The following is a 72089-nucleotide window of genomic DNA, read 5'->3' on the forward strand; positions in this document are numbered from 1 at the left end:
GAAGTCATATCTCAATGTGTTTTGATTTGAATTTCCTTAATGACTAATAATGTTAGCATCCTTCATGTGCTTCATGCCCGTTTGTACATCTCTTTTAAAGAAATGTCCATTCACATCTTTTGCCCATTTTTTCTTAGGTTATTTGGATAGGGTTGTTGAATTGTAAGAGTTTCTTTTATGCCCTTGTATACCTGTTATCTTCTGGCTCCACACCGCACCCCCCCAACCTGGAAGAGGACCCTTTGTCCAGCTACAACGGATGACATTTTCCAGTTTGCTATGTCCAGTTGTTCACAAAACCTCCTATCCTTGGAAAACCTGTTGCATGCCCCAACCACCAAGAGAAAATTTACAGTTGAAGATCTCAGTCCAAGAATCATCCCCTCTGTAGAAGTCTTTTCCAATTCTCATTTCCAAGGGTATAATGAAAACTTTCTCCTTTCTGTCCCCGAGGTCTCATCAACAAGTATAGTCTTCCATTAACATACCTGTGAAACTTATTGACCCTGTTCCTAAACCTGACAATGTACAGAGAAAACCATGCCCTGGTTGATATCATTAATAAACACATAAATAAATAAAAGAAGAGATAAGATTCACCTGGGGGTTTACTAAAACACAAATGGCAGGACACCACCCACCCACGCAATTTCAGACTCAGTACATCTGTGGTGTGGGCCAAAGATCTGCATTTCTAACAAGCTCACAGGTGGTGCTGAAGCTGCTGATCCAGGGACTACACTTTCAGAGATTACTGGATATTGGCTATGAATTGACACTAATCCCAGGAAACCCAAAATGCCATTGTAGCCCAACAGTCAGAGTGGGGGCATATGGATGTCAGGTTATTAATGGAGTCTTAGCTCACATCCATCTCACTGTAGGTCCAGTGGGTCCCTGAGCCCATCCTATAGTGATATCCCCAGCTCTGGAATATATAACTGGAATAGATATACTCAGCAATTAGCGGAACTGCCACATTGAATCCCTGACAAGAGGAGTAAGAGCTGTTATGGTAGGAAAAGCTAACTGGAAGCCATTAGAAGTGCCCCTACCTAGGAAAATAGTAAAGCAAAAGCAATGCCACATTCCTGGATGGATTGCAGAGATTAATGCCACCATCAAAGACTTGAAGGATGCAGGGACACTGATTCCCACCACATGCCCATTCAACTCACCTACTTGGTCTGTGGAAAAAACAGACAGATCTTGGAGAATGACAGTGGATTATCAAAAACTTAACCAGGTGGTGACTCCAATTTCAGCTGCTGTTCCAGATGTGGTCTCAATGCTTGAGCAAATTAATACATCCCCTGATAACTGGTATGCAGCTATTGTATCTGGCTAATGCCTTTTTCTCCAGACCTGTTTTGAAGGACTATCAGAAGCAGTTTGTCTTTACCTGGCAAGGCCAGCAATACACCTTCAGTTGCCTACCTCACAGCTACATCAACTCTCCAGACCTGCATCATAATTTAGTCCGCAGGGACCTTGATCACCTTCCCCTTCCACAAGATGTCACACTGGTCCATGACATTAATGACATTATGCTGACTGGACTTAGTAAAGAAGAAGTGTCAGTGGCCCTGGACTTATTAATCAAACAATTGTGTGCTAGAGTGTGGAAATTAATCCCACAAAAATTCAGGCACCTTCCACCTCAGTGAAAATTTAGGGGTCCAGTGGTGTGGGGAATGTTGAGATATTCCTTCTAAAGTGAAGGAAATGTTACTGCATGTGCCTCCTCCCAGAACTAAAAAGGAGGCACAATGCCTAGTAGGCCTCTTCAAATTTTGGGTTATTTCTCATTTGAGTATGCTACTCCAGAATATTTTTTTTTTACTCCACACAATTTATCAAGTGACTAGAAGAGGTGCTACTTTTGAGTGGTACCCAGAAGAAGAGAAGACTCTGCTACAGTTTCAGGCTGCTGTGCAAGTTGCTGACACTTGGGCCGTATGATCCAGCTGATCTGATGGTGCTCAAAGTGACTGTGGCAGATACAGATACTGTTTGGAGTTTTTGGCAGGCCACTTTTGGCAAATCACAGTGTAAATCCTTAGCATTTTGGAGCAAAGCCCTGCCATCCTCTGCAGATAACCACTATCCTTTTGAGAAACACCTTTTGGCTTGTTACTGGGCCTTAGCAGAGATGGAATGCTTAACCATGGGACATAAGTCACCATGCAGCCTGAGCTGCCCCTCATGAACTAGGTGTTGTTTGACCCCCAAAAGTCATAAAGTTAGACATGCACAGCAGCACTCCATCATTAAATGGAAGTGGTATTTATGAGATACAGCCTGAGCAGGACCTGAAGGCACAAGTAAGTTGCATGAGGAAGTGACCCAAAAGCCCATGGCCTCCACTCCTGTCACATTACATTCCACCTCCCAGTCTGCACCTATGGCCTCATGGAGAGTTCCTTATGATCAGTTGACTGAGCAAGAGAAAACTTGTGCCTGGTTTACAAATGGCTCTGTGTCATATAAAGGCACCACTCGAAAGTGTACAGTGGCAGCCCTACAGCCCCTTTCTGGGACTTCTTTGAAGGACAGTGGTGAAGGGGAATCCTCCCAAAGGGCAGAGCTTTGAGCAGTGTGCCTGGTTGTTCACTTTGCTTGGAAGGAGAAATGGCCAGATGTGCGATTTTATACTGATATTCACGGGCTATGGCCAATAGATTGGCTGGGTGGTCAGGAAAGTGGAAGGAACGTGATTGGAAAATAAAAAAAGTATTTATAAGGAAGAGGTGTGTGGATAGACCTCTCTGAATGGGCCAAAGAAGTGAAGATATTTGTGTCTCATGTGAACGCTCACCAAAGGTGACCTTAGCAGAGGAAGATTTTAACAATCAAGGGATTAGGATGACTACTTCTGTGGAAACTAGTTATCCTCTTTCCCCAGGTACTCCTGTCATTGCCCAATGGGCTCATGAACAATGTGGTCATGGTGGCAGGGATAGAATTCCTTTCACCAATTCTGACTTAGCTACAGCCACTGCTGAGTGCCCAATCTGCCAGACCGACAGAGAAAGAAAGCCTTCCCCTAGAGGTGACACCCTGAATTTGGACTTTTCGCCTACTGTACTGTGAAGAAATACATTTCTCTTTGTTAAAGCCATCCACTTGTGGTATTTCTATTATAGCAGCGCTAGATGACTAAGAGAGTTGGAATGGCAGGCTCGCTCTACCTCCTCCGCTTGGGTTAGCACAAGAGGGTACACTATACACCATGGGATGAAGATCCACTGCAGGCTGGTATGGCCCTCTGTCTCAGGTGTTTTATGACCCAGGAGTAAATAGATGACTATCACAACACTGTACTTTGGCATCATCCATCAACATTGAATCTCTCGCCATGTTTAACATCACCTCAATCCACTGAGGGTCACTGTAATCTGGGTGTGGCTCCACATACAGCTTTTGTTCTTCATGACCCACCATCATCCACAGATGTGTCAGAATTGCCTCTGAAGTACCTCTCTCACTAGGGTCATGAATGAAAATTTTGCTCAGCAGGTATTCATACTGCATAGTCATATGGAAGGGAAAGTCCCTTCACTACCTCCTGCCATAGTATCATGAAGGTATTTCCAACAAAAGGCAGGGATCCACCTACCAACAAATACAAAATGACTCCCAGGCTCAACACATCCACTGCGGGGGGTCTGTCATACTTTTCTCCCTGAAGAGTTCTAGGGCAGAATAAAGGAAGGGAGACTGCCGCAGGAGGTATACAGCTTGTTGCCTAGGCTGAATTCATTTCCAAGAAGAAGAAGAAGAATTCATTTTCAAGACCTGAAAGTTTGCTGTTCATTTTCTTATCCAATAGCAGGTTTTCTCTTTTCAGGCCCCTCTGAACCATACACTTGTTATGACAATCCTGCACCGCAGACACTATCTGGCAGAATTTGGTGGCTTGAGCCCCTTTTTCTCTCATCCTGCCATGAGCCCTTGCATGATGAAACACCTCCCCTCCACTTACTTATTCCATCACTATGTGGAGTGTGTTCTCATTCTTGATGACTTCAAACAATTTCACAGTAAACACTCCCACAACTCCATGAAGCCATTTCCACCAAAAGGCAGGGATCCACTCACCAACAAATACAAGATGACTCCCAGGCTCCACACATCCACTGGGAAGTCCGTCGTACTCTTCTCCCTGGAAGAGTTCTAGGGCAGAATAAAGAAAAGGTATGATTGAAAGCCTTCATAATTTTTACCTCTCAGGATAGTCTGTGGATGCTGCAGGAGGTTGCTGGGTCTCCCTAATGATCTTACTTTATTCCCAGTGAGGATAGGTTTGGCCAGCTTCACCTTGGTGAAGGTACCGTTGCAGAGGTTTTCGAGCATTTGGTAGTCTTACACATGGGTCTCCTCCTCAGAAGAAATGGCCGAGAGGCCTCTGCATCATCTTGGACTTGGGTCAAGTCTTACTTAGTTTAGGGCCAATGGGTCCCAACACAGGATTCAAAGTGGTAAAAACTGATGACTAAATAAAAACTAGGCCCCTGGGTGGCACAAATTGTTAAGCCCTGGATGACTAGCCAAAAGGTTAGTAGTTCAAATCCACCCAGTGGCATCTCCAAAGTAGGGCCTCGTAACTGATTCTGAAAGGTCACAACCTTCAAAACCCTGTGAAACAGTTCCACTTTGCACGTTTGGTGTTGCTTCGAATTGTTATCTACTCAACAGCAACTAGTAACATGCAAATAAAAACTTAATTAAAGGAGAAAAAGATGAGAAAAAGCATATAAAAAGTAGAAAAAAATACAAAATAAGAAAATGAAAAAGTGACAAAAATCAGTTTTATTTTGGGGGTTAGTCTGTGGAGGTTGGAAGAGCTCTGCTGGGTCTTGTCAGTGATCCTGGCTGTGAAGGTGGCCATGTTTGGATTCTGGTCTACTGAGTTCCAGTCTCTCATTCAGAGCCCTAACAAAGGGCAATGTTAAAATGAATCAAGTGGGAAAGTTCAGCAAGATGATGAGATAGTTTATATGAAGCTCTCACCCCACCAAAGGGGGAAAAGAAACCTAGAAGGTGTTGCTACCCTGTGAGTAACCTGAAAAGAGTCCACAGTTGACATCAACACAGCAAATGCTGAATCAAGGAAAAGACGACTTCAAAAAGGTAAGGCAAATTTGTGATCTCTTTTCTTGCCCTTGCCCCATCTCCTCCCCAACTCAGTGGTCATCTTATAGGAGCAGCACTTGCTTCTGATCCCAGGGTGGGACCCTGTTCCTGGCTCCAGGTAGAGTACAGAAAATCATTGTGTGTGTGTCTTCTAATCTTTCTGGGGGATACCTGAAGGACTAATGCAAGGACCTGGTCTCTTTGACCTAACTCACGACCCAGGGTGTTAAGGTGGCAGGCATTTATAAGGAAGGATTGCAAGAGGAACAGCCCATAGAGGGCTGAGGCTAAACTAAACAGTATGCTCAAAACATACGATAGATAGCCTAAGGCCTAAAAGCCAAAACTGGGAAGTACTTCTTTGGAAAATCAGGATATTCAAAAGCAACTGTGTGTTTGGGGAAATTTAGCAGGCTACACATACCTAGAGCAACAAAATTTCTGTTCAGAAACTACCTGAGAAAGACCTATACTTTTTCTCACTCTATAAGTGTTTCAGGAGTGCCCCAGCACAGAGCCAATCTGCACAGACTGGGAGAAGTATTTGTGGGTTTTGTTTTGATTTTTTGTTTCTTTCTTTTTTCTATGTATTTTTAGCTCAAAATCACTCTAAAAACACTAGATGGGAATTTCCATTTTCCATTCCACTATAAAAGGAACTTGGATGTCCCTTGCATGCTCACAATAAGAAAAACCTGCAAAGCAACAACTCTTCTTAGCTCTGTCACAGATCTGAACTCATCACAGAGCAAACTGCTATCCCAGAAGCTGGAGATACACATGCACTACTAGAAAGAATCACTGCTTACTGGGAACAGAGAATGCCACCACCGTTACTTCCACCTCCTGACCTAGAATCATATGTTATTAGGTGCCGATGAGTTGATTCCAACTCATAGCAGCACAATGTGACAGAGTAGAACACCCCCATAGGATTCTCTAGGCTGGAAACGTTATGGAAGCAAACAGCCAAGTATTTTCTTCTATGGAGTTGCTGGCTGGTTTTAATCAACACCCTGTTGGTTAGCAGCCATGTGCTTAACTATTATGCAACTAGGGCTCCTTAGTTCAATGCTAATTGACTAATCCCTGGAAACTGAGAGATAGAAATTTCAGAGGGCCTAGCCTTACGGTGCCTTCACACTTCGGTGAATTTCTCATAAAGGAGACTCACTAGGTTTTCACTGTCAAACTGTAAGAAAAAGTCTCTCATAATTCCAGTTGGAAAAAAAAAGTAACCAACTGCAAACACTACTGTGTTCTTGACAACGGTCTACCCTTAAGGGAAACGGTTCTACCACCCTTTTAACCAACCTAACAAACTTCCAAGTTTTAGAGCCTAATAGACTTGAGGAAGGGGAAATACCAAACACCATCTAACATGCCACAGAGGGGGAAAACTGCCTACCTTCAGTCCTCATCAAACATACCAAAAAAAAAAAAAACAAAACCCAGTGCCGTCGAGTCGATTCCGACACATAGTACCCTATAGGACAGAGCAGAACTGCCCAATAGAGATTTCAAGGAGCGCTTGGCGGATTCGAATAGCCAACCCATTAGTTAGCACCCGTAGCACTTAACCACTATGCCACCAGGAAGTCCTCATCAAGCATAGCCTTGACAAAAACGTGGAAACACACACAGACTGAAGAGACTGGGTAAACAACAGAACAAGGCTCAGATATGGCACCTTTGTTAGAAATATTAGACCAGGAAATTAAAATAGCTATGATAATATGATAAGGGCTCTGGGTAAAAAGTGGACAACATGCAACAATAAAATGGTAATGAAAGTGAACAGACTGAAACTCTAAGAAATATTCAAAAAAATATCAGAAATGAAAAACACAGTACAGAAATGAAAAATAGCACCAATTGGCTTATCAGTAGGTTGCACATGTTTAAAGAACAAATCAGTAAGGTTGAAGATTTGTCAATGGAAACTTGTCAAATTGAAAAGAAAAAAGAGTGAAAGAGAATAAGAAACGTGGGACAATCGCAAAAGGTCTAACAAATGCATAGAGGGAATACCAGAAGGAGAAGAGAGAAAGGAACAGAGGAAATATGTGAAGTTTTCGTGGCAGAGTTTTCTCTAAAATTGTTGCCAGAAAAACACCAAGACATATTATCATCAAACTTGCCAAAACCAAAGATAAAGAGAAAATTTTAAAAGCAGCCAGGGAGAAAAGAAAGGTCTCCTTCAAGGGAGAATCAATAAGAATAAGTTCAGACTACTCAGCAGAAACCATGCAGGCAAGAAGGCAATGGGATAACATATAAAGAGCACTGAAGGAGAAAAACTGCCAGCCAAGGATCATATATCCAGCAAAACTTTCTCTGAAATATGAAGGCAAAATTAAGATATTTACAGAGAAACACAAGCTTAGAGAATTCACAAAAACCAAACCAAAGCTACAAGAAATACTAAAGGATAGTGTTGGGTCAGAAAACCAATAATATCAGATACCAGCACAACACAAGGTCACAAAACAGAACATTCGGATATCAACTCAAATAGGGAAATCACAAAAACAAATTAAGATTAATTAAAAAAAAAATGCTCATAACAGGGAATCATTGAAGTCAATATGTAAAAGATCACAATAATCAAAAAGAGGGTCTAAATACAGGTGGCATAGAAATGCCATATGGAGAGTGATACAAGGTGATATAGAACAATACAAGTTAGGTTTTTACTTAGAAAAATAGGGGTAAATATTAAGGTAACCACAAAGAGGTATAACAACTCCGTAACTCAAGATAAAAGCCAAGAAAAACGTAACGACTCAACAAACATAAAGTCAAACACTACGAAAATGAGGATCTCACAATTTACTAAGAAAAACGTCTCAGCACAAAAAAGTATATGGAAAAATGAAATTGTCAACAACACACATAAAAAGGCATCAAAATGACAACACTAAACACTTATTTATCTATAATTACGCTGAATGTAAATGGACTAAATGCACCAATAAAGAGACAGAGAGTCTCGGACTGGATAAAGAAACATGATCCATCTATATGCTGCCTACAAGAGAGACGCCTTAGACTTAGAGACACAAACAAACTAAAACTCAAAGGATGGAAAAAAATATATCAAGCAAACAATAAGCAAAAAAGAAGAGGAGTAGCAATATTAATTTCTGACAAAATAGACTTTAGACATAAATCCACCACAAAGGATAAAGAAGGACACTATATAATGATAAAAGGGACAATTGATCAGGAAGACATAACCATATCAAATATTTATGCACCCAATGACAGGGCTGCAAGATACATAAATCAAATTTCAACAGAACTGAAAAGTGAGATACACACCTCCACAATTATAGTAGGAGACTTCAACACACCACTTTCAGAGAAGGACAGGACATCCAGTAAGAAGCTCAATAGAGACACGGAAGACCTAATTACTACAAATCAACCAACTTGACCTCATTGACTTATACAGAACTCTCCACCCAACTGCTGCAAAGTATACTTTTCTTTCTAGCGCACATGGAACATTCTCTAGAATAGACCACATATTAGGTCATAAAACAAACCTTTGCAGAATCCAAAACATTGAAATATTACAAAGCATCTTCTCAGACCACAAGGCAATAAAACTAGAAATCAATAACAGAAAAATTAGGGAAAAGAAATCAAATACTTGGAAACTGAACAATACCCTCCTGAAAAAAGACTGGGTTATAGAAGACATCAAGGAGGGAATAAGGAAATTCATAGAATGCAACGAGAATGAAAATATTTCCTATCAAAACCTCTGGGACACAGCAAAAGCAGTGCTCAGAGGCAAATTTATATCGATAAATGCACACATACAAAAAGAAGAAAGAGCCAAAATCAGAGAACTGTCCCTACAACTTGAACAAATAGAAAGTGAGCAACAAAAGAATCCATCAGGCACCAGAACAAAACAAATAATAAAAATTAGAGCTGAACTAAAAGAATTAGAGAACAGAAAAATAACCGAAAGAATTAACAAAGCCAAAAGCTGGTTCTTTGAAAAAATTAACAAAATTGATAAACCATTGACTAGACTGACTAAAGAAATACAGGAAAGGAAACAAATAACCCGAATAAGAAACGAGAAGGGCCACATCACAACAGACCCACCTGAAATTAAAAGAATCCTATCAGATTATTACGAAAAATTGTATTCTAACAAATTTGCAAATCTAGAAGAAATAGATGAATATCTGGAAAAACACTACCTACCTAAACTAACACAATCAGAAGTAGAACAACTAAACAGACCTATAACAAAAAAAGAGATTGAAACGGTAATCAAAAAACTCCCAACAAAAAAAAAGCCCTGGCCCGGATGGCTATACTGCAGAGTTCTACCAAACTTTCAGAGAAGAGTTAACGCCACTACTACTAAAGGTATTTCAAAGCATAGAAAATGACGGAATACTACCTAACTCATTCTATGAAGCCACCATCTCCCTGATACCAAAACCAGGTAAAGACAACACAGAAAAAGAAAACTACAGACCTATATCCCTCATGAACATACATGGAAAAATCCTCAACAAAATTCTAGCCAATAGAATTCAACAACATATCAAAAAAATAATTCACCACGACCAAGTGGGATTTATACCAGGTATGCAAGGCTGGTTTAATATTAGAAAAACCATTAATGTAATCCACCATATAAATAAAACAAAAGATAAAAACCACATGATCTTATCAATTGATGCAGAAAAGGCATTTGACAAAGTCCAACACCCATTTATGATAAAAACTCTCACCAAAATAGGAATTGAAGGAAAATTCCTCAACATAATGAAGGGCATTTTTTTTTGTACAAAGCCAACAGCCAACATCACTCCAAATGGAGAGAGCCTGAAAGCATTTCCCTTGAGAACGGGAACCAGACAAGGATGCCCTTTATCACTGCTCTTATTCAACATTGTGCTAGAAGTCCTAGCCAGAGCAATTAGGCTAGACAAAGAAATAAAGGGCATCCGGATTGGCAAGGAGGAAGTAAAATTATCTCTATTTGCAGATGACATGATCTTATACACAGAAAACCCTAAGGAATCCTCCAGAAAACTACTGAAACTAATAGAAGAGTTTGGCAGAGTCTCAGGTTATAAGATAAACATACAAAAATCACTTGGATTCCTCTACATCAACAAAAAGAACATCGAAGAGGAAATAACCAAATCAATACCATTCACAGTATTCCCCAAGAAGATAAAATACTTAGGAATAAATCGTACCAAAGATGTAAAAGACCTGTACAAAGAAAACTACAAAGCTCTACTACAAGAAATTCAAAAGGACCTACTTAAGTGGAAAAACATACCTTGCTCATGCATAGGAAGACTTAACATAGTAAAAATGTCTATTCTACCAAAACCCATCTATACATACAATGCACTTCCGATCCAAATTCCAATGTCATTTTTTAATGTGATGGAGAAACAAATCACCAACTTCATATGGAAGGGAAAGAAGCCTCGGATAAGCAAAGCATTACTGAAAAAGAAGAAGAAAGTGGGAGGCCTCACTCTACCTGATTTCAGAACCTATTATACAGCCACACTAGTCAAAACAGCCTGGTACTGGTACAACAACAGACACATAGACCAGTGGAACAGAATTGAGAACCCAGATATAAATCCATCCACATATGAGCAGCTGATATTTGACAAAGGACCAGTGTCAGTTAATAGGGGAAAAGATAGTCTTTTTAACAAATGGTGCTGGCTTAACTGGATATCCATTTGCAAAAAAATGAAACAGGACCCATACCTCACATAATGCACAAAAACTAACTCCAAGTGAATCAAAGATCTAAACATAAAGACTAAAACGATAAAGATCATGGAAGAAAAAATAGGGACAACCTGAGGAGCCCTAATACAAGGCATAAACAGAATACAAAACATTACCAAAAATGACGGAGAGAAACCAGATACCTGGGAGCTCCTAAAAATCAAACACCTATGCTCATCTAAAGACTTCACCAAAAGAGTAAAAAGACCACCTACAGATTGGGAAAGAATTTTCAGCTATGACATCTCCGACCAGCGCCTGATCTCTAAAATCTATATGATTCTGTCAAAACTCAACCACAAAAAGACAAACAACCCAATCAAGAAGTGGGCAAAGGATATGAACACACACTTCACTAAAGACGATATGGAGGCAGCTAACAGATACATGAGAAAAAGCTCTCGATCATTAGCCATTAAAAAAAAAAAGCCATTAGAGAAATGCAAATTAAAACTACGATGAGATTCCATCTCACTCCAACAAGGCTGGCATTAATCCAAAAAACACAAAATAATAGATGTTGGAGAGGCTGTGGAGAGACTGGAACTCTTATACACTGCTGGTGGGAATGTAAAACGGTACAACCACTTTGGAAATCTATCTGGCGTTATCTTAAACAGTTAGAAATAGAACTACCATACAACCCAGAAATCCCACTGCTCGGAATATACCCTAGAGATACAAGAGCCTTCACGCTAACAGATACATGCACACCCATGTTTATTGCAGCTCTGTTTATAATAGCAAAAAGCTTGAAGCAACCAAGGTGTCCATCAACGGACGAATGGGTAAATAAATTGTGGTATACTCACACAATGGAATACTATGCGTCGATAAAGAACAGTGACGAATCTGTGAAACATTTCATAACATGGAGGAACCTGGAAGGCATTATGCTGAGCGAAATTAGTCAGAGGCAAAAGGACAAATATTCTATAAGACCACTATTATAAGATCTTGAGAAATAGTATAAACTAAGAAGAACACATACTTTTGTGGTTACAAGGCGGGGAGGGAGGGAGGGTGGGAGAAGGTTTTTTACTGATTAATTAGTAGATAAGAACTGCTTTAGGTGAAGGGAAGGACAATGCTCAATACATGGAAGGTCAGCTCAACTGGACTGGACCAAAAGCACAGAAGTTTCCAGGATAAACTGAATGCTTCAAAGGTCAGCGGAGCAAGGGCGGGGGTTTGGGGACCATGGTTTAAGGGGACTTCTAAGTCAATTGGCAAAATAATTCTATTATGAAAACATTCTGCATCCCGCTTTGAAATGTGGCATCTGGGGTCTTAAATGCTAACAAGCTACCATCTAAGATGCATCAGTTGGTCTCAACCCACCTGGATCAAAGGAGAATGAAGAACACCAAGGTCACACCATAACTAAGAGCCCAAGAGACAGAAAGGGCCACATGAATCAGAGACCTACATCATCCTGAGACCAGAAGAACTAGATGGTGCCCGGCCACATCCGATGACTGCCCTGACAGGGAGCACAACAGAGAACCCCTGAGGAAGCAGGAGATCAGTGGGATGCAGACCCCAAATTCTCAGAAAAAGACCATACTTAATGGTCTGACTGAGACTAGAGGAATCCCGGCGGTCATGGTCCCCAAACCTTCTGTTGGCCCAGGACAGGAATCATTCTCGAAGACAACTCATCAGACATGAAAGGGACTGGACAGTGGGTAGGAGAGAGATGCTGATGAAGACTGAGCTAATTATATCAGGTGGACACTTGAGACTGTGTTGGCATCTCCTGTCTGGAGGGGGGATGGGAGGATAGAGAGAGTTGGAAGCTGGCAAAATTATCACAAAAGGAGAGACTGGAAGGGCTGACTCATTAGGGGGAGAGCAAGTGGGAGTACGGAGTAAGGTGTATATAAACTTATATGTGACAGTCTGACTTGATTTTTAAATGTTCACTTGAAGCTCAATAAAAGTTAAAAAAAAAAAAAAAAAACGGGGGCCAGCAGCTGCCTGAGAGAAAACAGGAGTTCCAAGGTTTAAGCTCCTCTGTAATTTTGAAGGCAGTGTTTGGAAAAGCCACCTAGGTGCCTGAAATTCACTTCACTTGAACCCTGTTGAGCAATCATCAAGGCAGTGTGCATACCTCATCCTCCACTGCACAAAGTCCTCTTGGCCTGCACGTCACGTGTGCACAGCAACACATATGCCCAGGAGACATCCCACTCGCAGCTGTTGGCATCGCGCACTTGGCAGATCTTCCACATCATCTCGCTGGGCTCCATGGAGCTGGTTCCTCCATGTAAACTTCAGCGACAACAGCTTGGCCTCTCGAGGTTTAAGCACTTCCACCTCGTCTTTGCTCTCAGATTCCTACAGATGTGTTTCAGCAAAAAGGAAGCAAAGATTTCATGAAAACAAAACAAACACTCCCAAATTCATCTGTTCACAGACAGAGAAAGCAAAGCTTGTAATAGGGAAAGCCACTTGATTCACTAACAGGGCCATCGAGATCTCTCTGGAGTCCCTTGGGATGCACTGAACAGCAAACCAGAAAGTTGTCGGTTTAACTCCACACAGAGATGACCTGAAATAAAAGCCTCCAGTCTGTTTCTGAAACATCTTGAAGCTGAAGAAAATTAGACCAAGTCCACAAGAGCCAAAGTATGACCTTGAGGTTGTCCCACCTGAATTCAGAGACCATCTCAAGAATACATTCACTGACTGAACACTAATGACCGAAGACAGGCGAGTTGTGGAATGACATCATATGTTCTTCCTTGTGAAAAAATCTGGAGTTTAGCCATCAAATTAGATCCTGGACCATGCGAAACTCAACATGGAATACTTTCAAGTGGGCCTAAGTATTTCAAAAATAGGCATCAATTCTATTATACATTGGATCCTTTTCTGAACCTGTTTATTGTTTTCAGAGGGAGACCACCTGCCCTATCGTCTCCACCCTAGGAGAAATTTTTCTAGCACACCCATTTATAGAACTTTAGTAGCCTTGGAGGTGGCATGCCAATAAATTTTGTCCAAGTTGACCTTGCTTCTCAGCATTTCATGGCTGGCTCTGTCTCCTGTACAGTGGGATATCTATATTTTTTAACAATTCCCCAGAAGAGTAACATTGGGTATCAGTTTCCAACAAAAATTTCTGTATTAATGGTTTTGGTAGGCCTACCACACACTGGAAGCAGGTAGTTGTCAATTTGGTTAGAATCTCCCACATGAAGAGTACTTAGATAGCTCCATGGGATTAAATCCATTTTCCATAAGAAATTTCTTTGCTATAACCCCCAGCAGCCATGACCGATTACTGAGGGCACAGCCACAATTACAATTGCTATAGGACATACAAAATATAGAGTGTTATTTAAAAAAAAAAGAAAATTGTGTTTTGACAGTATGAAAAGGTTAGATTAGGGAAGAACTTCCAAGCTAGTTGTAGTTCCTGATTTTCTGAGACATGCTTTGGTCCACCTACTTTATACCATATACATTGCCTTCCTTGCATATACTGATTAGTGACCACTGCCCTTGATCACTTAGTTAGTGGGCTTCATTTCTGCCTCAGTAAAAGGACTTGTACTGGTGGGGGAGAGAGAGCATTATAATTAGTAGGAAAATAGGCCAATACTTCTAAGGTCCTATTGTTGGCAGGATTTACATTATGAAAAATATATAGTGCAGCTTAAGAGAGAGCAAGAGCTTGCCAAAGTGATGCGGGGGCGTTCCAAATATTGAGTTCCAATCACTTACGGCTGTCCAGACTAATTTACCCAATTTATTGTCCTGCTAAATGGATGGACCCCTCATCAATTTCTAGATCATTCCCAATATCTCCTCCTTTTCCTTCATACTACTTGAAGTGAGTTAGAAACATGTGGGGCTGAGCTGGCAAAACAAGACAAGTAATCCTGCAAATAAAACTGAATAAATCTCAGTAGCCCCCTGCCATCCCTGGCTGCTGACAGAGGGAGAGGCTGGGGTCCCAATCTGAGGTAAACTCGGCTGGTCGGCAATCTATTGCAGATTCTCAGCATGCAAGAAGCTTAGGTTTCACACTCCCTGGAGGAAACCGTTTCCCTCTGGGCTCCACCACTGCTGCTCATGCTGTGGGATGAGGAGGAAGCCTAACAGACACACTGGGAAGATGTTCTAAACTGCAGCACGTCACTGTTGCTCACCTTGGAGCACACTCCAGAGTCCTGGTTGGGCTGCATCGAGTCTGTCCTGGATTCGTGGTAGATGTAGGACTGGGCTAGGGAGACTGAGGTACAGGCAGATGCCATAGAGGCCCCTGATCCTGAATCAGAGAGACCGTCCAAAGCATTGTGGATGTTGCCCTGGCCAAGGCTAGTCTTCACTAAAATAAAGGTGCGGAATTGCCACTTTCCTGTTTGCTGGTGAAGATGTTGCTGTTCACAGAGGGCACAGGAGTGGTCTTCTTTCTCTCCAGGATGGGTAGAGAGCTGACAGGTGTGTAGTTATGCTTCTGCTCTTCTGCCCTGAATCATGGTCCTCCTCGGGCCACTTATTTTTTGGCATAATTGCAGGAGGAATCTTAGGTAGGACTCATGGACTAAATTAGGTCCCTCGCAAAATGCATGTATCACTTTAGCTGGGTCATGATTCCCTCTATCCTGTGATTATCCTCCATTCTGGGATTGTAATTTTATGTTAAACAGAATTAGGATGGGATGGTAACGCCACCCTTACCCAGGTCACATCCCTGATCCAATGTAAAAGCAGTTACCCTGGGGTGTGGTCTCTATCACCTCTTATGTCTCAAGAGATAAAAGGAAAGGGAAGTAAGCAGAGAGTTGGGGACCTCATACCACCAATAAAGCAGCACCCGGAGCGAAGCGCATCATTTGGACCCGGTGTCCCTGCACCTGAGATGCTCCTCTATCAGGGGAAAATTGATGAGAAGACAGACAGAGAAAGAAAGCCTTCCCCTGGAGCTGACACCCTGAATTTGGACTTTTTGCCTACTGTACTGTGAAGAAATAAATTTCTCTTTGTTAAAGCCATCCACTTGTGGTATTTCTATTACAGCAGCGCTAGATGAGTAAGACAGTCGGAATGGCAGCCTCGCTGTACCTCCTCTGCTTGGGTTAGCACAAGAAGGTACACTGTACACCATGGGATGAAGATCCACTGCAGGCTGCTATGGCCCTCCGTCTCAGGTGTTTTATGACCCAGGAGGAGATGGGTCATTATCACAACACTGTACTTTTAGTACTTTGGCATTATCAGTAAGCACTGACTCTCTTGCCAAGTGTAAACACATCACCTCAATCCACTGGGGCTCACTGCAATCTGGGAGTGGCTCCACATACAGCTTTTGTTCTTCATGACCCACCATCATCTACGGATGTGTCAGAATTGCCTCTGAAGTACCTCTCTCAATACGGTCACGAATGAAAATTTTGCTCAGCAGGTATTCATACTGCATAGTCATATGGAAGGGAAAGTCCCTTCACTTACCTCCCGCCATAACATCATCAAGGTATTTCCAACAAAAGGCAGGGATCCACCTACCAACAAATACAAAATGACTCCCAGGCTCAACACATCCACTGGGGGGTCTGTCATACTTTTCTCCCTGAAGAGTTCTAGGGCAGAATAAAGGAAGGGAGACTGCCACAGGAGGTATACAGCTTGTTGCCCAGGCTGAATTCATTTCCAAGGTCAAGACCTGAAAGTTTGCTGTTCATTTTCTTATCCAGTAGCAGGTTTTCTCTTTTCAGGCCCTTCTGAGCCATAGCCTTGTTATGACAGTCCTGCACCACTGACACTATCTGGCAGAATTTGGTGGCTTGAGCCCCTTTTTCCCTCATCCTGCCATGAGCCCTTGCATGATGAAATACTTGCCCTACACTCACTTATTCCATCACTGTGTGGAGTGTGTTCTCATTCTTGATGACTTCAAACAATTTCACAGTAAACACTCCCACAACTCCATGAAGCCATTTCCACCAAAAGGCAGGGATCCACTCACCAACAAATACAAGATGACTCCCAGGCTCCACATATCCACTGGGAAGTCCGCTGTACTCTTCTTCCTGGAAGAGTTCTAGGGCAGAATAAAGAAAAGGTATAATTGAAAGACTTGATAATTTTTACCTCTCAGGATAGTCTGTGCATGCTGCAGGAGGTTGCGGGGTCTCCCTAATAATCTTACCTTATTCCCAGTGAGGAGAGCTTTGCCCAACTTCACCTTGGTAAAGGTACCTTTGCAGAGGTTTTCGAGCATTTGGTAGTCTTACACATGGGTCTCCTCCTCAGAAGAAATGGCCGAGAGGCCTCTGCATCATCTTGGACTTGGGTCAAGTCTTACTCAGCTTAGGGCCAATGGGTCCCAACACAGGATTCAAAGTGGTAAAAACTGATGACTAAATAAAAACTAGGCCCCTGGATGGCACTAACTGATAAGCCAAGGACGACTAGCGAAAAGGTTAGTAGTTCAAACCCACCCAGTGGCATCTCCAAAGTAAGACCTCATAACTGATTCTGAAAGGTCACAACCTTGAAAACCCTGTGAAACAGGTCTACTTTGCACGTTTGGTGTTGCTGCGAATTGTTTCCTACTCAAAAGCAACTAGTAACATACAAATAAAAACTTAATTAAAGGAGAAAAACATGAGAAAAAGTATATACAAACCACAAAAAAATAAATAGAAAAAAAAGAAAATGAAAGAGTGACAAAAATCAGTTTTATTTTGGGGGTTAGTCTGGGGAGGTTGGATGAGCTCTGCTGGGTCTTGTCAGTGATCCTGGCTGTGAAAGTGGCCATGTTTGGATTCTGGTCTACTGAGTTCCAGTCTCTCATTCAGAGCCCTAACAAAGGGCAATGTTAAAATGAATCAAGTGGGAAAGTTCAGCAAGACGGTGAGATAGACTATATGAAGCTCTTATCCCAGCAAAGGAGGGAAAAAACACCTAGAAGGTGTTGCTACTCTGTGAGTATCCTGAAAACAGTCCACAGTTGACATCAACACAGCAAATGCTGAATCAAGGAAAAGATGACTTCAAAAAGGTAAGGCAACTTTGTGGTCTCTTTTCTTGCCCTTGCCCCATCTCCTCCCCAACTCAGTGGTCATCTTATAGCAGCAGCACTTGCTTCTGATCCCAGGGTGGGACCCTGTTCCTGGCTCCAGGTAGAGTACAGAAAATCATTGTGTGTGTCTCTTCTAATCTTTCTGGGGGATGCCTGAAGGACTAATGAAAGGACCTGGTCTCTTTGACCTAACTTATGACCCACGCTGGTAGGGTGGCAGGCATTTATAAGGAAAGATTGCAAGAGAAACTAACAGCCCATAGAGGGCTGAGGCTAAACATTATGCTCAAAACATACAATAGATTGCCTAAGGCCTGGAAGCCAAAACTGGGAAGTAGTTCTTTGGAAAATCAGGACATTCAAAAGCAAATTTGTGTTTGGGGAAATTTAGCAGGCTACACATACCTAGAGCAAAATTTATGTTTAGAAACTACCTGGGAAAGACCTACAGTTTTTCTCACTCTTTCAGTGTTTCAGGAGTGCCCCAGCACAGAGCCACTCTGCACAGACTGGGAGAGGTATCTCTGGGTTTTGTTTTGATTTTTTGTTTTTTCTATGTACTTTTAGCTCCTCTCATTTCAAAATCAGTGCAAAAACACTAGATGGCAATTTGCATTTTCCATTCCACTATAAAAGAAGCTCGGATGTCCCATGCACGCTCACAATAAGAACAACCTGAAAAGCAACAACTCTTCTTAGCTCTGTCACAGATCTGAACTCACAGAGCAATCTGCTATCCCAGAAGCTGGAGATACACATGCACTACTAGAAAGAATCACTGCTTACTGGGAACAGAGAATGCCACCACCGTTACTTCCACCTCCTGACCTAGAATCATATGTTATTAGGTGCTGATGAGTTGACTCCAACTCACAGCAGCGCAATGTGACAGAGTAGAACACCCCCATAGGATTCTCCAGGCTGTGAACGTTATGGAAGCAAACAGACAAGTATTTTCTTCTACGGAGTTGCTGCCTGGATTTTAATCACCAACCTGATGGTTAGCAGCCAAGTGCTTAACTATTATGCCACTAGGGCTCCTTACTTCAATGTTAATTGACTAATCCCTGGAGACTGAGAGTTAGAAATTTCAGAGGGCCTAGCCTTATGGTACCTTCACACTTCGGTGAATTTCTCATTAAGGAGACTCACTAGGTTTTCACTGTCAAACTGTAAGAAAAAGTCTCTCATACTTCCAGTTGGAAAAAAAAGTAACCAACTGGAAACAATACTGTGTTCTTGACAACGGTCTACCCTCAAGGGAAACGGTTCTACTACTCTTTTAACCAACCTAACAAACTTCCAGTTTTTAGAGCCTAATAGACTTGAGGAAGGAGAAATACCAAACACCATCTAACATGCCACATAGGGGAAAAACTGCCTAACTTCAGTCCTCATCAAACATACCAGAAAAAAAAAAAAAAAAAAAAACCCAGTGCCATCTAGTCAATTCCAACACATAGCACCGTATACGACAGAGTAGAGCTGCCCAATAGAGATTTCAAGGAGCGCTTGGTGGATGTGAACTGCCAACCCATTAGTTAGCACCCGTAGCACTTAACCACTATGCCACCAGGAAGTCCTCATCAAGCATAGCCTTGACAAAAACGTGGAAACACACACAGACTGAAGAGACTGGGTAAACAACAGAACAAGGCTCAGATATGGCACCCGTGTTAGAAATATTAGACCAGGAAATTAAAATAGCTATGATAATATGATAAGGGCTCTGGGTAAAAAGTGGACAACATGCAACAATAAAAGGGTAATGGAAGTGAACAGACGGAAAATCTAAGAATTATTCAAAAAAGTATGAGAAATGAAAAACACAGTAACAGAAATGAAAAATGGCACCGATTGGCTTATCAGTAGGTTGCACACGTTTAAGGAACTAATCAGTAAGGTTGAAGATTTGTCAGTGGAAACTTGTCAAATTGAAAAGAAAAAAGAGTGAAAGAGAATAAGAAATGTGGGACAATCCCAAAAAGTCTAACATATGCATACAGGGAATACCAGAAGCAGAAGAGAAAAAGGAACACAGGAAATATTTGAAGTTTTAATGGCACAGTATTATCTAAAATTGTTGCCAGACACCAAATCACAGATCTAGGAGCCCATAGAACACCGAGCAGGATAAATACCAAAACATCTAAATCTGGGAATAGGATATTGAAAGTGCAGATAATTACACAAAGAGGAAAAACTTACATAAACAAGAGGAAACAAAAACACTATAGCTATAAAGGAACGAGGATTAGAATTCACCAGACCTCCCCAGAAACCACGCAAGCAAGAAGAGTGTGCAGTGATTAACGTAAAGTGTGAAAAGAAAACTCTAGCTGAACACAAGCTAAACAACAGATGTTTCAGTGACCACCTATAAACAAGAATACATTCATTCCAAAAAGTCACTAAACAAATACAATAAAATAACCTTCAAGAATTTAATTTAAAAACACTAAAAGGGAAAGGTGCATAATCTCATTTCCAGGTTACCACTTTATAATATTAAAATGTCCACTTTAAAAAAAAAATCACAACGCATACAAGAAAATTTGTTCCATTCAAAGGAACAAAATAAACTCACAGAAAACGTTCCAGTCCACACATCAGACTTACTAGACAAAGACTTCAAAATGACTGTCTTAAATATGCCTAAAGAGCCAAAACCAAACATGGAGAAATATCTAAAGGAAATCAGGAAAACTATGAAAGAAAACGAGGCTATTAATACAGAGATAGAAAGTATACAAAGAAACCAACAAAAATTCAGCAGCTCAATAGTGCAACCACTGAAATAAAAATTTACTAGAGAATGCAAACATTTCAGAAAGAAGAAACTATCAACAAATTTGAAAAAAGGGAAATCGAAATTACTGAATCTCAAGAGCAAAAAAAAACTAAAAACAAGTAAACAAAGCCTATGAGATCTGCTAGACACAATCCACATGACCAGCACTGCTACCCCCAAAGGAGAAGAGGGGGAGAAAGTGACAAAAATCATACCTGAATAAATGATAACTGAAAAGTTTCAGCATTTGATGACAGATGTGAATCTACAAAACTAAGAAACAAATTTCAAGGAAAATACACTCAAAAAAAAAAAAAAAACTATCGTATTAAAACGGAAATCTAGAACATCACTCTTTTTCCAATAGCATCTAAAAAAGAAAATACTTAGGAATAAATTGAACTTAGCAGGCAAAAGCTTATACACTGAAAACTACAAAATACTGCTGAAAGAAATTCAAGAAGACCTAAATAAATGGAAAGGAATACCGTTTTCATGCAATGCAGGACTTAATATTGTCAAAATGGCAATTCTACCAAATCCATCTACAGATTCAGTGTAAGCCCAACGAAAATTCTAAAAGCATTAATGGAAAAGCCAAACCTCAAGTTCACCTTGAATTGCTAGAGGCCCTGAATAGCCAAAATTATCTTCAAACACATGGATCAAAGTCACATGACTCACACTTCTCAACTTCAAAACAATTGCAAAGCTGCAGTAATCCAAACTGTGTGCCATTGGCATGTGAATAGACATAGAGACCAACAGAACGGAATTCAAACTCTACAAATAAACCCAATCATATCTGGTCAATTCATTTTCAACAAGGACGCCAAATACATTCAACGGGAAAAGAAGACCCTCTTCAACAAATGGCACAAAGAAAACTGGATTTCCACATGCAAGAGAAGGAAGCTCAACTTCTACCTCACATCATACAAATAACTCAAAATGATCACTGAACTAACTAAAGATAACAACTAAAGTCATAACATTCTTAAATAGAAGAGATTAGAGGCATTTGGCAATTTTTTTTTTTTTTATTGACCTATGACAGAAAAAGCAGAAACAACAAGATAAAAATTGGATTACGTGCAAGTTACAAATTTTGTCCATCACTGTTTAGGAAGCATTGAGTTTGTGTTTATAGGATAGAAAATTTGACAATGGATATTGGTGACAGTTGCACAACATGATTGATGTAATTGGTGTCACTGAACTGTGTACGTGAAGATGCTGAATTGCAAATGGTTTGTTTGTATAATTTCACAACAATAAAAAAGGTAAAAATAATCTTTAAGAAGTAAACACGTTCTAAGGGAAAAACAGACATTATCAAGAAATTAAAAAGAAACCCTAGGGGGTGGAGCCAAGATGGCAGAATAGGAAGATGCTTCTATCCAACCCTCTTTACAACAAAGACCTGAAAAACAAGTGAAACCAGTATATTTGTGACAAGCTCCGAGCCCTGAGCATAAAAGGCAACCTTAGACAGGAACTGAGGGGCAGGGGAAGGAAGAGACCCTTCATAAGTGGACAGGAGTTACCGGACCTGAATCGCGGGGAGCCCTCAAGCACCATTCCTGGAGCAGAGCGGCTAGGCAGTGGCAGCTCTGCTTCCGGAGCAAGTCCCGGGGCACACTCACCTCCTCCTGAGAAGCTGCCTAAGTGTGTCCCGGGGGGAAGGGCCACGGAGGCCGAAGGGGATGGGGTGGGGTGGGGCACAGTGGGCGGGGCCGAACGGTGGGTGAGGAGAAGAGCAGTGACTCCTGGGGCCAGGGTCACAGCACCTTAGGTTCCTCTGGGAGGAGGCAAGGGAATTGAAATGGGAGAATCTGGGAACAAGAGCTCTCTGCCCATTTTTTAATTGGGTTGTTTGTCCTGTTTGGTTGGTGACTGTCATGAGCTCTATAGATGTTATACATATTTTGGATATTGTACCCTTATTTCCCAGATAGTTTCCAAAATTTTCTTCCATTCTGTAGGTTTTCACTTTCTTGATAATGCTCTTTGATGCACAAACGGTTTTCATTTTGTTGAATTGCAACGGACCTATATTTTCTTTTGTTGCTCACATTTTGGTGTCACATCTAAGAATCTCCCTAAGAATCAGCCATTGAAAACCCTCCGGAATACAGTTGTACTCTGACACACGTAGGGTTGCCATGGTCTGAATACCCTGGATGGCAACTGGTTTTTCTCTAGGCTCTTTCTACTGCCTGTGTTTTCTGTCTCCCTCTACAGGTGACTTTCTGTAGCTTACCACAATTCCAGCACATTAGTCTTACAGCCAAAAAAGCTGTGAATTCTCTGCCTTGTTTTCAGTACCTGGGTCAACAGATAGGTCATGGGTTCAGCCCATCATTGTGCACATATTAATGTGAGACTAGCCTCCGGATATTCCTAATAGACATCAGTGGTTAAGGAACTAGGGTCACATGTGAGGTTTCAGGAAAAGGCCAGCCAGGAGAGGGCAATTATGGACCCTGTACTAAAATTAGGTTACCCCAGCAAGCTAAACAGAGTTAGACTGATCATCTTGTGCAGTGCTCTGGCTAACGTCATAGGCAAATTTGGGCTGATTAGCAACCATATATTCTTCCTTGTGAAAAAATCTGGAGTTTAGCCATCAAATTAGATCCTGGACCATGTGAAACTCAACGTGGAATACTTTCAAGCAGGCCTAAGTATTTCAAGAATAGGCATCAACTCTATTATACATTTGATCCTTTTCTGTACCTGTTTATTGTTTTCAGTGGGAGACCACCTGCCCTGTCATCTCCACCCTAGGAGAGATTTTTCTAGCACACCCATTTACATAACTTTAGTACCCTTGGAGGTAGCATGCCAATAAATTTTGCCCAAGTTGACTCTGCTTCTCAGATTCTCATGGTTAGCTCTGTCTCCTATACAGTGGGATATCTATATTTTTTAAGAATTCCCCAGGAGAGTAACATCAGGCATCACATTTCCAACAAATATTTCTGTATTAATGGATTTTGTAGGCCTAGCACACACTGGATGCAGGCAGTTGTCAATTTGGTTACAATCTCCCATTTGAAGAGTGCTTAAATAGCTCCATGGGATTAAATCCATTTTCCATAAGAAATTTCTTTGCTATAACCCCCCAGCAGCCATGACTGACTACTGTGGGCACGGCCAGAATTACATACAAATATTGACTGTTATCAAAAAAAAAAAAAAACCTTGTGTTTTGACAGTATGAGAAGATTAGATTAGGGAAGAACCTCCAAGCTAGTTGTAGTTCCTGATTTTTTGAGAGATGCTTTGGTCCACCTAATTTATACGACATACATTGTCTTCCTTGCATACACTGATTAGTGAACACTGCCCTTGATCACTTAGTTAGTGGGATTCATTTTTGCCTCAGTAAAAGGGCTTGTACTGGTGGGGGAGAGAGAGCATTATAATTAGTAGGAAAATAGGCCAATACTTCTAAAGGCAGACATTGTTGACAGGATTTACATTGTGAAAAATATATAGTGCAGCTTAAGAAAGAGCAAGAGCTTGCCAAAGTGATGCGGGGGCATTTCAAATATTGAGTTCCAATCACTTAAGGCTGCCCAGAGTCATTTTCCCAATTTATTCTCCAGCTGAATCAATGGACCCCCATTATCAATTTCTACATCATTCCCAATACCTCCTCCTTTTCCTTCTAGCCACTTATACTCATGTAGAAAATGTGAGGCTGAGCTGGCAAACCAAGACATATATTTCTGCAAATAAAACTGAATAAATCTCAGTGGCCCCCTGCCATCCCTGGCTGCTGACAGAGGGAGAGGCTGGGCTCACAATCTGAGGCAAATTCGGCTGGTCAGCAATCTCTTGCAGCTTCTCCGCATGCAAGGAGCTTAGTTTTGACACTCCCTGGAGGAAACCGGTTCCCTCTGGGCTCCACCGCTGATGCTGATGGTGTGGGATGAGGAGGAAGCCTCGCAGACACACTGGGAAGATGTTCTAAACTGCAGCACGTCACTGTTGCTCACCCTGGAGCACACTTCACAGCCCTGGTTGGGCTGCACCGAGTCTGTCCTGGATTCCTGTTGCAGGTGGGACTGGGCTAGGGAGACTGAGGTACAAGCAGATGCCATGGAGGCCCCTGATCCTGAATCAGAGAGACTATCCAAAGCATTGTGGATGTTGCTGGCCAAGGGTGGTCTTCACTGAAGGTGTGGAATTGCCACTTTCCTGCTTGCTGGTGAAGACGTTGCTGTTCACACAGGGCACAGGAGTGGTCTTCTTTGTCTGCAGGATGGATACAGAGCTGACAGGTGTGTTGTTGTGCTGCTCCTCTTCTGCCCTGACTCCTGGTCCTCCTCAGGCCACTTATTTTTTGGCATAATAGCATGAGGAATCTTAGGTAGGCCTCATGGACTAAATTATATCCCCCCCCAAAATGTGTGTATCACTTTAGCTGGGTCATGATTCCCTGTATCCTGTGATCATCCTCCATTCTGGGATTGTAATATTCTGGTAAAGAGGATTAGGATGGGATGGTAACGCCACCCATACCCAGGTCAAATCCCTGATCCAGTGTAAAAGCAGTTACCCTGGGGTGTGGTCTGTACCACCTCTTATGTCTCAAGAGATAAAAAGGAAAGGGAAGCAAGCAGAGAGTTGGGGACCTCACACCCCTAATAAAGCAGCAACAGGAGCAAAGTGCATCCTTTGGACCCGGTGATCCTGCACCTGAGATGCTCCTCTATCAGGGGAAAATTGATGAGAAGACCGACAGAGAAAGAAAGCCTTCCCCTGGAGCTGACACCCTGAATTTGGACTTTCAGCCTACTATATTGTGAAGAAATTAATTTCTCTTTGTTAAAGCCATCCACTTGTGGTATTTCTATTACAGCAGCGCTAGATGACTAAGAGAGTCGGAATGGCAGGCTCGCTCTACCTCCTCTGCTTGGGTTAGCACAAGAGGGTACACTGTACACCATGGGATGAAGATCCACTGCAGGCTGCTATGGCCCTCTGTCTCAGGTGTTTTATGACCCAGGAGCAGATAGGTGACTATCACAACACTGTACTTTGGCATCATCAATAAGCACTGAATCTCTCACCATGTGTCACACATCACCTCAACCCACTGGGGGTCACTGAAATCTGGGAGTGGCTCCACATAAAGCTTTTGTTCTTCATGACCCACCATCATCCACAGATGTGTCAGAATTGCCTCTGAAGTATCTTTCTCACTAGGGTCATGAATGAAAATTTTGCTCAACAGTTGTTCATACTGCATAGACATATGGAAGGGAAAGTCCCTTCACTACCTCCTGCCATTGCATCATGAAGGTATTTCCAACAAAAGGCAAAGATTCACCTACCAACAAATACAAGATGACTCTGAGGCTCAACACATCCAGTGGGAGGTCTGTCATGCTTTTCTCCCTGAAAAGTTCAAGGGCAGAATAAAGGAAGGGAGACTGCCACAGAAGGTATACAGCTTTTTGCCCAGGCTGAATTCATTTCCAAGATCAAGACCTGAAAGTTTGCTGTTCATTTTCTTATCCAATAGTAGGTTTCCTGTTTTCAGGTCCCTCTGAACCATATGCTTGTTATGACAGTCCTACACTGCTGACGCTATCTGGCAGAATTTGGTGGCTTCAGCCCCTTTTTCCCTCATCCTGCCATGAGCCCTTGCATGATGAAACACCTCCCCTCCACTCACTTATTCCATCACTATGTTGAGTGTGTTCTCATTCTTGATGACTTCAAGCAATTTCACAGAAAACACTCCCACAGCTCCATGAAAGTATTTCCACCAAAAGGCAGGGATCCACTCACCAACAAATACAAGATGACTCCTAGGCTCCACACATCCACTAGGAAGTCCATCGTACTCTTCTCCCTGGAAGAGTTCTAGGGCAGAATAAAGAAAAGGTATAATTGAAAGCCTTCATAATTTTTACCTCTCAGGATAGTCCATGAATGCTGGAGGAGGTTGCAGGGTCTCCCTAATGATCTTACCTTATTCCCAGTGAGGATAGGTTTGGCCAACTTCACCTTGGTGAAGGTACCTTTGCAGAGGTATTCAGGCATTTCGTAGTCTCACACATGGGTCCGGTCCTCAGAAGAAATGGCCAAGAGGTCCCTGCACCATCTTGGACTTGGGTCAAGTCTTACGTAGCTTAGGGCCAATGGGTCCAAACACAGGATTCAAAGCGGTAAAAACTGATGATTAAAAAAAAAACTAGGTGACACAAATTGTTAAGCCATGAAAGATTAGCCAAAATGTTAGTAGTTCAAACGAACCTAGTGGCATCTCCAAAGTAAGTCCTCGTAACTGCTTCTGAAAGGTCACAACGTTGAAAACCCGTTTGGGGTTGCTGCAAGTTGTTATCTACTCAACAGCAACTAGTAACATGCAAATAAAAACGGAATTAAAGGAGAAAAAGATGAGAAAAAACATATACTAACTAGAAAAAAATAAATACAAAAAAAGAAAATGAAAAAGTGACAAAAATCACTTTTATCTTGGGGGTTAGTCTGTGGAGGTTGGATGAGCTCTGCTGGGTCTTCTCAGTGATCCTGGCTGTGAAGGTGGGAATGTTTGGATTCTGATCTGCTGAGTTCCAGTCTCTCATTCAGAGCCCTATCAAAGGGCAAAGTTAAAATGAATCAAGTGGGAAAGTTCAGAAAGACGGTGAGATAGGCTATATGACGCTCTTATCCCACCAAAGGAGGGAAGAAAAACCTAGAAAGTATTGCTACCCTGTGAATATCTTGAAAACAGTCAGCAGTTGACATCAACACAGCAAATGCTGAATCAGGGAAAAGATGACTTCAAAAAGGTAAAGAATCTTTGTGGTCTCTTTGCTTGCCCTTGCCCCATCTCCTCCCCGACTCAGTGGTCATCTTATAGCAGCAGCACTTGCTTCTAATCCCAGGGTGGGACCCTGTTCCTGGCTCCAGTTAGAGTACAGAAAATCATTGTGTGTGTCTGTTCTAATCTCTTTGGGGGATGCCTGAAGGACTAATGCAAGGAGCTTGTCTCTTTCACCTAACTTATAACCCAGGCCGGTAGGGTGCCAGGCACTTATAAGGAAAGATTGCAAGAGCAACTAAGAGCTCATAGAGGGTTGAGGCTAAACATTATTCTCAAAAACATACAATAGATTGCCTACGGCCTGGAAGCCAAAACTGGGAAGTATTTCCTTGGAAAACAAGGACATTAAAAACCAACAGCCTGTTTGGGGAAAGTTACCAGACTACACATACCTAGAGCAAAATTTATCTTCAGAACCTACCTGAGAAAGACCTGCACTGTTTTCCCACTCTTTCAGTGTTTCAGGAGTGACCCAGCACACAGCCAATCTGCACAGGCTGGGAGAGGTATTTGTGGGTTTTGTTTTGATTTATTTTGTTTGTTTCTTTTTTCTATGTATTTTTAGCTCCTCTCATTTCAAAATCACTGTAAAAACACCAGATGGGAATTTCCAGTTTCCATTCTAGTATAAATGGAGCTTGGATGTCCCTTCTATGCTCAGAACAAGAAAAACCTGAAAAGCAGCAACTCTTCTTAGCTCTATCAGAGATCTGAAGTCACAAAGCAAACTGCTGACCCAGAAGCTGGAGATACAGATGGACTACTACAAAGAATCACTGCTTACTGGGAACAGAGAATGCCACCACCATTCCTTCCACCTCCTGACCTAGAATCATGTTATTGGGCGCTGATGAGTTGATTCTCTCATATAGCAGCGCAATATGACAGAGTAGAACAGCCCCATAGGATTTTTCAGGCTCTAAACTTTATGGAAGCAAATAGCCACGCATTTCTTCTACGGAGTAACTGGGTGGTTTTTAATCCCGAACCTGTGGGTTCGCAGCCAAGCGCTTAACTATTATGCCACTAGGGCTCCTTACTTCAATGCTAATTGACTAATCCCTGGAGACTGAGAGATATATATTTCACAGGGCCTGGCCTTATGGTACCTTCACACTTCGGGGAATTTCTCATAAAGGACACCCACTAGGTTTTCACTGTCAAACTATAAGTAAAAGTCTCTCATAATTCCAGCTGGAAAAAAAAAAGTAACCAACTGGAAACACTACTGTGTTCTTGACAACGGTCTACCCTCAAGGGAAATGGTTCTACTACCCTTTTAACCAACCTAATCAACTTCCAGTTTTTAGAGCCTAATAGACTTGAGGAAGGGGAAATACCAAACACCATCTAACATGCCACATAGGGGGAAAACTGCCCACCTTCAGTCTTCATCAAACATACCACAAAAAAAAACAAAACCCAGTGCTGTCGAGTCGATTCCGACACATAGTGCCCTATAGGACAGAGTAGAACTGCCCCATAGAGTTTCCAAGGAGCACCTGGCGGATTTGAACTGCCGACCCATTAGTTAGCACCCGTAGCACTTAACCACTACACCACCAGGGTTTCCTCATCAAGCATAGGCTTGACAAAAACGTGGAAACACACACAGACTGAAGAGACTGGGTAAACAACAGGACAAGGCTCAGAAAATAGCTATTGTATGATAATATGATAAGGGCTCTGGGTAAAAAGTGGACAACACGCAACAATAAAATGGTAATGAAAGTGAACAGACTGAAACTCTAAGAAATATTCAAAAAAATATGAGAAATGAAAAACACAGTAACAGAAATGAAAAATGGCACTGACTGGCTTATTAGTAGGTTACACATGTTCAAGGAAAGAATCAGTAAGGTTGAACATTTGTCAGTGGAAACTTGTCAAATTGAAACGAAAAAAGAGTGAAAGAGAATAAGAAAGGTGGGACAATTGCAATAGGTCTAACATATGCGTAGAGGGAATACCCTTCTCCTCTCCTGAGGATACGTATGACCTACATGCTGGGGCATCATCAAGCAATCAAGGGAATGAGTCAAGAACAGAAAGCTCAAAATCAATATTCTGGGCCTTATCTAGATCGTTTCTCCTACACCATTTTGTAAATCTCCCTTCTTGCTTGAGTATGATTTTTTTTTTCCTTTTTGTCCTTGTCTCTCACCTGTACATGTCCTGATATTTCTACTTGTGATGCAAGGTCCCCTGTCTTTATCTAAGTCCTAAATCATGCCATTCTTCTGTGCTATTTTACTAGTCATTTGGTGAACCCATTCACCACTTTGTTTTCATAGCTCCTTTAGAGCCTAAATATTAAATGGTGAAATTATCAGTTGCCCTATCCTTAGTGATTCACACCCATACCCCAGATGTTTTCATTCAACCCAAGTGCTCATGCTCAAGAATAATTCAGAAAACTTAACTCAAGACAAATTTCTGAGTTACAGCTTTCTTAACCCACACCATAGATACCTGTTCCTCAAGATCAAAGTTAAAGCAGCCCGTGATATCCTTGGCTTAATTTCTTCCTTCTTCTCCCAATTTCTATCCATACTGGATACCATGGTCCATGAACTCAATCAATTCCTTGGAATAGCCCCAAATTCCTTGTCTTTCGTCATATCTGCCTTAAGATTCCAGTTATCTGCCATGCCATGGTTACTGCTGGTCTTACGATAACCACTGAAGAAAAAGCACACAACATAATATTTTGGTACCACCATAAACAAAAGTAGAGGGTCATCAAAAAAGAGGAAGACCCTCAACGAGACAGATTGACACAGTGCCTGCAACAACGGGTTCAAGAATAATGATTGTGAGGATGGAGCAGGACTGGGCAGTGTTCCCTTCTGCTCTACATAGTGTCACTAGGAGTTGGAACCGATTCAATGGCACTTAACAACAACAACATAAGCACAAAATCATCCGCATCAACTGGGAACCATTTATGATGCTCAGAAATTTTACTTTCACTTTATTTGTGGGCGTATTTATTTGAGAGACTAAATGAACAAATGGACAATGGCCACACCATATAAAAACAGAACTCTGACCTACAATCTGCTCAACCAGCCTAGGATGTCAAGCCACTATCTGCAGCTATCAGTCCAGGAAGCCAAACAACAATCCCTGTAACAATGGGGCCAAAATGGCCAGAGCTTGATGAGTAATTTACAGCTACCTTAATTTTGGTCCCTGCTTCCAACTTGGAACCCATCAGAGAAAGCCAAATGTACCCTCCTAAACAATCAATATAAAATGCACTGCTTGTAGTTAGCCTACTTCCAGTTTCCCCATGCCAACAACTCTCAGACAGGGCATACCTGAAGCCTTCCCTTGTTTCCACTTTATAGCTTTCCTACTTTCCTGTCTGCCTTTGAGACTCTGCCAGACTAAAGCGATGCTGTCTGACTCTCTTGCTATATATAGCAAGCTCTGAATACATAGACTTTGTTTGTTATTATGTGGGTATTTTTTATTTGTTTGTTTTATTTTGTTGCTTGTTTTGTTTTTTGGTCTATTTCCACAACTTCTTGATTTTCTCCCAAAGCATGTTTCAAAATTTCTCCATTCTTCTCATACACACATAATTTCCCTTAACTTGCCTGATATTTCACTGAGAAATTGTAAACTACTAGGTTTAAATTTTACTGTCTAGTTGCCAAATCTGCAAATATCTCTGATAGGCTTCCATTGTTTCCAAATTTCCTCTAATTATATTCAAACAGATTTCTTTTATCCTCCAAAGATAGTCTGGGCCTCAGCCCTTTTTCCTTAAAACCTTATGCCCCCAATATTCCCAGGTAGCACCTGTATCTTTGATCTCTCTTTTTCTACTGAATCCTTCCTTCAACATTTATATACATTCAAATCTCTCCCAACTACACAAAATTCTCTCACCTAGCCTTCTTGGGACCCTCCTAAATCACTGCTGTTCCTACTCCTTCCTTTTAGCTGTGAGCCACTGACAAAGGGTCATCTATATCATATGTCTCTGTCCACTCACCTCCAACCAACTCCTCAGACCACTCCAAACTTTCTTCTGCCTTCACCATTCTATGGCCCCATTGTTACTAGATCCAACGGGAGCTTTTCATTATTTATCTGGCATGAGCTTTAGGTGGAAAACTTTGAAGTATGTATATTTGGAACAACTTCGATGTCGGAATCTTCTTTCACTGCTGTAAATCTTATAAAATCTACTTACAGAGCAGGTATATCTGATAAGTCAGCTAACAAATTGAGATATGCTGTAAGTGGAAAGGACAAACTGAATTTCTGGAAGTCAGCACACACACAAACACGCACAAATATAAAGTATCTCATTACTAATTTTTATGTTGATTGCATGTACAAATGGTAATAGTTTTGGACACAATGTGTTAAATAAAATATACTATTAAAATTAGTTTCACCTTTTTTTAAACTTTCTTTTAGTGTGATTACTAGAAAATTTAAACTTACAGAATGTACAGTGCAAAATACCACTATTAGGCAGCCCTGGTCCAAGACACTTGTTGAAGAGAAAAATTAATAGCAGACATTTTACTTTGATTTTAAGGTTTTCTTACCCACAAAGCCAAATATTCACTATAAAGAAATTCCTGACCAAAATTAATCCTGCCAGCGGCTTTTCTTTCACCCAGAGTTGCAAATCTTTTCTTTCTTTTGGGAAGCTAGGCTTACTAAATTTGAATTTCAAAAGATATGGCTGAATGGAGGGGCAGAGACCATCTTGTGACCTGGTATCAACTGATCTCAGTAAAAAAGGACAGGATTCTATCAATCATGATAAGATTAACCAATAATTGTTCTATATTTCTCCCTCCTCTTCTCTTTATAATCTTCATTGTACCTAGCTTCTTCAAGCCATTTTCTTTTTCTGGAATCAAAACAGTCTCTCATATCCCTGTATGCATGCAGTGGAGCCCAGGTGGTGCAACAGTTAAGTGCTTGACTGCTCACCCAAAGGTTGGTGCTTCAAACCCCCCAGTGACTCTGCAGGAGAAAGGTGTGGCAGTCTGCTTCCACAAAGATTGCATCATTGGAAACCCCTGTCCTTTAGAGTCACTAAAGGACAACTCAAGGGTCTACTCAACAGCTATGGGTGGTGGGTGGATATGCATATAGAATAACTGCTCAGAATAAGTCTTATGTTCAAATTTTAAGTTTTGATTATTTTTAACACATGAATGAAAACTAAGCCCATAGAAAGTGGTCAGGGGAAAAAATTCCCAAGGAAAGATGTCTTCCTCCCTACTCCCACATCAAGACACAGCAACCATTCACACAACATACACAAACACACAAATACACACAAACATTCATAAACACACCAACACACACACAAATACACATGCTACAAAACCAATCAAACATCATCTCAGATTTCCGTTACTATTTCTCAAATGCCATGAAGTTGCAGTCCTATATAGTTCTAACTGGATGATCTTAAGAGAGAAGCCAGGTATTGAGATAATTTGCTGGTCTGGGAATGGAAACCCTGGTGGTATAGTGGTTAAGAGCTATGGCTGCTAACCAAAAGGTCGGCAGTTCTAATCCACCAGATGCTCCTTGGAAACTCTATGGGGCAGTTCTACTCTGTCCTATAGGGTTGCTATGAGTTGAAATTGACTTGATGGCAATGGTTTCTTTTGTTTGTTAGGGAAGAGCCAAAACCAGAGACAAAGAATCAAAACCAGGTGGCTCTGAGCATGCCCTGAGGACATCAGAAGGTCTTCAGTTTCCTGTCCAGGTGAAGTGGCTCCTTTCCACCACTGACGATACCACCAGGGAGATCAAATTAAAGATGAATCTGATTCAGACAAGGGAGCTCGGAAAGAGGGTCTCCCGTATGCACAAGAGGAAGAGAGGACTCCCGAATGCTGCCAGGCCCCAGTGGGATCCCCCAGAATGGATCAGTCCCTCTGTCCTATGAAACTTCTTCTTCATCCCACACTACTATTTCCCCTCAACCTTATCCCCTGCCGCCACACCTAGTCCAGAGAGGCGTTCGTGGCTGGTCAACTTCAGCTTGGACCTCCGTGCTCTGGGGTCTTTATCCAGCTCTGCACTTCGACCTCTGCCTTCCTCACCATTCAGGGCCCCAATCCTCCTACAGAGGCCATCACAGACCTCCTAGCAGGGCCCCAAAATGCCTCTTCCAGAGGTCAATGACCCCAAGTGGCACCCTCTCCACATCCCTGATTGTCCAAGTGCTTAGTCTGTGAACACTCTACAACCAAGAAACAGAAACACACCATTCAAAAATTACGGGCAATGGCTCCTTCGTGGATGTGTCCCATGATCTTCATTACTCTGGACATTGGGCAATCTGTGATGTTACAGATGCTCCAGGAATAGGAGAACTACCAGCAATTCAGACAAAATGTTCCTGTACTCACAATGGCACATGCTCTTTCTTGCAAATTCTCATCCTTATCCAACTACATGTGTCTAACCACACTCAGCCAACTCCCTACAGCGTTCAAATGAGGGTTCTGCTCCTAGCACTAGTTCACCTGAAATTATGTTATTGTTGTCGTGGTTAGGTGCCATTGAGTTGGTCCTAACTTATAGAAACCCTATAGGACAGAGTAGTACTGCCCCATAGGGTTTCCAAGTAGCAGCCTGTGATTTTCAACTGCCAACCTTTTGGTTAGCAGCTGAACTCTTAACCATTACACCACCAGGGCTCTATAATTAGAGAGTTTTTTTTTTTTTAAGTTGTGAATAACTGTCTAGTGATTGATGAATTATTTAGAAAAAATAATGTTAAATCCTCACTCCATAATCGCCAATATATTTTCAATATTATATGTGGAACAAGTGACCATGCTAGCTATCAGAAGAAAACATGGAAAAATGTATAGATAATATAAATTTAAATATAGATATAATGTAAGAAAGGAGAAGCTCTTTCTGAATATGCAGTTTGTGTTAAAAATAAGAGAGAAAAAGATGGATAATTAGACCAAAAATGGAAAAACTCTGAATAAGAAAAGGTGCCCTGCAGAAAACTAAAAGGCAAAAAAAAATCTATTTGACTGATAAAAATTTTTACATTTAATATATACATTCCGAATTATAAATCATAAAAAGATTAATCTACCACCTATCTGTCAGCTTGTCATACCGTGATGGCTTGCAAGTTGCTGTGATGCTGGAAGCTATGCCACTGGTATTTCGAATGCCAGCAGGATCACCCATGGTGGCCAGGTTCAGCAGAGCTTTCAGACTAAGACAGACTAGGAAGAAGGACCTGTCGGCCTACTTCTGAAAAAATTGGCCAGTAAACCTTACGAATAGCAGCAGAACACTGTCTGATTTAGTGCTGGAAAATGAGCCCCTCAGGTTGGAATGCGCTCAAATTGCAATTGGGGAAGAGCTACTCCCTCAAAGTAAATTTGACCTTAATGACACGGAAGGAGTAAAGTTTTCAGGACTTCCATTTGCTGATGTGGCATGACTCAAAATGTGAAGAAACGGCTGCAAAAATCCGTTAATAATCAGAACGTCAAATGTAAATGTATAAATCTAGGAAAATTAGAAATCATCAAAAATGAAATGGAGTGCATGAAGATCAATATCCTAGGCATCTGAAAGCCCAAATGGACTGCTACTGGCCATACTGAATCAGACAAAATCATACATTCTACTATGCCAGGAATGACAAATTGAAGAGAAATGGTGTTGCATTCATCATCAAAAAGAACATTCAAGATCTATGCTGAAGTACAAAGCTGTCAGTGATGTAACAATACGCATAAGCTACAAGCAAGGTTAGTAAGTACAACCATTATTCAAATTTACAAACCAACCACTAAAGCCAAAGATGAAGAAATTGAAGGTTTTTACCAACATTTGCAGTATGAAATTTATTAAACATGCAATCAAGATGCACTGATAATTACTGGTGATTGGAATCCACAAGTTGGAAAAAAGAAGGACCTGTAGTTGGAAAACATGGTCTTGATGATAGAAATGATAATGGAGATTGCATGATAGAATTTTAGAAAACCAACAAAATATTCACTGCAAATACCTTTTTTCAACAACAGAAACAGTGACTATATATGTGGACCTCACCAGATGGAAAACACAGGAATGGAATCGACTGCATCTATAGAAAGACAGATGGAAAAGCTCAATATTATCAGTAAGAACAAGGCCAGTGGCTGAATGCAGAACAGACCACCAACTGCTCATAAGCAAATTTAAGTTGAAGCTGAAGAAAATTAAAATAAGTCCACAAGAACCAAAATATGGCCTTGAGTATACTCTACCTGAATTTGGAGGCCATCTCAAGAACAGATTTGACACATTGAACACTAACGACTGAAGACCAGACAAATTATGAAATGGCATCAAGGACACCATATATGAAGACAACAACAGGTCATTAAAAAGACAGAAAAGAAAGAAAATACCAAAATGGATGTCAGAAGAGACTCTGAAACTTGCTATTGAACATGGAGCTACTAAAACAAAAGGAAGAAATGACGCAGTAACAGAGCTAAACAGAAGATTTCAAAGGGTGGTTCTAGAAGGCAAAGTAAAGTATTATGATGAACTGAGCAGACCTGGAGTTAGAAAAGCAAAAGGGAAGAACACACTTGCCATTACTCAAGCTGAAAGAACTGAAGAAAAATTTCAAGCCTTGAGTCGCGATTCTGAAGGATTCTACAGGCAAAATATTGAATGACACAGAAAGCACCAAAAAAAAAGAGGGAAGGATTACACAGAGTCACTGTACCAAAAAAAATTGGTCAATGTTCAATCACTTCAGGAGGTAGCATATGACCAAGTATTGATGTTACTGAAGGAAGAAGTCCAAGCAACACCGGAGGCATTGGTGAAAAACTAGAACATTCACAGAATTCCATTCGAGATGTTTCAACAAATGGATGCAGTGCTGAAAGTGCTCACTCATCTATGACAAGAAATTTCGAAGACAGCTTACCTGGCTAACAAAATGGAAGAGAACCATATTTCTGCCCATTCCAAAAAAAGGTGATACAACAGAATGTGGAAATTATTGAACAGTATCATTAATATCACACAGAGGTAAAATTTTGTTGAAGTTCGTTCAAAAACAGTTGCAGCAGTATATCGATAGGAACTGCCAGAAATTCAAGCCAGATTCAGAAGAGGGTGTGGAAGGGTGGATGTCAGATGGATCTCTGAAAGCAGAGAATACCAGAATGATATTTACCTGTGTTTTATTGACTATGCAAAGGTATTCAACTATGTGAATCCTAACAAGCTATGGATGACATTGCGAAGAATGGGAACTCCAGAACAGTTAATTATGCTCAGTTGGAGCCCGTGCATATATCAAGAGGCAGTCATCAGAAAAGAATGAAGGGATACTGCGTGGCTTAAAATCAGGAAAGGTTGGCATCAGAGTTGTATTCTTTCACCATACTTATTCATATCTGTATGCTGAGGAAATAATCTGAGAAACTGGACAATATAAAGAAGAACATGACATCAGGATTGGTTGAAGACTCATTAAAAACCTACAATATGACCCAACCTTGCTTGCTGAAAGTGAAGAGAACTTGAAACACTTACTGATGAAGACCAAAGACTACAGTCTTCAGTATGGATTATACCTCAACATACAGAAAACAAAAATCCTCACTACTGGACCAATAAGCAACATCATGATAAACAGAGAAAGGACTGAAGTTGTCAAGGACTTCATTTTACTTGGATTCACAATCAATGCCCATGGAAGCAGCAATCAAAAAATCAAATGATGCATTGCATTGGGGAAATCTGCTGCAAAAGACCTCTTTAAAACATTAAAAAGCAAAGAAGTCACTTTAAGGACTAGTGTGCACCTGATCCAAGCCATAGCATTTTCAATAGCTCCATATGCATGGGAAAGCCGGGCATGAGTAAGGTCGAATGAAGAAGAATTGATGCCTTTAAATTATGTTGTTGGTGAAGAACATTGAATATACTCTGGACTGCCGGAAGAACAAACAAATCTGTCTTGGAAGAAATACAGCCAGAGTGCTCCTTGGAAGCGAGGATGGTGAGGCTACACACTTCGGACATGTTATCGGGAGAGACGAGTCCCTGGAGAAGGACATCATGCTCGGTTAGGTAGTTGTTGTTGTTGTTAGGTGCCTTCGAGTCGGTTCCAACTCATAGACCCTACATACAACAGAAGGAAACACCGTCTGGTTCTGTACCACCCTCACAATTGTTGTTATGCTTGAGCCCAAAATAAGAAAAATAGAAGCCAAATAAAATCATCCAAAACAACTCCACCCTTCTTCAGACATTGAGGAAAGAAAGAAAAGGTGCAGCCCAAGGAAGCCACCCAGAATATGGGCTTCTCCCACAGGGTAGCTGTCCAACAGCGCCAGCCCCAAGTGGGATTGGCAATCCCAGTAGTGTTCTGTGGGGGATTGGTGGAGGCAGGAAGAGTATCTGCTTATAAATACGGCTTGAATATAAATAGGGCTTGAATACATTTCTATCTGAAGCGAAGGGATGTGAGGAGGCCAGGAGCAGAAGCCAGAGTGGACATTCCCTTCCGTCGTCTCCCTTCCTCACCATCCCATTGTTGCTCATTGTGTCAACCTATATCACTGAGGGTCTTTTCTGACCCTCTACTTTACCAAGTATGATGTCCTTCTCCAGGGACTGATCCCTCCTGATAACACATCCAAAGTATGTGAGACGTAATTTCACCATGCTTGCTTCTAAGGTACATTCTGGTTGTACTTCTTCTAAGACAGATTTTTTCATTCTTTTGGCAGTCCATGGTATATTCAATATCTTTTCCAACACCACAATTCAAAGGCACCAGTTCTTCTTTGATCCTCCTTATTCATCATCCAGCTTTCATATGCATGGGACATGACTGAAAATATCATTACTTAGGTCAGGCACACCTTAGTCTTCACGGTGACATCTTTGCTTTTCAACACTTTAAAGAGGTCTTTTGAAGCAGATTTGCCCAATGCAATGCATCTTTTGATTTCCTGACTGCCGTTTCCATGGGTGTTGATTGTGGATCCAAGTAAAACGAAATCCTTGACAACTTCAATCTTTTCTCTGTTTATCATGATATTGCTTATTGGTCCATTTGTGAAGAGAACTTGAAGCACTTACTGACGAAGATCAAAGACTACAGTCTTCAGTATGGATTATACCTCAACATAAAGAAAACAAAAATCCTCACTACTGGACCAATAAGCAACATCATGATAAACAGAGAAAGGACTGAAGTTGTCAAGGACTTCATTTTACTTGGATTCACAATCAATGCCCATGGAAGCAGCAGTCAAGAAATCAAAAGATTCATTGCATTGGGAAAATCAGTTGCAAAGGAACCCTTTAAAGTGTTGAAAAGCAAGGATGTCACCTTGAAGTATGAGGTGCGCCTAACCCAAGCCACAGTATTTTCGATCACATTATATGCATGTGAAAGCTGGACAATGAATACGAAAGATCGAAGAAGAACTGACATCTTTGAATTGTGATGTTTGAAAAGAATATTGAATATACCTAGGACTGTCAAAAGAACAAACAAATCTGTCTTGGAAGAAGTACAACCAGAATGCCCCTTAGAAGGAAGGATGGCGAGACTGCATCTTAAATACTTTGGACATGTTGTCAGGAGGGATCAGTCCCTTGAGAAGGACTTCATGCTTGGTAAAGTAGAGGGTCAGCAAAAAAGAGGATGACCCTCAATGAGATGATTGACACAACGGCTGCAACAATGGGCTCAAGCATAACAACGATTGTGAGCATGGTGCAGGAATGGACAGTGTTTCCTTCTCTGGTACATAGGGTCACTGTGACTTGGAACGGACTCGACAGTACTTAACAACAATTGTCAACAACGACCCCTGCACTACTGAGTCCTACGGACACTTTTCTTTTTAACATATTACATAAATTAATTGGTCAAGCAAGGAAACAAACACTGTGATCTCTCAGCTCTGGGCTGAGCTGGATTGGCTCTTGGGTAACCTCAGTAAATGCCGTCAGGGTCCATTCTCTCTGACCCTTTTCTGCATCAGCCTCTGGGCTCTTGGACTCAATGTTTCCAAAGGTCAAACTTCCAGTGGGAGGCATATGGGCTCTTAAGCATCCTGTATTCAGACTTCCACTTAATCCTACTTTTCACCCATCTGTTCCACTACAGGATACCTGAATCCTCCAGTTCAGAGCTTCTGAGCAATTTGCAGCATGAGTCACCTTGCTTATACTGCTGCTACTGTAGCTTAAGTTTTAGCTTTGTCATGCTTGCTAAAATGCTCCTACTCACGCATCTACATTCATGCCTCCTTGACACTTCTATTTATTCTTGTGATTACATACTTTGGACATGTTGTCAGGAGGGATCAGTCCCTGGAGAAGGACATTATGCTTGGTAAAGTAGAGAGAGAGTCAGCGAAAAAGAGGATGACCCTCAATGAGATGGATTGACACAGTGGCTGCAACAATGGGCTCAAGCGTAACGAGTGTGAGCATGGTGCAGGACCAGACATTCCTTTTGTTCACTATCACTGAAGTGGACTTATGGAAAAGTGGAGGCAAATGTTTATGTTCATTTTTTGATGATTATAAGGAATCATCTAATAAAATTCTTAGATGCATTTTTACACACTATTTAAGTTTAATCCCATGTCCTACTGTCTTAGAGCAAAATAACTGTTTTATGTGTATGTGCGTGTGTATGCAGATAAGAGGGCATCAGTATTAGACTCAGGTTAACTGAGCTGTAATTTTATGCTATTAATATATTTAATCACAATTGGTTCTTTTTTACTACTTTTCATCACATAGTTTATAAGTAGCTTAAGTTTTAAAATCTACTTTTTTCTTTTACAGATTGATATTAAATCTATGCCAAAAGAAGTTCCTTTCCAGGAATGACTAGAAACTGCCTTGCCTGGAACATAAAAATAATTTTTCAAAATATAGCAGGACCTCTTTCTTATTATACATGCTGATGGCCCACCTACCCACATTAGGAAAATCTAAAGAAAAAAATTAATAATATAAAATTAATCAAAACTCCCTGTATGAGGACCCCAGAACCCAGGTGCTTGGTATGACTAAAATGGCTGGCCCAGATCTAAATTTAACTCCATTTTGAATTAAACTGCGTCTTGGCCTAAAATTCTCTGCTTCTGCTGCCCTAAAAAGACAGTTCAGCTTCTTGTAAAAGTTTAACCGTTTGCAACACAGAAAGGAGCAAGGGTTAAGGCTTTAGCTTCTATTAGGAATTGTTTCTTAAAAGATGTTTGCTAAGGATGTTTACGCAGCTTGGTCTAAGAAGAATGTCTCAGTCAACATGTTCCAGGAGGTTAGTGAATAGAACTGATAATGTAATAACGTCTGTAGATTAATGATCTCTCTTGTAATTTCTTGCCATTTATCTCCTCTCTGCCTGAAAGCACGTAGCCCTTTGTTCTTCTCCACCCAGTGAAAACCTCACTGTCCTTCTGCAACATGGAACACTACAACATCCTGCCTGGTGCTAGTGCGTTTCCCAGATTCACAAATCTCTCTCTCTACCTCACAATAAAATGCTTTGCTTTCACTTCCAACAGAATGTAAAAACCAATGCTTCGCTACAACAACTCTCACAGATAGAACATTATAAAAATTATCTACAATAATTTCATTTTTATGACCCTATTTCTTTTTGCTATTAGTTTAAAAATATTCTCATGGAGTCCAGAAATAAACTCTTACGTCTATGGCTAATTCATTTTCAATAAAAGTGTCAGTTCTATGGGATGGGAAAAGGATAGTCTCTTCTACAAATGGTCCTTGGACAACTCTATCTCGGTATGCAGAAAAAAAATTAAGCTGGAACTATAAAAAAAAAATTTTTTTTTCCTTGTACTATATATACAAATAAGAACTCAAAATTCATCAGTGACGTAAATATAAGAGCTAAAACATAAAACATGTAAAAGAAAATACAAGGTGAACCTTCGGGACCCTGTTTTTGGTCATAGTTTCTTAGATATGACACGAAAAGATGAGCAATAACAGAAAAAAATAGTTAAGTTGGACTTCAACAAAATGAAAAACATTTGCGCATCAGAGAACATCATCAAGAAAATGAACAGCATTATCAAGAAAGTTAAAAGACGACCCACAGAAATGGGAGAAAATATTTTGAAACCTTATGTGGGATAATGCATGTGAAAGCTGGACAATGAAAAAGGAAGACCGAAGAAGAGTTGACGTCTTTGAACTGTGGTGCTGGCAAAGAATACTGAATATACCATGGACTGCCAAAAGAAGGAACAAATCTGTCTTAGAAGAAGTACAACCGGAAAGCTCCTTAGAAGCAAGGATGGCCAGACTGCGTCTTACATACCTTGGACACGTTGTCAGGAGGGATCAGTCCCTGGAGAAGGACATCCTGCTTGGCAGAGTACAGGCTCAGCGGAAAAGAGGAAGACCCTCAACAAGGTGGATTGACACAGTGGCCACAACAATGAGCTCAAGCATAACGATTATAAGGATGGCGCAGGACCCGGCAGTGTTTCATTCTGTTGTGCATAGGGTCGCTATGAGTCGGAACTGACTCGACGGCACCTAACAACAACAATGTGGGATAAGGGTTCAATACCCAAAATACATAAAATACCTAAAGAACTCCTGAAACTCACCAACAAAAAAGACAAACAACCCAGTTAAAACCCGAGCAGAAAGCTCTGGTTCCAAGATCCTCCCACTTTGAATCACTCCTCTCCTCCCACACCCACTAAACCTGCTGTCACCTGCCCCTCCCGCGGGCCCCGCCTCTTCCGTGGACCCCGCCCCTCCCACGGGCCCCGCCCACCGAGCGCGCCCCCTCCCAGCGGCCCCCGCGGACCCATCCCCACCACGACCACCCTGAAGGGCAGGCAGAGCAGCAACACGGCGGCCCGGGCGCAGGTCCTGCGGCCCTGGAGGAGGAGGTGGGTCTGCCCTGGGACTGGGGACTCGTCTGGGAAACGCGCGGAGGGCGAGGTGCCGGGCCTCTTCTCCGCCTACCGGCACCGGCACCGGGGCCCGCGCTGCCCGACATCCCGCCCCGCGCCCACGCCGCCTGGCCACCACCTCCTCCAAGAGCTCTTCCCCGGGGTCGGGACCCCGCCTCAGCTGGAAGAACTGCAGTGACTTGACGCAGACAGGGCCCCTGCGCTCCTTGCTCTTTGACCCCTGGCCCTTCCCGTGACCCTGGAGGTCTTGGCTGCTCCACACCCCCTTCACGGGGGCTGGAGGCCTGCCTGGCAGGCGGGCCCTTCACAGCTCCATAGCCCAGGCTTTGCTGAAGGGTCAGCGGGAATCCCTTTGGCTTGGGAAGGGGGTGACTACAGACACTCTGTGCCCCTTTGTCCTCCCTCTGCTTTTGTCCTGGCAGCTAAGTCAGGACCTCAAAGCTGGACTGGGTGGGGTTCTGCTGAGAGAATCCACTTCAAATCATCTGCATGCCCTGTTCTCAGAGGAGGGAGTATGAAACCCCTCAGGAACCAGCAGCAGCAGGGAGGTTGATGGAATGGTGAAATGGGGAGGATGTCAGAGGAGTAGTTGTTGTTGTCAGGCACCCTCAATTTGGTTCATAACTACCATATGTACAACAGAAACGAAACAAACACTACCCGGTCTTGCACTATCCTCACACTCATTGCTATGTTTGAGCACATTGTTGCAGCCCCCGTGTCAGTCTATCTCATCCAGGGTCTTCTGCTTTTTTGCTTTTTTACGTTGCTGACCCTCTACTTTACCAAGCATGATGTCCTTCTCCAGGGACTGGTCCCTCCTGATAATGTGTTCAAATTATGACACAGGAAGTCACCATCCTTGCTTCTAAGGAGCATTCTGGCTGTACTTGTTACAAGACACATGTGTTCATTCTGGCAAGTCCATAGTATATTCAGTATTCTTCACCACCATAACTGAAGGTCATCTTCGGTTTTTCTTATTTGCTGTCCAGCTTTTGTATGCATATGAGGCAATTGAAAATACCATGCCTTGAGTCAGGCACACCTTGGTCCTTAAAGTAACATTTTGCTTTTTAACACTTTAAAGAAGTCTTTTGCAGCAGATTTGCCCAAGGTAATATGTCATTTGATTTCTTGACTGATGCTTCCATGGGCATTGATTGTGGATCCAAGTAAAATGAAATCCTTGACAACTTCAGTCTTTTCTCTGTTTATCATGATATTGTTTATTGGTCAAGTTGTGAGGATTTTTGTTTTCTTTATGTTGAAGTGCAATCCATACTGAAGGCTGTCCTCTTTAATCTTCATCAGTTATGTGCTTGAAGTCCAGTTCACCTTCTTGCTGAAGCAAGAAGCAAGGTTGTGTCACCTACATATCACAGGTTTATAATGAGTCCTCCCTCCTCCAGTCTTGATGCCACATTCTTCTTCATACAGTACAGCTTCTCGAATTATTTGCTTAGCATTTTTATACAGATTGAATAAACATGTTGAAAGGATACAACCCTGATGCAGCTTTTAAATTTTAAATTTAGGTCTATGACCCAACACAAATCAATTTTTGTATGTATACGTGTGAATGTAGGGAGGCAAGGGTTTATTTATTTATTTATTCTGTGTGGATATTGTTACTCTAGCACTATTTCTTTGATTTAATTCCTTTGGAAACTTTGTGGGAATTTACGTGGCTGTGTTAATGTGCCTCCGTGCATCTGTCAGTTTGTCATACTGTGGTGACATGTGTGATGCTGGAAGCTATTCTAACAGTATTTTAAATACCAGTAGAGTCACCCATAGGGGACAGATTTCAGTGCTGCTTCCAGAGTAAGACAGGCTAGGAAGAAGGACCTGGTGGCCTACTTCTGAAAAAATTGGCCAGTGAAAAATGTAAGAATAGCAGTGAACATTGTCTGATATAGTGACAGAAGATGAGACCCTTAGGTTGAAGGCACTCAAAATACAACTGAGGAAGAGCTGCCTCCTCAAGTAGAGCTGATCTTAATGACATGGACGGAGTCAAGCTTTTGGAACCTTCATCTGCTGATGTGGCACGACTCAAAGTAAGAAGAAACAGCTTCAAACATCCATTAATAATCAAAGGGGAATGTACGAAGTATGAATCTAGGAAACTTGGAAGTTGTCAAAAACGACTGTATAAAGATGGATATCCTAGGCATTAGTGAGCTGAAATGGACTGGTATTGGCCATTTTGAATTAAACAATCATATGGTCTACTATGCTGGAATGACAAATTGAAAAGGAATGGTGTCTCACTGATCATCAAAAAGATCGTTTCAACATCTATCCTGAAGTACAATGTTGTCGGTGATAGGATAATATCCATATACCTGCAAGGAGGACCAAATTAATATGACTATTATTCAAATTTACACAAGAACCACTAATGCAAAGACAAGGAAATTGAAGATTTTTACCAACTTCTGCAATCCAAAATTGATCAAACATGCCAACAGGATACATTGATAATTACTGGAGATGAGAATGCGAAAGTTGGAAACAAGAAGGATCAGTAGTTCGAAAATATGGCCTTGGTGATAGAAACAACATTGGAGATTGCATGATAGAATTTTGCAAGACCAACAACTTATTCATTGCAAATAAATTTTTTCAACATAAACAGCAACTAAACATGTAGACCTCATGGGGTGGAAATAGCAGGAATCAAATCGACTACATCTGTGGAGAAAGTGGATGGAAAAGCTTAATATTGTCAGTCAAAACAGGTCCAGGGTCTGTCTGTGGAACAGACCATCAATTGCTCATATTCGAGTCCAAGTGGAAGCTCGAAGGAAATTAAAAGAAATCTTCAAGAGGAAAAATATGACCCTCAATATATCTCACCTGAATCTGAAGACTACCTCAAGAATATATTTGACGCACTGAAAACACTAATGAACAAAGACCAGATGAATTGTGGGATGACATCAAGGACATCATACACGAAGAAAGCAAAAGATCATTAAAAAGACAGGAAAGAAAGAAAAGACCAAAATGGATGTCAGAAAAGACTCTGAAACTTCCTCTTGAATGTAGAGCAGCTGAAGCGAATAGAAGAAATGATGAAGTAAAAGAGTTGAACAGAGGATTTCAAAGGGTGGCTCGAGAAGGTGCAGTAAAGTAGTATAATGAAATGTGCAAAGACTTGGAGTTAGAAAACCAAAAGAGAGGAATGCAGTCGGCATTTCTCAAGCTGAAAGAATTAAAGAAAAAATTCAGATCTTCAAATGCAATATTGAAGAATTCTGTGGGCAAAATATTGAATGGATCAGGAAGCATCAAAAGAAGATGGAAGGGATATACAGAGTCACTGTACCAGAAATAATTGAAGTTTAACCATTTCAGGAGGTAGAATATGATCAAGAACCCTGGGTTTTGAAGGAAGAGGTTTAAGCAGCACTGAAGGCACTGGCAAAAAACTAGGCTCCAGGAATTGACAATACCAGTTGAGATGTTTCAACAAATGCATGCAGCACTGGAGATGCTCAGTCATTGATGCCAAGAAATTTGGAAGATAGCCGCCCAGCCACCTGAATGTAAGTGGTCCATATTTGTGCCCCGGCCAAAGAAAGGTGATCCAGCAGAATGCAGAAATTACCAAATAATATCATTAATATCACACATGAGTGAAATCTTGCTCAATATCATTCAAAAATGGCCACAGCAGTACATCCACAGGGAACTGCCAGAAATTCAAGTCAGATTTAAAAGAGGACATGGAACAATGGATATCATTGCTGATGTCAGATGGATCATGGCTGAAAGCAGAAAATGTCAGAAAGATGTTTACTTGTGTTTTATTGACTACAGAAAGGCATTTGACTGTGTAGATCATAACAAATTACGGATAACATTGCAAAGAATGGAAATTCCGGAACACTTAATTGTGCTTATGCAGAACCTGTACATAGACTAAGAAGCAGCTGTTGAACGGAACAAGGGGATACTGCGTGGTTCAAAATCAGGAAGGGTGTGCATTGGGGTTGTATCCTTTTACCATACTAAATCTGTATGCTGAGGAAATAATTCGAGAAGCTGGACTATATTAAGAAGAACAGGGTGTCAGGATTAGAGGAAGATTCATTAACAACCTGCGTTATGCAGATAACACAACCTTGCTTGCTGAAAGTGAAGAGGACTTGCAGCACTTACTGACGAAGATCAAAGACTACAGGCTTCAGTATGGATTGCACCTCAAACTAAAGAGGACAAAAATTCCTCAGAACTGGACCAATAAGCAACATCAAGATGAACGGAGAAAAGACTGAAGTTGTCAAGGACTTTATTGACTTGGATCTACAATCAACACCCATGGAAACAGCAGTCAAGTAATAAAATGACCTATTGCATTGGGCAAATCTGCTGCAAAAGACCTCTTGAAAGTGTTGAAAAGCAAAGATGTCACTTTGAGGACTAAGGTGCACTTGAGCCAAGCCATGATATTTTCAGTCACCTCATATGCATGCTAAAGCTGGACAATGAATAAGGAAGATCGAAGAAGAACTGATACCTCTGAGTTATGGTATTGGCAAAGCTTACTGAAGTATACCACGGACTACCAGGATAACGAACAAACCTGTCTTGGAAGAAGTACAGCCAGATGGTCCTTGGAATTGAGAATGGTAAGACTTCATGTCTCGTACTTTGGACATGTTATTAGGAGGCACCAGTCCCTGTAGAAGGACATCATGCTTGGTTATGTAGAGGAACAACAAAAATACTTAGACCCTCGATGAGATGGACTGACACAGTGGCTGCAACAATGGACTCAAACATAGCAAGCATTGTGAGGATGCTGCAGGACCGGGTAGTTTGTTCTGTTGTACATACAGTCGCTGTGAGTTGGAACCTAATCCACGGCACCTGACAACAACAACAACGTTAATGTGGTCAATTTCTCGACTCTGTTTCATTTGTTGATCTACTTGATTATCCTTACACCGTTACACTTTCTTCATTACTGCAGCATTATAGCAACTTTTCAAACAATTATTTTCCCCAAGACTGGTTTGCATATCCACAAATTCTACATCTGCCTTCATACTTAATGACGAAAGACTGAATACTTTCCCCAGTGTAAAGGAGGAAATGAAAACATGCAACTCAGTAAGCCCAGTGCAATGTGAGAACGGCGGCCGCTGCCTGGACACTCCTGAGTGGTCTACGGGAGCAGGAAAGACCAGTGCGGTGGAAGGTATTTTAGAAGACAGCGTTCAGCACATTGAACACATGACCAGGTAGGGAGGCCTTCCTTAAACGTCACTTCCTTAGAGTCATGCTCAACATCCAAATTTAGAGATCAGCGTTTCGGCTGAATGTTGAAATATTGCACAGTTTTAAAAAAATACACACAGATATATTTTCACACATATACATGTACTTCTGTGCACATGAATATACATACTTATACATATATCTAAGTGTACAAATATATATATGCATATATTTTTTAATGTCCTTTATTTTTCGAGCACTTTAAAGTTTTCAGGAGCTGTCTACCTTTGGGAAATTTACAATACATATTAGCATCTTAAAGGCTCTGAGAGGAATTGCAGAATGGTTTACTGAAACCAAATATTCCGGGGACATCCACAACTCCCCTGTTTTTCATGGCCTAACTAGTATGTTTATAGACATACTTTACATAAAGCTGAATATTGTGTAAAGTTCCACAGAACAACTCCTCAACCAATCAAAATAAACCTGCCACAAATTAAGCTGATAAGCTTTTTCTCAAACAAACCCAGAATGAACACTAGGCACAAAAGAAAAACCATGTGCCTGGAAGTGTATTTCATGTGTAGTAATGAGCACACTCAGTTTAATAAAAATACTGCTTCTTCCCATTTGCATGTGGGAGTTCTATGGTAAACTTCTACCTAGATGTTAAATACCCAACTCTGAATCACAACTGGAAGAAAATATCTTTTACCAATGATAACCACAGTGGTTTGAATATAACTTTACTGATTTGGTTTATTAACTAGCATCCTTCTTTCAAGTATAATAACCTATTCTAGTGATCTTAAGCATAAATTAAAATTCATCAGAAGATAAAGAGGCACCTCACCAAACCCAAGGGTAGGAATGCAACCCGATGGAATGCAGTAAATCCAGGGACTGGACCGCTGTGCCTCTTACTCTCTCCCCCTTCATCAGTGATTCCCCCGCCCCTTCACTGTCTTCTTCTGATTCTCCAGTCAATATGGCTGAAAAACATGGCTATAACAGCTCCTGAGTTTCAGGTTACAAGTTCAACTGTGACAAGACACTGAACTCTGATTGATCCACCTTCTGTCAGTTCCCCGCTCCTCCCTACCCCAGCCTGTCAGGAACCATCCCTGAAACGTGATGAACATGAACAGAGGACAGGGCAGGGAAGCCATTACCACAAAGAAGGAAAGGGAAAATAGACAACCTGTGTCTACTACATCTGGCAAATTGCTCAAACAAAGCAAAGACAACCCTTGGTTAATCACACACATGCTGTTGATTCCATGACATTAACAACCTAAATGTGGCTTCAGGCTGGACCAGAATCGGTAGAGACTACAAAATGTGCTTTTTCCTTTTTCTCAACTAAACACTGAAAAAGATATCTTAGGAATAATTAACAGCAGCATAGAAGGTGAGAAAGAAGTACTGAAATGGAATTAACAATCCTTAATAAATAATGATCATTCCACGCACCCACTAGGATTCCACCTTTATCGGTTATTCCATAACTATTCTCAAATTAACATTTCTGTGAGCAGGTGTCTACATGGCAAGTTCTTATTCTCTCTTCAGATCTCACAGCCTGATATGAACAAACACACAGACTCATCTCTGCCACTTCCCCATGCCCACCAATGTTGCAGCTACATAGAATGGCTTGGCCCTTCCAGATTTATAGGACAGACTTGTATGAAAAAGTATTGTTTATCTGAAATTCAAATTTAACTGAGTGCCTCTTATTTTTATTTGATGAGTTTGCCTACCCTACCCAGACCACACTCTGTGCTATCAACACTCCCTTGACCTTTTCACCCTTTTCCTTTCACTTAGAGTGCCCTCTCTTGGACAAAACCACCCTTCAGGGGCCAATGAAGACACTATTTTCTGTGTAAAACATCCCCTATTTTCCTCAGATAGTTAAACCATTCTAGAATACGTTTCTCAACTCTCTATTAAAACACTTGCCACACTGAATTGGCTACCTATTTCTACCACTGGCCATGACCACTTCAAGGCCACGACTGGGTTTCAGATATCTTTGAATCTCCATGCCTGGTACATAGTAGATATTTCATAAAAGTGAGTGAATGAATGAATGAATTTCTTTGTAAATGAACTACTGCTATCACCTATTAACTCCCATCCCATTTCCCTCTGTGATTCCATGCTCCATCTCCTAAACACAGTATATTTTGAACTTCAGGCCACTCCTTTGTAGGTAGAAAAATTAATTTAGTGAATAAAGCTAGCATGAAGTAGAATCAAGTGAAATAGGTTAGAGGGATGTGGAGTGAAGTGTAATGGAAACTAAAGTGCTGCACATAGTAAGGCTAAGTCCTGTTCATCTCAAGTTTCAGTTGTGTGTGTGTATGGGTGTGTGCATCTATATGTGTGTATTGGATTTCAGCATAGAATGCATTTTTACTGTGGGTTCTGGTCAAAACAGTATATGAAAGCCACGTGTCTGTCAGTTTGTCATATTGTGGGGGCTTGCGTGTTGCTGTGATGCTAGAAGCTATGCCACTGGTATTCAGATACCAGCAGGGTCACCCATGGAGGACAGGTTTCAGCTGAGCTTCCAGACTAAAACAGACTAGGAAGAAGGACCCGGCAGTCTACTTCTGAAAAGCATTAGCCAGTGAAAACCTTATGAATAGCAGTGGAACATTGTCTGATATAGTGCTGGAAGATGAGCCCCCCAAGTTGGAAGGCACTCAAAAGATGACTTGGGAAGAGCTGCCTCCTCAAAGTAGAGTTGATCTTGATGACATGGATGGAGTAAAGCTTTCAGGACCTTCATTTACTGATGTGGCACGACTCAAAATGAGAAGACACAGCTGCAAACATCCATTAATAATCGGAACCTGGAATGTACGAAGTATGACTCTAGGACAATTGGAAATCATCAAAAATGAAATGGAATGCATAAACATCAATATCCTAGGCATTAGTGAGCTGAAATGGACTGGTATTGGCCATTTTGAAGCGGACAACCATATAGTCTACTATGCTGGGAATGACAACTCGAAGAGGAATGGTGTTGCATTCATCATCAAAGAGAACATTTCAAGATCTATCCTGAAGTACAATGCTGTCAGGGATAGGATAATATCCATACCACTACAAGGAAGACCAGTTAATATGACTATTATTCAATTTTATACACCAACCAGTAGGGCCAAAGATGAAGAAATAGAAGATTTTTATCGGCTGCTAGAGTCTGAAATTGATGGAACATGCAATCAAGATGCATTGATAATTACTGGCGATTGGAATATGAAAGTTGGAAACAAAGAAGAAGGATCAGTAGTTGGAAGTATGGCCTTGGTGACAGAAAAAATGCCAGAGATCGAATGATAGAATTTTGCAAGACCAACGACTTCCTTATTGCAAGTACGTTCTTTCACCAACATAAACGGCTACTATACTCATGGACCTCGCCAGATGGAACACACAGAAATCAAATTGACTACATCTGTGGAAAAAGACAATGGAAGAGCTCAGTATCACCAGTCAGAACAAGGCCAAGGGCTGACTATGGAACAGACCATCAATTGCTCATATGCTAATTCAAGCTGAAACTGAAGAAAATCAGAGCAAGTCCACAAAAGCCAAAATATGACCGTAAGTATATCCCACCTGAATTTAGAGACCATGTCAAGAATAGATTTCATGCACTGAACACTAGTGACCGAAGACCAGTCAAGTTGTGGAATGACATCAAGGACATCATACGTGAAGAAAGCAAGAAGTCATTGAAAAGACAGAAGGAAAGAAAAGACCAAGATGGATGTCAGAGGAGACTCTGAAACTTGCTCTTGAACTTCGAGCAACTAAAGCAAAAGGAAGAATTGATGAAGGAAAAGAACTGAAGATTCCAAAGGGTGCCGCAAAAGGAAGAATTGATGAAGGAAAAGAACTGAAGACAAAGTAAAGTATTATAATGACATGTACAAAGAGCTGGAGATGGAAAACCAAAAGGGAAGAACATGCTCGGCATTTCTCAAGCTGAAAGAACTGAAGAAAAAACTCAAGCCTCGAGTTGCAATAGTGAAGGATCCCATGGGGAAAACATTAAATGACACAGGAAGCATCAAAAGAAGATGGAAGGAATACACAGAGTCATTATACCAAAAAGAACTGGCTGATGTTCAACCATTTCAAGAGGTGGCATATGATCAGGAACCGATGGTACTGAAGGAAGAAGTCCAAGCCGCTCTGAAGGCACTGGCAAAAAACAAGACTCCAAGAATTGATGGAATATCAGTTGAGATGTTTCAACAAACAGATGCAGCACTGGAGGTGCTCACTTGCCTATGGCCAGCTTCCTGGCCAACTGACTGGAAGAGATCCATATTTATGCCTACTCCCAAGAAAGGTGATCCAACCGAATGTGGAAATTATACAACAATATCACTAATATCACACGCAAGCAAAATTTTCCTGAAGATCATTCAAAAACAGCTGCAGCAGTATATTAACAGGGAACTGCCAGAAATTCAGGCCAGTTTCAGAAGAGGATGTGGAACCAGGGATATCATTGCTGATGTCAGATGGATCCTGGCTGAAAACAGAGAATACCAGAAGGATGTTTACCTGTTTTTTATTGACTATGGAAAGGCATTCAACTGTGTGGATCGTAACAAACTATGGATAACATTGCGAAGAATGGGAATTCCAGAACACTTAACTAGGCTCATGAGGAACATGTACATAGATCAAAAAGTGGTTGTTCAGACAGAACAAGGGGATACTGCGTAGTTTAAAGTCAGAAAAGGTGTGTGTCAGGGTTGTATTCTTTCACCATACCTATTCAATCTGTATAATGAGCAAATAATCCGAGAAGCTGGACTATATGAAGAAGAACGGGGCATCGGGACTGGAGGAAGAGTCATTAACAACCTGCATTATGTAGATGACACAACCCTGCTTGCTGAAAGTGAAGAGGACTTGAAGCACTTACTCATGAAGATCAAAGACCAGAGCCTTTAGCATGGATTACACCTCAACATAAAGAAAACAAAAATCCTCACAACTGGACCAATGAGCAACATCATCATAAATGGAGAAAAGACTGAAGTTGTCAAGGATTTCATTTTACTTGGCTCCACAATCAACAGCCATGGAAGCAGCAGTCAAGAAATCAAAAGATGCATTGCATTGGGCAAATCTGATGCAAAGGACCTCTTCAAAGTGTTGAAGAGCAAAGATGTCACCCTGAAGACTAAGGTGCGCCTGACCCAAGCCATGGTATTTTAGAATCGCATCATATGCATATGAAAGCTGGACAATGAATAAGGAAGACCAAAGAAGAGTTGACCACATATAGACGGTTCTTTAAGGAACACAATGCAAACATTTTTTACTAGTTAAGCTCAACTATTTTTTTGTTTTAAAGATGACTTCAGGAGATCATTTCAGGTTAAAGTTTAAAGATTACCTCAGGGCAATGGTTTTAGGGAGGTCATCCAGGCTCAATAGTTTGGATTTCATAAGAGTTTCATATTCTGTTGCATATTTCCTCACTTTTGATCAGGATTCTTCTATACAGTCTTTGATCAAAATGTTCAATAATGGTAGCCAGGTACCATCCAGTTCTGGTCTAGTGGCAAAGGAGGCAGTTGTTCACAGTCTTTAGCCTTAAGCCCCTGTTTTCATTCCACCTAGAGCTATTGTTGCTTGTGAAAGCTGAACAGTGAATAAAGAAGACCAAAGAAGAATTGGTGCATTTCAATTATGGTGTTGGCAAAGAATACTGAATATACCATGGACTGCCAGAAGAACAAACACATCTGTCTTGGAAAAAGTACAGCCAGAATGTTCTGCCGGGGGCCAGCCTCAGCAATGAACAGGGTTACCAGAGGAGGGGTAGAGTTCGGCGAAAAAAGAATGAGCGGTAGTGTGTCTTATATTTTCATTCTGCAGAAAAAGAAGCCTCTCTTTATTTTTTACATGGTCTTTTATATCATAAGCTTACAAAAGCATAACATCGCATGATCAGTAAAGGGGCAGTACAAGATATAATCATAAACATCATTTCCCAGAGACATAATTTTCCAAGTGACACATAGTACAGTTCCGCACATGCACACAAGTACAATGAGTTTTTGTTTAATTGAAGAGAATATTTTGTTGATTTTTACACAAAGTAACAATTGACTTCATACTGCTTTACACTTTATGCTTAATCTTGCAATTCCTTCCACAGTTTTTATAATAATTAATCTTTTTGCAAAAACTGTTGCCACATAGGCTTTGTCCATTTTGTCCAGGGTGGCCAAATTCTTGTAGTCCAGCCACTTTGGGTTACATCATATTGTCCGCGATTATGCCAAGGACAATTAGCCCAATCTCTATACCCAAAGACCAGTCAAGCGCAGCAGTGAGCGGGGTAGACGAGAAGGTTGACCTGTAATTGGCTGAGAAATTGGCTGAGAGAACTCACTGCCTTTTGTTTTTCCACTTTTATGGGGTCATGTGTGGGTGGTGGTTTAATCACAAAAGGGCCTCGGTAAATACCAGGATTCCACCATCCTGTTTTTGTTTTCCATAGTCGAGCTATTTGCTTTTCCCCTAAGACAACTTCATGTTGATCCCCAAGTAATACACGGGCTGTCCCTACCCGGGATTTCACCAGGGGATTATGAATAGGACGCCCCCCGTCCAAAGGTCCCTAAATCTATAATGGAATTTTATGCTTATACATTCTGCTATACACAGGCTGAAAATGAAACAGAAACATAACACAGATGACAGAGATATTCCTGACTTTTCAGGAATTCTTCAATGTCTATGCTAGGGGCAGTGGGTGCAGAGGGGCCGCCCTTGCAGCCTGGCTCTTCCTGACTTTTCAGGAATTCTTCAATGTTTATGCTGGGGGCAGTGGGTGCAGAGAGGCTGCCCTTGCAGCCTGGCTCCTGCTGACTTTTCAGGGATTCTTTGATGTTTATGCTGGGGGCAGTGGGTGCAGAGGGGCCGCCCTTGCAGCCTGGCTCCCAGCAATGTTCCTTAGAAGCAAGGATGGAAAGACTTCATCTCACATAGTTTGGACATGTTATCAGGAGGGACCAGTCCCTGGAGAAAGACATCATGCTTGGCAAAGTAGAGGGTCAGCGAAAAGAAGGAAGACCCTCAGTGCGACAATTTGACATGGTGGTTGCAACAATGGGCTCAAGCATAACAACAGTTGTGAGCATGGCACAGGACTGGGCATTGTTTCCTTCTGTTGTACATAAGGTGGCTATGAGTTGGAAGTGACTTGACAGCACCTGACAACAATAGAGCTGTTGTGCAGAGAATTTGTTCATACCATCAATCCAGCTTCTATCCCATAGCGTTTGAAAGTAGTGACTTGTGTGGACTTAGGCAGTCTTATTGGTTCCCATTTGGCCTGTCCAATCAATCTGGGCAGAAAGACGGAATTACATACGTTCTCTTTTCCAATACTAGATAGGGGAAGTGTTCCCCAGTCAGACACAATATCCATCCCCATAATATGTTCAGGTAAAGGAGACAACCACTTTCCATAAAGGCTGTTCAAGCATTCCAATTTATCATCCAAGCTTTCATCTTAATCCCATTACCCGTTCCATTTCTATATCCTTCCAATCTGCCTGTACTCACTCTTAGGATACAGCCAACAGGCTTTTGGTTTTTGTTGTTGTTGAGAATATACACAGCAAAATATATACCAGCCGTTTCTTCATGTATAAGTCAGTGACACTGATTACATTCTTTGAGTTGTGCAACCATTCTCATGTTCCTTTTTTGATTTGTTCCTCCCCAATTAATATAAACTGCTTCTTAAGGTTCCTATCAAATCTTTCGAGTTGCTGTTTTCCCTGTGTGGTTCCATAGAGATAATTCCTTAAAAGAGCATAATGCTCAAAAAAAAAAAAAAAAAAAAACCCAGCGCCTGGGCGGATATTTATTGGTTAAGCTAAACTGTTGCTTGGTTTTAGGAAGACTTTTTTTTTCAGGGGTTATTTTTGCTTTAGGTATTAAAGATATCTCCTGACAGTAGTTCCAGGGGTTCGTCCAGCACTCTTGGCTCCAGAAAGTCTGGAGTCCATGAAAATCTCAAATTCTGTTCTGCATTTTTCCCTTTTTGATCAGGATTCTTCTATAGGATCCTTGATCAAAATGTTCAGTAAGGTAGCTAGACACCATCCAGTTCTGGTCTCATGGCAAAGAAGCAGTTTTTCATGGAGGCAATTAACCACACATTGCATATCCCCCTCCTGTTCCTAACTCTCTTCTTTTGTTGTATCAGCCCAATAGAGACCAAATTTGGTGCCATGGCTAGATGCTTGCAAGATTTTAAGACCCCAGGCATTACATAACTAACTAGGAGGTAGCACAGAAACATTAAACACGTTAGTAGACCAGTTAACTGGGATGTCTCATGAAATCGTGACCCTTAACCTTCAAACCAAGGAACCAAATCCTGTAAGGTTTTTGGTTGTGCTTAAGCAAGGTCAGCAATTACCCTTTATTTTTTGTTGTTGTAAATATATTTGTTACACATTGAATTATGTCCCCCCCAGTATATGTGTTGTACATCCTAACCTCCATGCCTGTGGTTATAATCCCATTTGTGAAGGGACTGTCTTTGTTATGTTAATGAGGCAGGATTAGTGTAGGGTGTGTTTTGAGCCAATCTCTTTGAGATGTAAAAGAGATTAAACAAGCAAACAAGGAAGCAGAGATGGGGGAAGAGATCTCCCAGAGCAGAAGCTCCAAGACACAAGGACCTTCCACCAGAGCCTACATAAGAAGAAAGCCTTCCCCTAGAGCCAGCATCCAGAATTCAGCCTCCTAATCTGTAAGAAAATAAATTTGTTTGTTAAAGCTATGCGTTTGCGATATTTCTGTTACAGCAGCAAGAGATACTAAGACATTATCACACAACTTTTGCCAGTTCAACTTTTTATAGGTGTATAACTTACTGACATCAGTTACAATAATACGCTGTGTAACTCTAGCCTTAATTCAATTTTCCATCACTGTTAACCACCCTTTCTTCCTCCTCCCTACTGCCCCTCTCAGTGCCATCGAGTCGATTCCGACTCATAGCGACCCTACAGGACAGAGTAGAACTGCCCCATAGAGTTTCTGCCCCTAGTAACCACTAAAAGACTTTGGTTTCTACACATTTGCCTTTTCTTGTTTTTTTTCAAGTGAGCTTGTACAATATCTGTCCTTCTGTGATTGACTAATTTCACTCAGCATAATGTCTTCAAACTCCATCATCAAGTTTTGATTTTACAATGGTAGGGAGAGGAAATTTTCCCCAGTCAGACATACATTCCCCAACAGACATCATTTCCATTCCCATAATACATTCAAGTAAAAGGAATTTAATCACGTCCCATAAAGCCTGTTCATCCAAACTTCCACCTTAATGGTCTCAAATATTATTATATCCTCCCTATCTAACTGTAGCTCCCATTAAGATTTACCAATGAATTTTGGAAGCAGTGCATGGAGCTCCTGTCTCAAGGAGTTCAGAAGGTCTACTGGTCACTTTGCCCACTCTTGTTCATATGACCTTGAGTCTCCAGCCAAGGCTTGGACCAAGAACATCAGACCTTCTCAAAGATCCTTATCCTGATTAGATTCTGCACCACTGACCCTGGCAGTTGTAGGTCAGGCTTCTCATTCTCACCTTTGTCTTGCAGGGTTCTCAATTCCTCTAAATGAGGGTCAACAAAATAGATTTATCTAGGGATCTTCAGTATTGGATTACTAGCAGGTCTCCTGTCAGTCCACCCAGCTTCAGAGTGTGCCTTCATATTTTTTTTTTAACCCCATCAGTGTTTGTTTTAGTCCTCAATTTCTTAATAACCTATTGAAGTTCTCCACCCTGCTGAATAGAATCCCTTGACTCCTCCCTTTCCCTTTCCCCTCTGTTGTTCCAGTTCTAAACTTCTTTGCTATCTTCAGCATAAGTCTTTCTTTTGGAAATGGCTCTGATGCTAGTGGCTATAGCTTGGTCTTCCATAATGCAAGCTTGACCCAGTGTCAGGATCCTTTCTGAAACTTGCTTTTTCTCTCATTTTAAATTCTCCTTTGATAGGGTTATTAGGATAGCGGCTGTAGCTCAGACCGGACAGAATTCAAGCTTCGTCCAATGTCAGTATCTGCCCCAACACTTTCTTTTCTTTTTTTTGTAAATTAAAAATGTATTCTTTTTTAATATTGTACGATATATCTAATTTTCCATTTTAATCAGTTTTAAATGTACTATTCAGTGGCATTAAATAGATTCAATGTTGTAGAAGCATTACCACTTGTTGTTGGCAAAATTTTTTTATCACCCAAATTAGAAACTCTGTACTCATTCAGAATAACTTCCCCTTATTCTTTTCCCCAGTCCTGGTATCCTCTAATCTACTTTCTGTCTCTATGAATTGGCCTGTTCTAGTTTGTGGGTTTAGATACTTCAGATACGCTTACTTTACTTGCTATGTTTTCAGAATCTATCAATATTATGGATCAGAATTTCATACCTTTTTTGGCTGAGTAACATGCCATTGTATGCATATACCACATTTTGTGTACCCATTCATCTGTTAATGGACACTTGAGTTTATACCTTTTGGCTATTGTGAATAATGAATATTGGTTTACAAGTTACTCTTGAGTTGCTGTTTTCAATTCCTTTGGTATATACACATAGGAGTAGAAGTGGTGGGTCTCGTGATAATTGTTTACCCTTCTGATTAAGCACCAGTGTGTTTTCCATAGCAGCTGCACCATTTTACATTTCCCCCAGCAATGTACGAGTGTTCAAACTTAGCTACATTCTCCACACTTATTTTTCATTTTTGAAAATGATTGTTATATCCAGCCTATTAGGTATGAAGTAGTATCTCATTTTGGTTTTGATTTGCATTTTGCTAAGGACTAATGATGTTTATCACCATGTCTTATGATTCTTGGTTATTTGTATACCTTCTTCAGAGAAATATCTATTCAAGTCCTTTGCTCATTTTTAAATTGGTGGTTGGTCTTCTTGTTCTTGAGTTTTCAGAATTCTTTACGTATTCAGGATCTTATATCCTTATGAGTTATATGACTTGCAAATATTTTCTCCTATTTTATAGGTTGTCTTTTTGATTTCTTGATGTCTTTTTTTTTTTTAAAACAACTTTTTTTAACCTTTTTGTTTGTAAAAATATACAGAACAAATCATTTGTCAGTTCAGCATCTTCACACATACAATTCATTGATACCAATTACATCAATCATATTGTGCAACTGTCACCAGTATCTACTGCCAAATTTTCTATCACCATAAACAGAAACTTAGTGCTTCCTAAACAATGATGGACAAAATTTGTAATTTCAATGTAATCCAATTTTTCAATTTTTTATTTTGTTGTTTATATTTTTTGTGTCACATGTAAATACATATTGCCAAATCCTTATAGTTTCTTCTAAGAATGTTATGACATTAGCTGTCATATTTCGTTCATGAATCACTTTGAGTTATTTTTGGATGGTGGGAAGAACAAGTCAAACTTCATTCTCTTCCATGTGGAATTCCAGTTATCTTTGTACCATTCGTTAAAGAGACTCTTCTTCCCACCACTGAATGGATTTGGCATCCTTATTGAAAATGAATTGACCTGACCATATATGAATGGGTTATTTGTAGAGTTTCCATTCCATTCAATTGTTCTATATGTCTATTCATATGCCAATATCGACACTTTGATTACTGCAGCTTTGCAGTTGTTTTGAAATTGTGTAGTATGACTTTGATCCCTGTGTTTGAAGATTATTTTGGCTATTCAGGATCCCTAGCGATTCAAGATGAGCTTACGTTGTGGCTTTTCAATTTCTATAAAAATGGCTTTTGGAATTTTCATTGGGATTACACTGAATCTGTAGATTAATTTAGCAGGATTGTCATTTTGAGAATATTAAGTATTCCATTCCATAAACACGGTCTTTCCATCTATTTAGGTCTTCTTGAATTTGTTTCAGCAATATTTTGTAGTTTTGCCTCCTAAGTTAAATTTAGTCTTAAGGATTCCCTTTTTTAGCTGCTTTTGGAAAAGAATGTTTCTCTTTTGATTGTTGTGTGTGCTTGAGTTTATTTCCCTTGAAATTTGTTTAGCTTCTTACATTTGTAGATTTACATCTATAATCAAATTTTGGAACTTTTCAGCCCTTATTTCTTCAAGTATGATTTTTGTCACTTTCTCTCCCTTTTCTCCTTCTGGGGTACCAGTACTGGTCATCTTGATTGTGTCTAGCAGGTCTCATAGGCTTTGTTTACTTTTCTTCTTTTTTCATTTTGCTCTTGAGACTCAGCAGTTTCAACTGCCCTTTTTTCAGCTTTGCTGGTTGTTTCTTCTGCCTGCTGAAATCTTTGCATCCTGTAGTGAGTTTTTATTTCAGTGTTTGTATTTTTGAGCTCCTGAATTTTTGTTTGATTTCTTTTTATACTTTCTCTTGATTAATATTCTCATTTTCTTTCATACATTGCTTTCCATATTTCCTTTATTTATTTCACCATGTTTTCCTTTGGCTCTATAGGCATATTTAAGATGGTTTTTTCGAAGTCTTTCTCTAGTAAGTCTGATGTGTGGACTTGAACATTTTGCCAATTTATTTTGTTCCTTAGAATAGAACAAATTTTGTTTTTCTCGTATGTGTTATGATTTTTTTTTTTAATTGGACATTTTAATATATAAAGTGTTCCCGGTAAGCGATAATTCTTTGTAGTAGTCCATCTGTATCTCCAGCATCTGGGGCAGCAGTTTGCTCTGTAAGCTCAGTTCTCTGGTAGATCTAAGAACTGTTGTTGCTTTTCAGCTTTTCTCTTGTTTTGAAGCTGCAAGAGACATCCAAGCTGATCTTAGAGTAGAATGGAAGCTGGAAATCTCCAACTAGTGTTTTTACAGTGATTTTATTAAATGCCAGGAGCTAAAAAATACAAACAAATCAAAATAAAACCCACAGCCACCTCTCCCAATCTGTGCAGATTGACTCTATGCTGGGGCACTCCTTAAACACTTAAAGAGTGAGGTGAAAGCATAGGTCTGTCTCAGGTCGTTTCTGAATATAACTTTTGCTCTAGATGTGTGTAGCCTGCTAAATTTTCCCAAACACATAGTTGCTTTTGAATTCCTGATTTTCCAAGGAAATACTTCCCAGTTTTGGATTCCAGGCCTTAGGCGATCTACTGTATGTTTTGACCGTAACATTTAGCTGCAGCCATCTATGGGTTGTTAGTTTCTCTTGCCATCCTTCTTTGCAAATGCCTGCCACCCTACCAGCCTGAGTTGTAAGTTAGGTAAAACAGAGACAAAGTCCTTGCACCAGTACTTCAGGTATCCTCCAGAAAGATTAGAACAGACATACACAATAATCTTCTCTACTCCAACTGGAGCCAGGAACCAGGGTCCCACGCTGGAATCACAAGCAACTGCTGCTGCTGCTATAAGACCACCGCTTAGCTGGGGAGGGAATGGGGCAAGGGCAAGTAAAGATGCCACAAAGATTTCTTACCTTTCTGAAGTCATCTTTTCTTTGATTCAGCATTTGCTGGGTTGATGCAAACTGGTGCTGTTTTCCAAGGTTCTCACAAGGCAGTAACAGTTTCTAGGTTTTTTTTTCTATGATGGGACAAGAGCTTGAAACAGTCTATCTCACCACCTGACTGAACTTTCCCACTTGATGCATTTTAACTTTGTCCTTTGATAGGGCTCTGAATGAGAGATGGGAACTCAGCAGACCAGAATCCAAACGTGCCCACCTTCACAGCTAGGATCACTGACAAGACCCAGCAGAGCTCATCCAACCTCCACAGACTATCCCCCAAAGTAAAAATCATTTATGTTTTTGTCACTTTGTCATTTCTTTTTCTTTTTCTTTTTTTTTTTTTGGTACTTATTTTTTCTAGTTTATATATTCTTATTTAATTTTTTATTTGCTTGTTGCTAGTTGCTGTTGAGTAGATCACAACTCACAGCAATCCCAATGTGCAAAGTAGAACTGCTCCATAGGGTTTTCAAAGTTGTGACCTTTTAGAAGCAGCAACCAGGCATTACTTTCGAGATGTCACTGGGTGAGTCTGAACTGCTAACCTTTCAGCTAGTAGTCCAGGGCTTAACGATTTGTGCCACCCAGGGACCTAGTTTTTATTTAGTCATAGTTTTTACCACTTGGAATCCTGTCCTGGGACTAGTTAACTCTAAGCTTAGCAAGACTTAACCCAAGTCCAAGATGATGCAAGGCCCTCTCAGCCTTCTCTTCTGAGGAGGAGACCCATGTGGGAGGCTACCAGATCCTCAAAACCCTCTGTAAGGCTACCCTCACCAAGGTGAAATTGGCTAGGCCCATCCTCACTGAGGATAAGGTAGTGGTAAGGTCATTAGGAAGATCCAGGAACCTCCTCCAGCATTCACAGACGATCCCAAGAGGTAAAAATTATGAAGGCTTTCAATCATGCCTTCCCTTCCTTTATTCTGCCCTAGAACTCTTCCAGTGAAAAACTACGACGAATCCCCAATTGGATGTGTGGAGCCTGGAAGTCGTCTTGTATTTGTTGGTAAGTGGATCCCTGCCTTTTGGTGGAAACAACCTTCATGGAGCTGTGAGAGTGTGTACTGTAAAATTGTTTGAAATCATCAGGAATGAGAAAACACTCTATATAGTGATGGAGTATGCGTGTGCAGGGGAGGTGTTTCATTACACAACAGCTCCTGGCAGGATGAGGGAAAAAGAGGCTCAAGCCATCAAATTCCACCAGATAGTATCAGCAGTGTAGTAGTGTCACAACAGTGGTATGGTTTAGAGAGACCTGAAAAGAGAAAACCTGCTATTGGATATGGAAATGAACAGCAAACTTGCAGACTTTCATTTTGGAAATGAATTCATCCTGGCCAACGAGCTGTAGACCTTCTGTGGCAATCTACCTTCCTTTATTCTGCCCTACAACTCTTCCAGGGAGAAAAGTATGACGGACCTCCAGTGGATGTGTGGAGCCTGGGAGTCATCTTGTATTTGGTGGTGAGTGGATCCCTGCCTTTTGGTAGAAATGCCTTCAGGTATGTTTGTGCAATGTGAGCATCTGGTGAACAAAATTTTCATTCATGACCCCAGCAAGAAAGTCACATTAGAGGAGATTCTGAGACATCCATGGGTGATGGTGGGCCATGAAGATTAAAAATAAATGCTGTACATGGAGCCACTCCCAGATTACAGTGACCCCCAGCGGATTAAGGTGATGGTCCCCATGTATTACACATGGGAAGAAATTGAATACTCATTGCTGATCCCAAAGTACAGTGATGTGACGTCCACCTATCTGCTCCTGGGTCACAAAACATCTGAGACAGAGGGCATACCAGCAGTCTGGAACATCAGCCTTCAGTTGATCTTCAACCCATGAGGTGCAGTGTACCCTCAGTGCTAACCCAAGCAGAGGAGTTACAACAAGCCTGCCATTCCCACCTGTGATTCCTCCTGCAATTATGCCAAAAATAAGTGGTCTGAGGAGAACCAGGAGTCAGGGCAGAAGAGAAGCAGCACAACGACACATCTGTCAGCTCTCTACCCATGCTGGAGAGGAAGAACACCACCCCTCTTGCCCTCTGTGAACAGCAACGTCTTCACCAGCAAACAGGGAAGTGGCAATTCCACACCTTTAGTGAAGACTACCCTTGGCCAGGGCAATATCCACAATGGTTTGGACGGTCTATCTGATTCAGGATCAGGGGCCTCCATGGCATCTGCTTCTACCTCAGTGTCCCCACCCCAGTCCCATATGCACCACGAATCCAGGACAGACTCGGTGCAGCCCAACCAGGACTCTGGAATGTGCTCCAAGGTAAGCAACAGTGACGTGCTGCAGTTCCCAGGACGTCTCTGAGACTTCCTCCTCATCCCACACCATCAGCAGCAGTGATGGAGCCCAGAGGAAACCAGCTTCCTCCAGGGAATGTCAAAACTATGCTCCTTGCATGCGGAGAAGCTGCAAGAGATGCCTGACCAGCCGAGTTTGCCTCAGATTGGGACCCCAGCCTCTCCCTCTGTCAGCAGCCAGGGATGGCAGGGGGCCACTGAGATGTTCTTCAACTTTACTTACAGAAATACACGTTTTGGTTTGCCACTTCAGCCCCAAATGTTTCTAACTCACTACAAGTGGCAAGAAGGAAAAGGGGGAGATTTGGGGAGCGATCAGGAACTCGATATGGGGGCCCACGCATTCAGTAGGACAGTCGATTGGGAAAATGACTCTGGACAGCCTTAAGTGACTAGAACTCAATATTTAGAATGCCTCTGCATCACTTTCGAAAGTCCTTGCTCTTTGTTGATCTGCAGCCTATATTTTTCACAATGTAAATCCTGCCAACAATGTATGCCTTACAGCTACGGGCCTATTTTTCTACTAATTATAATGATCTCTCTCCCCCTCCAGTACAAGCCCCTTTTATTGAGGCACAGATAAATCTCACTAACCAAGTGGCCGAGGGTAATGTTCACTAATCAACACAGTCAAGGAAGGCAATGAATACAGCATAATATTAGGTGGGCCAAAAGCATGTCTAAAAAACAGGAACTACAACTAGCTTGGAAGTTCTTCCATAACCTAACCTCACACTGTCAAAACACAAGATTTTTTTTTTTTTTTTAATAACACTCAATATTTGCAGCTTCTATAAATTGTTCTTCTGGCTATGCCCACAGTAATTAATCATGGCTCCTGGGGGTTACAGCAAAGAAGCTTCTCATGAAAAATATACTTAATCTCTGGAGTTACTCAAGCACTCTTTGTACAGGAGAGTCTAACCAAAATTGACAAATGCTTGCTTACAATATTTGTTGGGCCCACCAAAACCATTAATATGGAAATGGAGATATTTGTTGGAAATTGATGCCCAATGTTACTCTTCTGGGGCATCCTTAAAAAATATAGATACCACACCATATAGGAGCTAGAGCCAACCATGAAAAGCTGAGAACCAAAGTCAACTTGGGCAAAATATATTGGCATGCCACCTCCAAGGCTGTTAAAGTTAAATCAATGGCTGTGCTAGAAAAATTTCTCCAAGGATGGAGATGATAGAGCAGGTGGTCCCCACTGAAAACAATAAGCAGGGACAGAAAAGGATCAAATGCATAATGCAATTGCTGTCTATTCTCAAAATACCCAGGTCCATCTGAAATGATCCCATGCTGAGTTCCCCCTAGTCCAGGATCTAATTTGAGAACTAAACTAGCACAGGTTTTCACAAACCACACAGAACACCTGAAAATCCTATGGAAACACATCAATGCCATTTAATATTGACAACTGGCAAGAAACTCAGCCACCAGTGCACCCCAATCAGAACAGGGAGGAACATACAATCACTAACCAGCCCAAATTTGCCTATGACATTAGCCACAGCGCTGCATGAGATGATCAATCTCTGTTTAGCTTGCTCTGGCGATGTAATTTTAGTACACAGACTATAACTTCCCTCTCCTGGCCAGCCTCCTCCATAAATCTCACATATGACCGTAGTTCCTTAACCATTTACATCTTTCAAGAGGCTAGTCTCACATTAATAAATGCACAATGATGGGCTGAACCCATGACCAATCCGCTGACCCAGATACTGAAAACAAGGCTGAGAATTTACAGCTTTTTTGGCTATAACATTATATACTCCTACTACCACCACCTGGAATTGTAGTAAGCCACACAAACTTACCTTTATAGGAAGACAGAAAACACAGGCAGTAGAGTCAGCCTAGAAAATATCAGTTGCCATCCAGGGTATTCTGACCATGGCGATCCTGTGTGTGTTGGAGTACAACTGTGCTCCGGGGGGGTTTCAAAGGCTGATTCTTAAGCAGAGTCTTTGATATGACACCAAAGGATGAGCAACAAAAGAAAGGTAAAGGTAAGTTGGACTTTGACAAAATGAAAAACGCTTGTGCATCAAAGAACATTATCAAGAAAGTGAAAAGGCAACAGACAGAACGGGAGAAAGTATTTGGCAACTATTTGGGGGATAAGGGTTCAATATCCAAAATACATAAAATATCTAAAGAGCTCCTCAAAGTGACCAACAAAAAGGACAATTTCAAAATGGGCAGAGAGCTCTGGTTCCCAGATTCTCCCACTTCACACCTCTCTCCTCCTCCCACACCCACCTGACTTGCTGTGATCCTGGCCCCAGGAGTCACTGCTCCTCTCCCCGCCCCCCCACAGACACCACCCCTCCCCCAACGGCCCCCAGAGACCCTCCCCCGCCAGGAAACCCTGAGGTGCGCGCGGGCGCGGGCGCGGGGAGGGGGGCGGTGGGTCTGCCGTTGCAATTGGTCCAGGAAGCGAGCGGAGGGCGGGGAACAGGCGCTGGGCGTCGGGCCTCTCTGGACGTGGCTCTAGCCTTTCCCGGCTCCCCTGAGCGGGGAGTAGAGGGCCCTGTCCCGAGGGCGGGCGTGGCCTGGACTCCAGGACCTCCTCTCAGCCTCCGGGCTCGCGACTCGGCCTTTTGACTCCTGACCCTCAAGCTGACCTTGGAGGTTTTGGCCGCCCCACCCATAGTTCACTGGAGCTGGAGGCCTGCGGGGCTGGCGGGCTCCTCAAAGCACCAGACTCCAGGCTTTGCTGAGTGGTCAGCGGGAATCCCCTAGGCCTGGGAAGAGGGTGACTACAGACGCTCGCGCCACTTTCTCCTCCCTCTGCTTTTGCCCTGGCACCCAAGTCGGGACCTCAAAGCTGGCCCGGGTGAGGTTCTGCTGGGATAAGTGATGTCACACTTGGAAAGCAGGATGGCGAGAGTTCCTCACATGTACTTTGGACATGTTACCAGAAGGGACCAGTCATTGGAGAAGGACGTCATGCTTGGGTAGGTAGAGAGTCAGCGAAAAAGGGAAAGACACACCATGAGATGGATTGACAGGGGCTGCAACAGTGGGCTCAAACATAACAAGGATTGTGAGGATGGCGCAGGACTGGGAAGTGTGCTTCATTCTGTTACATGTAGAGTCACTATGAGCCAGAATGGATTCTAAGGCACCCAACAACAACGTTAGTGTCCATCAATTTCTGGACTCTTGTTCATTCCTTGATCTACTTGATTATCCTTACATCAATACAACACTTTCTTCATTACTGCAGCATTACAGAAAATTTTCAAAAATTTTTGTTTTTCCCAAGGTTGGTTTGCATATAGTGCCCTGGTGCCAAAGTGGTTAAGAGCTCTGCAGGTAATCACCCGCTGATCTTTGGAAACCCTACAGGGCAGTTCTACTTTGTCCTATAGGGTCCCGGTGAGTAGAAATTGAGTCAATGGCAACAGGTTTAGTTGGGTTTGGATTTGCATATCCACAAAGCCTATATCTACCTTCATACTTAATGATGAAAGACTAAATACTTTGCCCAGTGTAAAGGGGGAAATGAAAACATGCAACTCAGTAAGCCAGGTGCAATGTGAGAACAGTAGCCACTATGCCTGGACACTCCTGAGTGGTCTATTGGAGCAAGAAAGACCAATGCAGTGGAAAGTATTTTAGAAGACAATGTTCAGCCCCCTGAATACACAACCAGGTAGGGAGACCTTCCTTAAAAGTCACTTGCATAAAAGTCACGTTCAACATCGAAATTTGTTGTTGCTGTTGTTAGGTGCCATCAGGTCAGTTCCCACTAATACGGACCCTGTGTTCAACAGAATGAAACACTGCTTGGTCCTGTGCCAACCTCGTAATGGTTGTTATGCTTGAGCCCATTTTTGCAGCCACTGTGTCAGTGTATCTCACCGAGGGCCTTCCTCTTTTTCGTTGACCCTCTACCAAGCATAATGCCCTTTTTCAAGGATGGTCCCTTCTGATAACATGTCCAAAGTATGTGAGAGAAGTCTCGCCATCTTTGCTTCTAAGGAGCATTTTGGTTGTACTTCTTCCAAGAATGATTTGTTTGTTCTTCTGGCAGTCCGTGGTATATTCAATATTCTTGGCCAACGCCATAATTCTAAGGCATGAATTCCTCTTCGGTCTTCCTTATTCATTGTCCAGCTCTCACATGCATATGAGGCGATTGAAAACACAGTGGCTTGGGTCAGGCACACCTTAGTCCTCAAAATGACATCTTTGCTGTTTTTTTAACACTTTAAAGAGGTCTTTTGCAGTAGATTTGCCCAATGCAATGCACATTTGTTTCCTTGACTGCTGCTTCCATGGGCATTGATTGTGGATTCAGTAAAATGAAATCCTTGACAACTTCGTTATTTTCTCCATTTATCATAATGTCGCTTATTGGTCCATTTGTGAAGATTTTTGTTTTCTTTATGTTGAGGTATAATCCATACTGAAGGCTGTAGTGTTTGATCTTCGTCAGCAAGTGCTTCAAGTCCTCTTCACTTTCAGCAAGTAGGGTTGTGTCATCCGCATATCACAGGTTGTTAATGAGCCTTTCACCAGTCCTGATGCACTGTTCTTCATATAGTCCAGCTTCTTGGATTATTTCCTTAGCATACAGATTGAATAAGTATGGTGAAAGAATACAACTCTGACACACACCTTTCGTGACTTTAAACCATGCAGTATCCCCTCGTTCTGTTCCAATGACTGCCTCTTGATCTATGTATAGATTCCTTATGAGCACAATCAAGTATTCTGGAATTCCCAGTCTTTGAAACGTTATCCATAATTTGTTGTGATGCACAGAGTCGAATGCCTTTCCATAGTCAATAAAACAGAGGTAAACATCTTTATCATATTCTCTGCTTTCAGCCAAGATCCGTACAACATCAGCAGTGATATCCCTTGTTCCACGTCCTCTTCTGAATCTGGCTTGAATTTCTGGCAGCTCTTTGTCAATGTACTGCTGCAACCGCTTCTGAATGACCTTCAGCAGAATTTTACTTGTGTGTGATATTAATGATTATTGTTCAATAATTTCTGCATTCTGTTGGATCACCTTTTTTTGGAATGGGCATAAATAAGGATCTCTTCCAGTCAGTTGGCCAAGTAGCTGTCTTCCAAATTTTTTGGTAGAGATGAGAGAGCACTTCCAGTGCTGCATCCATTTGTTGAAACATCTCAACTGGTATTCCATCAGTTCCTGGAGCCTTGTTTTTTGCCAGTGCCTTTAGTGCACCTTGGACCTCTTGGGAACCATCAGTTCTTGATCATATGCTACCTCCTGAAATGGTTGAACGTCAACCACTTCTTTTTGGTACAGGGACTCTGTTTTCCTTCCATCTTCTTTTGATGCTTCCTGCATTGTTTTAATATTTTCCCCCTATAATCCTTCAATATTGCAACTTGAGGCTCGAATTTTTTCTTCAGTTCTTTCAACTTGAGAAATGCTGAGCATGTTCTTCCCTTTTGGTTTTCTATCTCCAGTTCTTCTCACATTTCATTATAATACTTTGTCTTCTGGAGATGCCCTATGAAATCTTCTGTTCAGCTCTTTGACTTCATCATTTCTTCCTTTTGCTTTAGCTACTCAACATTCAAGAACAAGTTTAATGGTTTCTTCTGACATCCATTTTGGTCTTTTCGTTCTTTCCTGTCTTTTTAATGACCTTTTGCTTTCTTCCTGTATAATGTCCTTGATGTCATCCCACAACTCGTCTGGTCTTCGGTCATTAGTGTTCAATGCATCAAATCTATTCCTGAAATGGTCTCTAAATTCAGGTGGGATATACTCAAGGTCGTACTTTGGCTCTTGTGGACTTGTTCTAATTTTCTTCAGCTTTGAGATGTTTCAGAAATAGACTACAGGCCTTTCTTTTAAGGCATCTCTGGGTGGAGTTGAACCAGCAACTTTTTGGTTTGCTGTTGAGCTCATTGACCATTTGCATCCCAAGGGACTCCAGAAGGAGCGTGATGGCCCTGTTAGTGAATCAAATTGCTTCCCCTATCACAAGCTTCCCCTCCTCTGACCCTGAACAGATAAAGTTGGGAGTGTCTGTTTTGTTTTGAAGAAATGTTTGCTTCACATGTGCTAGAGGGGACCTGAGTGAACCTGAGAGCAGAGATGTGGTAGAGATGCTAAAACCCTGAGAGGCCAAGCCCTGCTCGGTGACATTTCAGTGGGGGAACCAGCTTCATGGAGCCTGACGAGGATGTTGTAGAAGATCTGCTAAGTGGGATCTCACCCAGATATACATGTTGCGGTGCACACATGGCATGCAGGCCAAGAGGACTGTCTGGGTTGATAACTGATAGAACTATTCTGTGTTCTAGTCTTGGACTCTCTTTAATATTTCTTACAATTTTGATTTGGTTTTTACAAATTCCCTTAAGTTCTGTTTATCTGGAAATGACCTAATTTGCCATCATATTTGAAAGACAGATTTGCTCTATATGTAATTCTTGGCTGGCAGTGTTCTTCCTTCAAGGCTTTATATATGTCACCCCATTGCCTTGTTGCCTGCATGGTTTCTGCTGAGTAGTCAGAGTTTATTCTTACTGGTTTTCATTTGTAGGTGACTTTTGGTTTATCCGTAGCCACCCACAACATTCTTTGTCTTTGGTTTTGGCAAGTTTGATTATGATATGTGTTGGTGACTTTCTTTTGGGGTCTACTCTATATGGGGTTCATTGAGCTTCTTGGATAGATATTTTCTCATCTTTTATGATATCAGGGAAGTTGTCTGCCAGCAAATCTTGAACAATTCTGTATTTTCTGTTATCCCCCATTCTGGTACTATGATCACTTGTAAGTTTTTTCTCTTGATAGTGCCCCACATAATTCTTAGGCTTTCTTCATTTTTTTTTAATTCTTTTTTTCTGATTTTTCCTTAAATAAATTGATGTCAAGGGATTTATCTTCAGCCTCACTAATTCTGACTTTCATTGTCTCAATTCTGTTCCTATGATGTTCTATTGAGTTGTCTAATTCCGAAATTTTATTTTTAATCTTTTGGATTTCTAGTTGCTGTCTCTGTGATTTCTATCATCCTGTTAATTTTGTTCTCCTGTTCTTGTATTGTCTTCCTGAATTCCTCTGTTGCTTTGTCTGTGTGCTCCTTGGCTTGATCTGAGTTTTGGTTGATCTCATTCTCTTGGAGAGCTCTGTATATTAGCCTTTTTAATTCTTTCTCAGGTGATTTCATTTCCTTATGTTCCTCCAGAAGGTTTCCTGGTTCTTTATTTTGGACGCTTGCTGGAGCCATCTTGACCTACTTCTTTATGTGATTGTTATTAAGTTATTATATTTATTTATTGTGTGTTTGTTTACCATGTCCTTTTTGTTTTGTTTTGATTTTCCCAGGTAGGCTGGGTGTGTGAGCTACCTTGTTGGCGTCTTTGAAGGTCTCACATCACGTCTCCAGGTGGTCAGAGCAGCTACTAGGTATGTAAGCTCAGGAGTCTGTTCACTTTTCTTGTGGGAGTGGGCATAGGTGTCCAGGCTATTGTTCATCAAGTCTGTGGTGCAGACTCTCGCCTACAGTCCTAGATGGGCAGGACTGCATAGGGGTGTTCGGAGCAAGCACAGGTTTCTGACTGCAGGAGGGGGCTATGTGCGGAGCAAGACAGGGTGCTGATGGCTCCTCTTGGGTGCCTAGGTGGAGGGCATGTCCCTGTCCCCTCGAGTGCATAGTGTGGAGGGGAGGGTATTGCAGCTCGTCCTTGGGTACGCAGGGCTGCTGGCTGGAGGGACTGGGAGGCACCTCTTATTCTCAGACCCCTGTTGTGGGAAGTTAGATAGAGTGGTGGTACCACCAGCCCTCAGACCCCTGGTGTGGGTGGCTGAAGCACCTGCTTAGGGGGTAGGGTGGTATGAAATGTCACAAATTTGCAGCTCCACCTTGGCTGCCATTGTTGAAAATGTGCTTCAGGTGTGTGCCCTGCTGTTTTATGGTAATGAGGGCATGTGGTGTTGAACCGGCCAACATAGTTATGGGCAAGTGTGAAGGGTGCTGTAAATCCGTGGACCCCCTATGCCAGTGGCTGGGCGAAGTGGCTGTGAGACTGGTGTGGGAGCAGAGAGCCCTAAGTTCCCAGCATAGGGGGTGTGGCATTTTTTAGTATTGTGAGATTGGTGTCAGAGAGGAGTGGGGTTGGGGGTGAATAAGGGGAAGGAATCACTTCTTCTCTGTGAAACTCTGGGAGGGGGAGGGGTTGTTTTGCCCCAGTGCACTAGGTTAGAAGCTTGCACTTAACTGTTATAGGTCTGGTGTCATTCCTACTTGGCTCTAGAGGCATTTGCAGATTAGCTGCTGCTTGGCTACACCTGATGTGATGACGCTTGTCTTTAAATGTTGTTCCTTGTCTCAGCCTGTGTGAGCTACACTGACT

The sequence above is a fragment of the Elephas maximus genome, chromosome 3 (assembly GCF_024166365.1).
Source record: "Elephas maximus indicus isolate mEleMax1 chromosome 3, mEleMax1 primary haplotype, whole genome shotgun sequence".
NCBI lineage: Eukaryota > Metazoa > Chordata > Mammalia > Proboscidea > Elephantidae > Elephas > Elephas maximus.